The 72089-nt window shown below is 36.6% G+C and overlaps 4 protein-coding genes across 5 annotated transcripts in view; all 4 read left to right on the forward strand.

Annotated features, from left to right (window-relative positions):
• Positions 1-2801: 2801 nt before the first annotated feature.
• Positions 2802-12254, forward strand: LOC129264180 (angiopoietin-related protein 7-like). Its single transcript, XM_064105140.1, has 7 exons — positions 2802-2947; positions 3354-3420; positions 3894-4073; positions 4991-5143; positions 5567-5946; positions 6282-6493; positions 10641-12254. The coding sequence occupies exons 1-7, from the start codon at positions 2924-2926 to the stop codon at positions 10900-10902; spliced, it is 1278 nt and encodes a 425-aa protein (XP_063961210.1). The 5' UTR covers positions 2802-2923; the 3' UTR covers positions 10903-12254.
• Positions 12255-31330: 19076 nt separating this feature from the next.
• Positions 31331-42411, forward strand: LOC135155610 (angiopoietin-related protein 7-like). 2 transcript variants are annotated; one of them, XM_064105149.1, is made up of 8 exons: positions 31331-31481; positions 31899-31968; positions 32385-32564; positions 33507-33659; positions 34083-34244; positions 34668-35047; positions 35385-35596; positions 40241-42411. In XM_064105149.1, exons 1-8 carry the CDS (start codon positions 31362-31364, stop codon positions 40500-40502), a joined length of 1539 nt encoding a protein of 512 aa, XP_063961219.1. In that variant the 5' UTR covers positions 31331-31361; the 3' UTR covers positions 40503-42411. The 2 variants fall into 2 exon arrangements, with proteins under 2 accessions (XP_063961219.1, XP_063961225.1); XM_064105155.1 differs by lacking the exon at positions 34083-34244 and having other exon boundaries at positions 31334-31481; positions 40241-42401.
• Positions 42412-48434: 6023 nt separating this feature from the next.
• LOC135155613 (fibrinogen alpha chain-like) lies at positions 48435-59600 on the forward strand. The gene is made up of 7 exons (XM_064105165.1): positions 48435-48560; positions 48962-49031; positions 49504-49685; positions 50593-50745; positions 51577-52025; positions 52359-52570; positions 57614-59600. The coding sequence occupies exons 1-7, from the start codon at positions 48440-48442 to the stop codon at positions 57876-57878; spliced, it is 1452 nt and encodes a 483-aa protein (XP_063961235.1). The 5' UTR covers positions 48435-48439; the 3' UTR covers positions 57879-59600.
• Positions 59601-71432: 11832 nt separating this feature from the next.
• LOC135155616 (microfibril-associated glycoprotein 4-like) overlaps positions 71433-72089 on the forward strand; it is an 11935-nt gene continuing 11278 nt past the window's right edge. The window contains exons 1-2 of the mRNA XM_064105173.1: positions 71433-71575; positions 71992-72061. Coding sequence (XP_063961243.1) covers positions 71552-71575; positions 71992-72061 — 94 coding nt within the window. The 5' untranslated portion in view covers positions 71433-71551. The remainder of the gene's footprint in view (positions 71576-71991; positions 72062-72089) is intronic.

Genomic DNA, 72089 nt, shown 5'->3' on the forward strand with positions numbered 1-72089 from the left:
AATTCATAGGCTGAACCAGGGGAGCCGAGGGGCCCAGGCCCTCCCAATTGGCGGAGCAACAAAAAAAGAAGAAAAAGGAAAGAAAGAAATAAAGGGAAAAGAGAGAAGAAAAAAGGAGAGGAGGAAAACGAGTGAATGAAAAAAAGATTAAAATGAGGGGAAGACTTGGAAAATAAAAAGAATCTTTCATGTCACTAGGCCTATATAAAATTTTCGCTCGCGCTTCGCGGTCGCAATGTTATGTGATTTACATAACTTGTTCAACGTGGAGCTGAAATATCAAGTTTGGAAGTCAATGTACAAAACATATTTCACCTCGGAAATCAAACTTTCATTATTTTGTGTGATTTACAAATTGATTTTTATAAAGTTCTCTGTACAAATATTTTGATTTATCAGGTACTTATTATTTTCGTGTATTCCATAAAATTTTCAAAATATCCCTTTTCAGGTCTGATTGTCAAAACGTATCAGCTAGCGTTGCACGATCGCCTTTTGATTGGCGAGTTATGTATGTGTCAATATTGATTACGCAACAAACTACTTAAAATCCTTTGTTCATGACTGCATGAATTTCTACTCGCGATTTGCACTCACATTAATTCCGCGCCCTCATTATGCATTAATAAATAAGATATCAATTCAATAATTAAATTGTCCATTTTGTTTCATCTCGCGCTTAGCAAGAGGAATAGAAAGATAGTCATCATTTTCGTATGATGACATGTCCTAAGGATGTCCCGGTCCTATGTCAAAACTCAAAGTAATAATAATGAAAAATATCAGCTCTTTATTAAGTGCAATCTATATCCACCTCACAATTTTCCTACAAAGTGCTTGAAATAAAGAGCTGAATTTGACCCTTTTTAGATCGGAATATCAAATATTTTATGCTCGCGCTTCGCGCTCGCTTTGATTTCCATGATAATGTACTTTTAGAATGCCTAGATTGTAGGATTAAATCTAAAACAGGCGCGCGTGCATCTGCTCGCGCTTTGTCCTCGCATTATTAATGTAGGAAGATCCCCTTATTACTCATCCTTTTCATGACAATACATAATAGAGTGTCCCGTTTTTAGGTCTAAATCTCGATTTTTTCCGCTCGCGCTTCGCGCTCGCATCATTTGTTTAGTTATCACGATTACAAATATTGATTAAAATTTTCCATTCTTTACGTACTAGAAATGTCAAAAATTTTCAGCTCGCGCTCGCATTATATTGATTGTTGAAATATTTAACGTCTTCATGGCTAAGTGCTAGCAGTCCTTAACAGGTAGGGCCTACCTTTTCCATCAGTTCAAAACTCTGCTCACGCTTTGCGCTCGCATTATTAATGTAAGGAAGATCCCCAATTACTCATCCTTTTCATTATTTAAAAAAACATGAATAGAGTGTCTCGTTTTTAGGTCTAAATCTCGAAATTTTCGGCTTGCGCTTCGCCCTCGCATCAATTGTTAAGTTATATACCTGTTCTGTTTAAGTTACAAAAAGTGCATAGAATTTCCAATCTTTAGGTAAAAGTGTCAAAAAATTTCAGCTCGCGCCTGACGCTCGCATTATTTGATTGTTGAAAATTATGTAACGTCTTCATGGCTAACTGCAAGCAGTAAGTAGGCCGTAGGCCTACCTTTTCGATCAGTTCAAAACGTGTATTAAAAATTTCTGCTCGCGCTTCTCGTTCGTATTATAGTTGCATACACATCTTTTTCAGAATAACAAACATTGCCTACAATGTCCAAATTTTAGGGAAAAATACATAAAAATAAAAAAGATTGCTCGCGCTTCGTGCTCGCATTATATAAATTATGATTATGATATTATATATATGTTGATTTATAAGAGTAATGCTAAGAAGCAACTATTAGAACCACCCCTTCAAAGAAACAAACAAAAATCATGTTCGAGCGGCCGATCGGGGAAAATATGGCTGAAAAAAAATTCCGGGCCCCCCCCCCCCTATTGGCGAAGGCTGGATCCACCCCTGCTAATTGTCTTGTTATTGTATTTGTATATCATAAAATCCAAGTCCACCCCAACAATCAAGAAGTGGATTTGGAGAAAATGGAGAAAAATCAAACTACGATAATTATAACGCTGCATCATGAGACGGCTATTCTGATTGGAGGTTTACTAGGCATTTAATCAATTAAAGTTCTCATCGAGGAAAAGTTCTTCATCACGGTCAAGTGTTAAATAATGCTTGATCGAGAGTTCAATAACTCTCTAAACTATTGTGGTGGCAGCATACTATTTTTAAAAGGTTATTTTGATAGGGTCTCGCGTTACAATAGAGACGGGCACATTACCTAAAAAGGCAAATCCTTGTTGGGCCTATTTAAAGCGACACATTTTGCAAATTGCATGCCTTTTCTCTAAACAACCTCTAAATGTAAACTGAAACTAATCAAACTAATTACTCTGTCAGAGTTGTATAAAGGGCTTATCCCATTCATCAAAATCTGCGGCAATTTTTTTTTATTTCGCTTAAATCTGTTTGCCAGAGTGCACATAATAATGACTCTAATCCTCGGTAAACTTGAGCAAAAGTTGCCATAATTAAGCGAACCTTTAAATAAAATTCACAATTATCGTTTATACCATCACGACAACTTGATACTTTATATATAATGTATACCAATTTGATGAGCATCAATAGCAAAGGCCAGATATTGCAGAATAAATATAATATTCATGAACTTCTTTGTGATAGCTAATTATGTCCTTCATACAAACGTCCTTGGCTCGATGGCGTTATTCTCCCATGCAGCGGATGGGAGGCCTCGGTATAAAATGTTGATATCATTACTGTAACAACGGCACATTCAGATGAACAAATTCTTAATTCTGAGAGAGGAACTATACCTCTTTCACATTTCACGAAACTATTTGAAGATTTCCTTCTGCTGCTCTCAAGACTCGGTGCATGAAAAAAACATCAGTAATCATGGTAAGCTCATACTTTCTATTATTATTATTATTACTATTATCATTATTATTATTATCATTATCGCAGATTTCATATCCGTCATGATTTATCATGGACATAATTACGGTTTCATGATGTTTACTTTTACTTCTTAGGCCAATTTTCCATTTCATTTCTTGGTCAATAAAAAAAATGAACTAAAATAGTTGCCTGTTATGTACATGTTGCACACCTGTATTTGTCCCCTCCCCCCCTCATCCCTCTCTCTATATATATATCTCTCTCTCCCTCCTTGAACAGTTTTGAAAACAAGTCCTTATTCTTTTTTAATGTTCGATTTATTTAGGGAAAATTGATTTTGTATTCAGTTACGTCCATCACAATCGTCATGGAATTCTTAATTGATATATCTTTCTGCTTCTTTCAGTCTGTTGTATGCTCATCACAGAGTTTGCCTATTTTCCTGTTCATTCCAGTGAGTTTCGTTCATGGTGGTAAGTTTGAATTTGATATTTTGACCCTTTTTTATTTGTATTGATTATCATGATTATAAACAAAACATCTCATAATTACTGTAGACAAAAAGAAAAACAACATAGAAAAAATAACTAAAATAATAATCAGATTAACAATATCAATAAGAATATAAAGTGACCCTGTTTGTAATCATACACTTTCTTCTTATAATATTTTTGCGATTTATAAATCGCGGTATAATCTGTGGAGAGAATGTAATGTTGGATTGTAACATAGCCAATCCTTACTATCTTTTCAACAGTAAAGTAAATTGTGGAGAAAACACTCGGAATGATCACGAATGTATCACAGATCCCGTGATCCCACTTTAATTTTTTGTAACTTCCAGTTTAGTTCATACTTCAGTACTTTACATATTTAAAAGAAATATTCGGGGAAACGCATAAACGATCAAAATTACCGTCTTGTCGATTTTTTTTTTACAATACAGTTGCTGAATTTAAAGAGCTTTGCGACCCAGACCCTTTATCATGTAAGAACATCACTCTATCTGGAGGGAGATCGATTCAATTCATTCGAAGATTAGCATCAACATCAAACGATTCTGAACCAGTTCTGGTAAAACTCCCATCTTGGCGCCAATTTGTCTGTGTTTTACCGAAAAGAAATGGTGAGTGTATAAAAACAATCTTCTACATATATTTTGGACATGATAGGCCTATGTCCCCTTACATCATAAGATTTCGCAAAAATATTTTCTAGGCTATTTGGATTACAGTTGCTCATTTCACCTTTCTTTAGATGGGTATTATGACCGGTTCCCTCGAGCCATTTGGCGCATCTTCCTCCCGGATCTTCCTGTTCCTATAATCATGATAATATGCTAAAGAGATACTGTAACCGGCGTGTGGTCTATCGTGTTTAAGTATTTCTGGAGGAGCCACATCTGTTACAGGTGCTCTTCGAATTGTCATTTTTGTGTGACATTGTAGAGTTTTGCTTCTGACCAAATTGCTTTGTTGCACCAAATATGCAAAAGTCTATACATGTTATTCATTGGCAGCGGAACGGTTTTGAAAGGGGGAGGGGCTGAACATACACAAAATCGCAATCATGGTCATTTTTGCGTTTTTGTACAAAGTTTTGGGAAAAGTGGGGCTGAAGCCATGTTAATCTGTAAATGTGGAAGGGTCTGGTTAATTAAAGAATTCATTATTAACTTTTCCCCTTGTTTGTCCTTTATTTCGGATCGTGCTTTCCTACTATCTTTTGCAAAGAGCGATTTTGTACGATTCGTATTGACTGCATCCTATGCAGTCTGCTTCCTCTTCTTGAACCATGGACCGTGTTTTAAAGTGTTTCGTAAATATCTTATCGAGAATAGTATTTCTATACAATGTGCCTTTACACTATCATCTATAGGCCGGCCAGACCGGATTCGTTAATGTTTTTGCTCTCTTCCATCATCATGATCATGTGTCCATGTTTCTACTACAAGAAGTTCTGTCCCAACACAATCACCATCCGTAAATAGTTTTTTAATTAGCATTATTATATCGTCTTTGTATTATTATGTCAATATCGTAGAGACTCCTACGGATGCATCACCACCACTAGAAACTCTCGATGGAGGAAGTTCGACAACTTCGCCAGAAATTTCATCCAGTGGATCAACTGAAGCTTCGTCAGAACAAGCAATGTCAGGCTCAGTAACTACTCCATCAGAACCTACGACCAATGGTAAAACAAGCCCCCAGCCCCCCTTCTCGGTTCCGTGCCCATAATAATCTGTAATAGCTCCATGGTTAAAGTGATATGGTCTGATAACACTTCCATAATGATTTTCCTCGTTTGTCCTTTATGGCGGATCATGCATTCCTCCTAACTCTTTTGCAGTTAGGTATCGCGATTTTGCACGATTCTTATTGACCCAATCCTGTGCAGTCTTCTTCCTTATCTTGAACCATGGATCATGTTTTTCATTGTTCCTTTAATGTCTCATCGAGAATAGTACTGCTATCAATGTTTCTTCTAAACCAGACCGGTTTTGCTAATGTTTTTGCTCTCTTCCATTCATCTATGATCTTCCATGTTTCTCCTACACGAAGTTCTTTCCCAACACAATCACCATCGGTAATTGGTTTTTATGTCAATATCGTATAGATACTCCCATGGATGCATCACCACCCCAAGAAACTCCTGGTGGAGGAAGTTCGACAACTTCACCAGAACTTTCTTCCAGTGGATCAACTGAAGCTTCGTCAGAACAAGCAATGACCCCAATGACAGGCTCTTCAACTACTCCATCAGAACATACGACAGACGATGCAGCGACAACTTTGTCACACCCTACAACAATTCCTTCTACGGAGGCTTTACCTGAAACCACAACAAAAGGAACTTCAGGTGTGAATTCGTGTAAGATGCTCTATTCAATGGGGCATCAAACAAGTGGTGTCTATGCCATCTCTCCTAGCGGTGTGGGACTGACCGATGTCTACTGCGATATGACCACCGATAGCGGAGGGTGGACAATCTTCCAGGTACGTTCCGCCAGGTTCTCGGTGTGAAATGAATCTATCCGATGTTTATGTTTTATTAAGGTGGTCAATATTTTTGCTTAATCGCATCTTTTTTTTCCTTTTTTTTTTTTTTTTTTTTTTTTAAAGAACTTTCGCTCTATCCACCATTTCATTCTGGCCTCTTCATCATGTTAATATAGGCCAAATAAGTAGAATTTTGTAGACTTCCTCGGTTCGCCCGCTCACAATTTTTCTAAAATATTCCAACGTATCTAAACTCAACCTTCTCTTGCACGCTCACTATTCGATAATTTTTTTCACATATCACATCCTTCACAATAATAATATGCATACAGAAACGTTATGACGGATCTGTGGATTTTTACCGCAATTATAACGAGTATGTTCGTGGATTTGGTGACGTCGAGGGCGAATACTGGTTGGGATTAGACCAACTCTACTTACTTGCTAAAGATGGAGTCGAACTCAGAATCGATATGGTTGATTACGATAACAATCCATTCTACGCTCATTATGACAGTTTCAGCATTGGAAATACCAACACCAAGTAAGGTTCTTACAATTTTCCTTCGCTATAATTATAGAGAGAGCGTATGGAAAACGTTACATTTTGGAAAAGCTGTCAAAATTACGCTTATTAATGAAGTATCATTGTGTAATATCTCTAAAATCTTCTCTATTAGATGACACCACGATATATTTTGTTCATGCTTGAGCGCAAAACGACATGTTTTATCAGAGTGACGAGAATGGCTTACGCCATAATGAAGGAAATGGGCAGTCAAATCAAATAATTTGCTCGAGTTATTAAGATCTTTTCACATACTATTTATTCTTAATTAGTACAGGATAGAAGAGGCATAACCTTGTTTTTACATATATATTATATTTTTTGATGGTTTCTTGTCAATTTGAGGGTGCTGATTACGAATCTGAATGATGCCACTCGTGTAACCTTGAGCATTTTCCGCAAATTGGCAAAATCCAATATGGCCGCCAAAATATGCAAATTACCCTTGAAAATCATAAAATTGCCCGCACATTGGCAACAAAATGCATGAAATTGTGTGGCAGGAGTGAAATACTCGCTGAAAAAATAATTTTTGATAAAATATCAATTTTCTTGATCATAATGGCCGCCATAGGCCTCTGAATACTCTATTATGTGCAACATGTGAATAGGGAAAACTAATTTCCACAAAAAATGAGCACTAAACTGCAAGAAATCGTGATCTATGAACGAAGTTCTGTATGCAGATCGTCATTACTAACGAGATATATCATTTATTATATCATGTATGGGAACATTTCTGTATTTTGATATTTAAAATAGCCGCCACTGGCCAAAACAGTATTATGTACAATGGCAAAGGGGGCCAAAAAAAATCACAAGAGTGAGCACTAAAATGCATATTATTAAGATAAACGAGTGGAATACTGACTAAAAACATAATTGTTAGCGAAATTTATCATTTAATATGCCATGTATGTGATAAATGTTGTATTTTGATATTCAAAATTGCTGCCTAATACCCTAACCGTATTATGTACAATGAGAAAGAGGACCAAAGAAATTACAAGAGGTGGCACTAAAATGCATATGTATGTGATAAAGTTACGTAATACGTACTGTCTAAAAAAGCCATAATGAATATTCGTAGTACACGTAAATGGAGTAGATCTCCAACGAAATATAGTTTGTGTTAAATACTGTATTTTGACTTTCAAAATGGCCGCCATAAACATTGACTGTATTATGTATAATGCGAACTGGGAAACTAATATTCACAGGAGTGAGCACCATAAATGTACGTTATAGTGATCCATGAGTAAAATATTGCCTGAAAGCATAATTTCTAACAAGATATATCATTCATTCTGCCAGTTAGGTGACAAATACTGTATTTTAAAAGTAAAAATGGCTACTACATGCCCTTACGGTATATTATGTACCATGCAAATGGAAAAAAATGATTTCAACAGATTTTGGCTTTGCTTGACTAAATGGTGTTGTATGAGTGAAATATTGTCTGAAAACATCATTTATAACAAAATATATCATATATTGTGTAATTTAGGTGATGAATACTGTATTTAAACATTCAAAATGGCCGTCACATGCCATTTTGTGAAAATTATCTGTCCACATTCAAATTGACGATAAGGGCCTATGATGGCTATTTTCAATTTCAAAATGCAGCATTTTCAACTTAATTACACAAGATATGATATATCTCGGCAGAAACCATGGTTTTAGACAATATTTCACCCTTACATCACAATTATATGCAATATTTATAGTCAAGCAAAGCCAAATTCTGTCAAAATTATATGTCACCTGTTCCTATGTACATAATTCTTTTAGGACCTATGGCAGCCATTTTGGATTTCAAAGTATACATCATTTATTACCTCCATGACCAATATGTGATGTATGTAGTTAGAAATCATGTTTAAGACAATATTTTTAATCGTAAATAACACTTACATACATTTTATGATTCTCACTCTTGTGAAAATTAGTTTGGTTAGGGCTTGTAGCGGCTATTTTGAATGTCAAAATACAGTATTTATCACCTACACGGCAGAAGAAATGCTATAATTCCTTCAAAATTATGTTTTCAAATAATATTTTACTCATACAACAGGATTATATGGATTTCATAGTCAAGCAAACCCAAATTCTTACAAAATTAAATGTCCCCATTTACATTCTAGATAATACTGTTAGGGCCTTTATGGGCCAATTTTGAATTTCACAATACAGCATTTATCTCATGCATGACAAAAGAAATGATATGCCTCGCTAGAAAACATGTTTTCAGACAAAATTTTACTCGTAGATCACAATTACATGCATTTTATGTTTCTTACTCTTGTGAAAAATAGTTTCTCCATTTGCATTGTACATAATAAATATAGGGCCCATGGCGGCCATTTTGAATGTTAAATTATAGCATTTATCACATACATGGCATAATGAATAATGTCTTTTGTTAACAATTATGTTTTTAGTCAGTATTCAACTCGTTTATCTTAATAATATGCATTTTAGTGCTCACTCTTGTGATTTTTTTGGCCCACATTGCCATTGTACATAATACTGTTTGGGCCAGTGGCGGCTATTTTAAATATCAAAATACAGCAATTTTCCCATACATGACATAATATATATATCTCGTTAGTAATGGTGATTTGCATACTGTACTTCGTTCATATATCACGATTTCTTGCGGTTAAGTGCTCATTTTTGTGAAAATGAGTTTTCCCTATTCATGTTGTACATAATAGAGTTTACAGAGGCCTATGGCGGCCATTTTGAATATCCAGAAAATAGATATTTTGTCAAAAATTATTTTTTCAGAGAGTATTTCACTCCTGCCACAAAATTTCATGCATTTATTGCCAATGTGCGGGCAATTTTGTGACTTTCATGGGTAATTCACATATTTTGGCGGCCATATTGGATTTTGCCAATTTGTGGAAAATGCTCAAGGTTACACGAGTGACATCGTTCAGATTCGTAATCAGCACCCTCGAATTGACAAGCAACCATCAAAAAATATTGTATATATGAAAAAACAAGGTTTGTCAATTTTCTATTTGGCCAATCCTGGACTAAATCATGCTTAAAACAGGGGACAATATAAATTTTAAAAATCTATTTTGGGTATTCACATACGTGATTTTGACAGCTTTTTCAAAATGAAACGTTTATCGTTCATCAAATTTTGATTTTTGTTTATATTGCTTATATAATTCTACATTACACATTACTACCGAACCAACAGCAACGGTAATTATCATTTCCCTAATCATCCCCGGGTAATTTGTGCCTTGATTTGAAAAATATAAAAAAAATAGACAAACAAAACACTGAAGAATTGTTTGAAAATGGACAAGGAATAACAAAGTTATGACATTATATAGATTTGCATTATTTCGGTGAAACAGTTCTAAACATGTCTTCATGAGTAGACCGATAATATCATATCCCCACTTGTTCTTTTGTATTTTTTTACATGAAAGTATGTTTATTCATTTTTTTCTTTAAGAACAAAATATAAAAGGATAGACAATTGATATAATATATGAGATATTCATGGCTGCAACTTATTTTATCATGATAAAGATATATCACACACACATGTATGAAAATATGAAATAAATATAATTTCATGTAACAACATAAAAAGGTAAAGTGGGGAGGTGACATCATCAGCCCACCTACTCAATATTCATGCAACGTTCATATAACTGTTTCACAATATTGCTGAATTTTACTATAGGCAAATATACTTAGATATAATAATTTTCAACCCGGAGTAACCCTTTATTCTGATGTTGATTACATTTTCAATGTAATGCTTGTTTAAATTTATTTTAAAGTAAATGAATAAAGATATTAATGAATTAATTGAAACAAAATAGATAAAATATAATGACGTGACAAAAAATTAATGAATTACAAAATAATATTCATGCACGGAGCATTTTTCAACTTAGGGGCCCTACGAAAATAAGAAGTAAAAATGAAAGTGCTGATACTTAGATCCTCGGGTGCGATACGTCAGACATATTTTCATTATATTTTCTCTTCAATCGCAATCTTGAATTTACATGACTGTTTTAAGGTTCTATATAGTCTTAGACTAAATTAAATTTAATGTATGTATTTACTATCTTCAACAAAGCTACCGAATCGGGTTTTCATCATATACCGGTACTGCAGAAGAAGGGCTAGATGCAGCCAACGGACAAGCCTTCTTAACTTATGACAATGACCATGATGATTGTGCTTTTCTGTACAGAGGGGCGTGGTGGTATAACGACGTATACTGTGATACCACAGCCAACTTGAATGGGGAACACGGACTCCAATATGGTTTTACAGGGATTTTTTGGGATTTCCCTAACTCAAAATACATGAGAGCTACAGAAATGAAGTTAAGATGATCGGATTGATCCATGTTGTTGTCATTCCTTTCTACCTAATTTTTTAAGTTCTTATACATAGTGATTTTAAAGCACAATGTAGTCCAAGTGATTGTGTATATTAGAGAATCACTTGAAAAACAGGAATAAGCAATTTAAACATATTTCATGTAATGATCTATATCTATAATGGATTTCATGTCAACATGGTAACACGAACATGGGCCTCATGTTTCGGAGGGGGGGGGGTGGGGTGGGCTGCTCACGTATAATGGTAGAACCGGTACGTGGCTCTTAAGACCCCTTTTCACTCATTGACCAACCCGTTCTCCCTCGCTCCTTCATGTCCTAACTAAGCCCTTTATTTTATTCGTCAGTTCTCGATGACCACATTTCATTGTAAATTCCACCCGCCCCCCCCCCCCCAAAAAAAAATGCAGAACTTCAGTTCTTAAGAGTATGGCATCTGATTTTCTGGCCAAACATCCGTATCCTTTCCAATCCGAGTGGGGGGGGGGGTGCCTCTCACTGAAAAACCAGTCCAGAATGATAGTCCTTTCTCAAGATCTTTCAAGACACTGGACCCTGGTTCCTTTCACACCTTAAGGGCGCCACCTATTGCTGTCCTTTACCAGGAAACGAAACAAAACTGTTTATTCATATTTATTTATCAAAACCTAATAAACAATCATTATTCGGAGTTGTTAAAACTCATATTAGTGAAAAGTGCGTAAGTTTCAATATTTTACATCAATTCCAGACAATAACAGACTGTCATGAAAATTGCATTTTTCTCGTGACAATTTTATTTTCACTTTACAAAATCCCAGCCATGGCGTAATTTCCTTCAGCAAGAAATGTATCCACATTGTGCTGCACTCAACCCAGGTGAGGTGAATGGGTACCCGGTAGGAAGAAATTCCTTGAATGCTTGAGCAGCCCAGCTAAAGCCAGGGTAATAATAATAGCAGGGCCCGCTGGGAGAACAGTTTTCAGAACTGAAGTGGCTTCCCTGGGTCAATATACCTATATAACTATATTATTATAAAATACGTACCTTTTGAATTTATCTTTGATACAACCGATGTAGAAGAGGCTTGGCTATTATAGTATGACGTATAAATTTATATGTCTCTCTCTCACTTACACACCCTCCCTGCATGATTTTCTATTATTCATGCCATGTAAGTAGACTTAAGTTTTTGACGAAATACTGTTATGTTTTTGTTTATCTGCTTATATTCCTCAGATTGTATATTTGTTTTGCATTACCTAGTATTTTTGTTTTGAACAAAATATTGGCGAATGCCAGTGATGCTCTAATAGTAAATTCAGTTCAATTCATGTTAGCAGTAAACAAACATACTCCAAGGAAGAACAAAACGAGTTCGGTCTAAAGTCTGTCCTTGGATGAACGGCGAGTTAATTAGTGAGATGAATAGACGAAATAAGTTTCATAAAATGATATTAAAGTATAAGTGCTCAGAATATACTGACAATGGACAAAACATCGAGAATTACCGTTTACCCTTTCAAGCCACTTTAAATTTTAATGTGGAAGTGTGTGGACAATTGTAAAATGTTGATTTAAAACTTGTCAAATTTTGAGGATTTTCACATTTTTGAACTGTCTTACTGTTATACCATATTTTGCCCAATTTCTGGATATATTAATGTTTTGATATATATTTCTTCATGTGTTAATTTAATATCCACATTTTGTGATCAAATAAAATTGGAAATATTCGCAATTATCTATTTTCAACAAAACTCACTTTCTAGTTTTCCCATGAAACTGGCGGCATCACAGGTCGCCAACAAAGGCTACATTGCACCTGTGTATTCTTTTGTACTTCTTTAGAAATCGAAAGGTACATGAATTAATTTGCATTTCGTTGACACTCCATCTTTTTTACCTCCATGGAATTATCGACCAATTTCTCTCCTTAGTTATAATTTTTATCGAAGATTCAAGAGAGAGCTGTAGTTGCGTAACTATGGGGGGGGGGGCAGAGATAACGGAGAAAAAAGAAGAGAATTGAGGAAGGAAGAAAGAGAGACATTGTGACAGACATTGTGGGAAATGAAAGAAGGGGAATGTAAATAATATTATTTTGATAATTTGATGAAAAATAATGTGCATAGGGTCTATGTGCTCATCACTCCTGGTGCTAATATTTACGGAAGCTTAAAAGTGCCACCGAGATGACGAGATAATTCCTCGTCTTCTCGACTTTTTGGGTCCGATAAAGCGAGACGGTGAAATTCCAAATCTCGTCTTCTCGACTTCTCGGATACGAGAAGATGAGAAAGCGAGATTCCAAATCTCGTCTTCTCGACTTCTCGGGTATGTGAAGATGAGAAAGCGAGATTCCAAATCTCGTCTTCCCGTCTTCTCGTGTATGTGAAGGTGAGAAAGTGAGATTCCGAATCTTGTCTTCTCGACTTCTCGGGTATGTGAAGGTGAGAAAGCGAGATTCCAAATCTCGTCTTCCCGTCTTCTCGGGTATGTGAAGGTGAGAAAGCGAGATTCCGAATCTCGTCTTCTCGACTTCTAGGGTATGAGAAGGTGAGAAAGCGAGATTCTAAATCTCGTCTTCTCGACTTCTCGGGTATGTGAAAATGGGAAAGCGAGATTCCGAATCTCGTCTTCTCGACTTCTAGGGTATGAGAAGGTGAGAAAGCGAGATTCTAAATCTCGTCTTCTCCACTTCTCGGGTATGTGAAGATGAGAAAGCGAGATTCCGAATCTCGTCTTCTCGACTTCTAGGGTATGAGAAGGTGAGAAAGCGAGATTCTAAATCTCGTATTCTCGACTTCTCGGGTATGAGAAGATGAGAAAGCGAGATTTCAAATGTCGTCTTCTCGACTTCTCGGGTATGAGAAGGTGAGAAGGCGAGATTCCAAATCTCGTCTTCTCGACTTTTTCGGTATTAAAATGTACGGAAGCTTGAGAGTGCCACAATGGTAGTCTGTCGTCATCCTGAGCCATTGTTTGTCTATATATAGGCACAGAACACGGGTTAAAGCCCGATAGACCGCGGGTCCGATAGACCGCGGGTCCGATAGTCCGCGGGTCTGATAGACCGCGGGTCCGATAGACCGTGGGTCCGATAGTCCGCGGGTCCGATAGACCGCGGTTCGATAGACTGCGGGTCCAATAGACCGCGGGTCCGATAGTCCGCGGGTCCGATAGACCGCGGGTCCGATAGTGCGCGGTGTGTGTAAAATTATGATCAGGATATAGTGAGATCCAATTAAGAGGTCAAAAGGCCAATGATACGAGTCCATGGGGTTCTATAACGATGACCCTAAGGACAATCTACTTCAAGGAAAATATTATCCCCATATTTTTATCGTCAGGGACTGCTACCCACCCCCCCCCCCCCCGGAAATTTACCCTCTATAGACGCCATACGGAGCCTCTAAAATGCCATCGACTAGACGACATGGCTAGATACTTTATCTTGCCATGTCGACTAAATAAGCTTATTATGTCCGCATGGCGCGATACGTTATTCTGCCACTTATAAAAAGTTATATGTCAACATGGCGAGATATTTTATCTTGCCAAGTCGACTTAAATAAGTTACATGTCAACATAGCGATATATCGGGATTCTCGCCGGGACTTGTACACTTCATATCTCGCCATGTGGACATATCGACTTGACAAGATAGAATATACCGCTATGTCGAAATAATAAGCGTATTAATTACTTAGGCGGCGGAAGCGGTGGGGGGGGGGGACCTTTCCCCCCTAAATTTGAGGTGAGGGACGATCCCCCCTAGATTTTTAGTTGAGAACCTTTTTTTGCTTGTCAATTTGTTTTCTACGTCCCCTCCCCCCCCCCTACATTGAGGTGGACCCCCCTAAAATCTTTTTGCCCCCCCCCCCTAATTTTGGTTGATAACCTTTTTTTTCTTGTCAAAAAATGTTGGTGGTCCTTCTTATAAATTTTGGTTGATTTGCTTGTCAAATTTGTTATCTGTGTCCATCCCAAAATTTCAGGTGGACCCCCCTAAATTGTTTTGCCTTCCGCCGCCAATGATTGATTAAGACATGGCAAGATAAAGTACCACGCCATGTCGTCACGTTGATGGCATTTTCAAGGATCCGTACTAGGGGTAATTATCCGGGGTAATTGTCTGGAGGGTAAATTTCCGGGGGGGGGGGTATCAGTCCCCGGCGGTAAAAATATAAGGATAATATTTTCCTTGAAGTAGTTGTCAGGGGTTGATTGCCCTAATTGGGTTATTGTTATAGAACTCAGGCGCGGATCCAGGATTTCGTGGGGAGGGGTAGACGTCAAAGAAAATCTGAGATTTCATTCTTAAAAACAAATTGAGGTATCTCACAAGGCCTAAATAAATAATGAGAACGCGAAGCGCGATCTTTTTTTTTTTTTTTTTTAAATAGATTTTTCATGTATTATATCCTGAAAGCCTAAGTCAGGGGCGGACCCAGCTTCCGCCAATAGGTTGAGGGGCCATTTTTTCACCCATATTTTCAAATCATATTATCAAAATTGATTTTTTTTCTTTCTTTGAAGGGGTTGTCCCAGTGCCGTAATGAGCCAACAATTTCGAGGGGGCTCGATATGGTGTATCGCATAAAATTAATAAGAAGTTGCCAGTGAGCGAAGCGAGCAATCAAATATGCTGAAATTTTTATCACAAAAATACAAGGTTGTGGTAGATTTTGACATAATATTTGGAAAATAATATTATAATTTATCCTAATTCCTTTCCTTTTCTCTCTATTTTTTCTCAGTTTTGATTCTGTCTTTTATTTATTTTTTTTTTTTGGGGGGGGGGGGCAAAACGCCCTTTTCCTAACAGTCATTTCCTAGCTTTACTTTATAAGCAACATAAATGTGTAATAATCTCTTAAGCCCTATGTAATCTAAAAATGAAATTTCATGTATTTTGTCCTGAAAATTGAACATTTTGGGCAATGTTTGTGAACCTGAACAGGACGCGTATGTAACTAGATAATTACCACGAGCGCGAAGCGCGAGCAGAAATGTTAAATATTCGTTCTGGCCTGGTCAAATAGGGTCCTGTTAAGGATGTTTTGCAGTTAGCCATTAAGACGATACATATTTCAACGATTAAATAATGCAAGCGCGAAGCGCGAGCTGAACATTTTTTATATTCCAACCTAAAAAGATTAGATTTCAAATCCCCCAATGGGACATTCGATTCATGTTTGTCAATCATGAAAAAGGATGGATAATTTTTGGTACCTTCCTGCAATAATAATGCGAGCGCAAAGCGCGAGCAGAAAACTTTTGATATTCTGATTCCAAACTGGATAATTTTAGCACGTTTTGAATAAGATCAAGCTTTGTATCTCAAAAACATGCGCGCGCGTGTTTTAGAGTTAGACAGAATCCTGGCAATCTGAATACATTTCATTTTTCATCATAAAAATCAATAATGCAAGCGCAGAGCCCGAGCTGAAAATAATATTTGAAATTCCGATATTAAAAGGGTCAATTTAAGCATTGTTTACAGCACTGTGTATATAGGGAAATTTGATAGCACTATATAACTAATGCGAGCGCGAAGCGCGAGCTGATATTTTATTATTTATTTGACCCAGGATCGAGACATTTTAGGCCTAAGGACATTTTGTCATCATGAAGGATGACTATCTTCTATTTCTTTTCCTAAAACTTATTGATATTTATTTCTGAAAAAGGGACAATTATGAATTCATACAAATTTTATTTCATATTTATTAATCTGTTAGGCCTAATGAGTGTGTGAAATTTGTTGACAGTTCATGAGGCCTGAAAACTGGATATTTTAAGTATTTTTGTAATCATGAATAGGATTCATTGGTTGATATATTTTTAGCAAATAATGCGAGCGCAAATTGCGATCCGGATTTTTTTAAATAGAATTAATATATAGGTATACATAACTCACCAATCAAAATGCGAGCGCACAGCGCTAGCTCATAGGCCTTTATTATTTTTTTTACAATCGAGACACCTGAAAAGGTATATTTAGAGAATCTTATATGAAATATAAAAAGACAATAGGTAGACCTACTTGGCAAATAGTGCGAGCGCACAAAATGTTGCAAATGTTGATTCAAACCATAAAACGGACATTTTCCAGAGCACTTAAAAACATAAATTGGTAAATAAAACAAAATAATGAAAGATCGATGTCCGAGCTGAATTATGTTTTGTACATTAATATCCAAACTTGATATTTTAAACTACATATCAGCCTATTGAGCAAGATATGTATCTCATCGAAAAGGCAATGCGAGCGCGATGCGCGAGCGAAACTTTAATATAGTGACATTGAATATTAAAAACAAATTGTTTTCCAAGTCTTCTCCTGACCTTATTTTATTCACTCGTCTTCCTCCTTTTATGTTTCGTCTTCTTTTTTCTCCTTTCTTTCCCCCTTTTTTTTCTTTCCCCGTTTTTCACAATTTATTTGCTCTGTCAATAGGGGGGAGGTTGCCCTCGGGCGGCCTCGATCCGCCTATGTTAGTAGTTGTTATGATGAACACGATGCATATCTATTAAGAAATGAATGCGACCGCGAAGCGCTAGCTGAAAACTTTTATAATGATGAAATGAAAAATACATTTTCAGTTGTCAGGTTAGAATATCAAATATTTACAGCTTGTGCTGCTCGTTCGCATAAAAAAACTGTAAGGTCGGGATGCGTATATGACTAAACAATTTATTGATGCCAGCGCGAAGCGCGAGCTCAATTTTGTATATACTGACTTAGGAAGGACTAAGGTATAATTCCTATTCTTGAAGCAGAGGATGCATACCTCATTAATCAATTATTGCGAGCGCGTAGCGCGAGCTGAATTTGATAATAACTTTTTTTTGTGACCCTGAACAGGGTATCTATCTCGCTAAACAGACTTAAAACTCGAAAACATTGTTTTTTCTGTGATCGTAAAAACGGGATATTTTAATTCAGCCGCATTAATTTAAGTTTTTTGGGCAGGACATATATTTTACTATAAACAGGCAATACGAGCAATGTTGCGCCCCCGGTCGAAAATTAATTTGCATGAAGCCCTCTAAGTTCAAGGTCAATTTGGCGCCCTCGGTTGAACATAAACTTGGCGCCCCCATGTGAAATATAACTTTGCCCTCCCTCCCCCTCTCTGAAACATGTATTTGTCGCATTATGGTCAAAATTCAAATTAGCGCTCCCCTAGTTCGAACATCAATTCGGTGCCCCGCTAGATCGAACATCAATTCGGCGCCCCATAGTTCGAACGTCATTTTGGCGCCATCAAATCGACGTCCAGGGGAGCGTTTCATTAAAGGACTTGTCGGACGTTTTATCTGACAAGTCCCCTTTTATCCGACAGTTACCATAGAAACAGTGACTCTCAAAATAAAAATTAAGGAAAGATATCAGATCTGACAATTTGTCGGACAAAAATGTTGATGAAACGCTCCCCAGGTCAACATCTCCCTCTTCCGTTTCGCATCTCCCTTTCTTTCTTTTTTCTTTCTCTTATCCTCATTCCCCTTCCTTCCTTTCTCTTTCTTTCTCTCTCTCTTTCGTTCCCCCTCTTCTTTCCCCCCTTTTCTTCTCTTTTCCCCCATCTTTTCTTTCCCCCTTTTCTTCTCTTTTTCTGTCTTTTCTTTCCCTCTTTTCCTCTCCCTTTTCTCGTTTTTCCTCTCTTCCTCCCTTACTCTCTCTTTTTTTCTTCTCTTTTCCTCTCTTCCTCTCTCTCTCTCTTTTCTTATCTTTCTTCCCATCTTCCTCTCTCTTTAAATATTATTCTCTTCCTTCCTCTTTTTTTCTTCTTCTTTTCCCCCTTTTCGTTATTCTTTTCTTTTTCTTTCCTTTCCCCCTTTTTTCTCTTTTAATTTTTTTCTTCTCTCCCTCCCCTTCCTCCCTCTCCCTATTTCTTCTCTTTCTTTCCCCTCCTCCTCTCTCTCTCTCTCTCTTTTCTTATCTTTCTTCCCATCTTCCTCTATTTAAAAATTCTTCTCTTCCTTCCTTTTTTTTTTCTTACTTTTCCTCCTTTTCCTTTCTCCTTTCTTTTCTTCTCTTCTTTTTCCCTCCTCTTTTTTTCCTCTTCTTTCCCCTTTTCTTCTCCCTTTTTTCCTTTGTCTTTCCTTTCCCCTTTTTCTTCTCTTCTTCTCTTACTTTCTCCTTCTTACTCTCTCTTCTATTCTCTTCTTTTCCCATCTTCCTCTCTCTTTTTTTATTCTCTCTCTTTTCCCCTCTTCCCCCTCTTTTTTTGAGCTGGGGTGGGGGGGGGGGGTGAGGCAGTTCCCCCTCCGCCAACCATGGATCCGCACCTGATAGAACCCCATGGCCTCGTATCATTTGACCTTTGGACCTCTCGATGACATTTGATATATCTGATCATAATTTTACACACACTGCGGACTATCGGACCCGCGGTCTATCGGACCCGCGGACTATCGGACCCGCGGTCTATAGGACCCGCGGTCTAACGGACCCGCGGTCTATCGGACCCGCGGTCTAACGGACCCGCGGTCTATCGGGATGTCCCCAGAACACGAGCCCTCTCGCCTCTGTAAAAAATGGCTCCTCGTTGACCGCGCTGTCCTGTCTTTTCGCCTTTTTACGGAAGCTTAAGAGTGCCACCGAGATGACGAGATAATTCATCGTCTTCTCGACTTTTTTGGTCCGAGAAGGCGAGAAGGCGTGATCCGGCATCTCGTCTTCTAAGCCTTTTTTGGTCCAATAAGGCGAGAAGGTGAAATTCCAAATCACGTTTTCCCGACTTCTCGGGTACGAGAAGGGGAAAAGGCGACATTTGGAATCTCGTCTTACCGACTTCTCGGGTACGAGAAGGGGAGAAGGCGACATTCCAATTCTCGTCTTCCCGACTTCTCGGGTACGAAAAGGGGAGAAGGCGACATTCCGAATATCGTCTTCCCGACTTCTCGGGTACGAGAAAATGAGAAGGCGAGATTTGGAATCTCGTCTTCCGACTTCTCGGGTACGAGAAGGTGAGAAGGCGAGATTTGGAATCTCGCTTTCTCATCTGCTCATACCCGAGAAGTCGAGAAGACGAGGTTTGGAATCTCGCTTTCTCACCTTCACATACCCGAGAAGTCGAGAAGACGAGATTTGGAATCTCGCTTTCTAATTTCCTCATACCCGAGAAGTCGAGAAGACGAGGTTTGGAATTTCGCTTTCTCACCTTCACATACCCGAGAAGTCGAGAAGACGATATTTGGAATCTCGCTTTCTCATCTTCACATACCCGAGAAGTCGAGAAGACGATATTTGGAATCTCGCTTTCTCATCTTCACATACCCGAGAAGTTGAGAAGACGAGATTTAGAATCTCGCTTTCTCATCTTCGCATACCCGAGAAGTGGAGAAGACGAGATTCCAAATGTCGCCTTCTCATCTGCTCATACCCGAGAAGTCGAGAAGACGAGATTTTGAATCTCGCTTTCTCACCTTCACATACCCGAGAAGTCGAGGAGACGAGATTTAGAATCTCGCTTTCTCATCTTCACATACCCGAGAAGTCGGGAAGACGAGATTTGGAATCTCGCTTTATCGCCTTCTCGTATCCGAGAAGTCGAGAAGACGAGATTTTGAATTTCACCGTCTCGCCTTATAGGACAAAAAAAGGCTGAGAAGACGAGATACCGGATCACGCCTTCTCGCTTTATCGGACCCAAAAAGTCGAGAAGACGAGGAATTATCTCGTCATCTCGGTGGCACTTTTAAACTTCCGTAAATATTGCCTGATTAGATACATAATCCCGTTCAAGAGGATTAAATGGAGCCATGCATTTTCAAGTCATACACCAAATATTTTTCCTCGAGCGCTCGCCTGGCCTTATTTGCTTTGTGAATTAGGATATCCCTCGCTTCGCTCGGGAAGCAGCCGCCAGGGCCTCGACAAGCATGACAAGAGGCTACGTCAGTGGCTGTTCAGACAGCAGCATCAAATGCAGCACCATCAACCGGAAAAATTATACAGTAAAAAGTATTTCTACAGGAGCACCTCAAGGCTCAGTCCTTGGGCCGCTGCTATTTACCATCTTTATTAAGGATCTACCAATACAAGTCGAGACGTTTTCTCATGTACTGTTGTAATGTTTGGTCTAATCGATTTCTAAACAATAACGAAATACTTAATCAACTGCACAAGCGAGCAGCGTATAGGGCTATTATATCCGGTTTCTCTTGGATGACCCCATCAAAACAGGTATTTTATCAACTTACAACCAGCACAACAAAATGTTGATTTGATTTGAATAAAAAGAGAAAAATCCAAAAAGCATAACACTTAAAATTTCATCAGAATCGGTTGTAAAATGATAAAGTTATGACATTTTAAAGTTTTGCTTAATTTCAAATTTTCTCCTCATCGTCAAGTGAAATAACGATTAATTCTTACCTGAACCCGTGGAATTAACATCGTATAGATGTGCATGGACGTCATTGGACGAAGCGGGTATTGGACGAAACTGGGTCGACGGACGAACTGAATGACAATTTGGTCGAAATGATTATGTCGGGGCACTGTGGGCAATGGTAATGGACCTGAATCAGCAAAGCCCCCCCCCCAAAAAAAAAAAAAAAAAAAAAAAAAAAACGAAAGAAGGAAGGAAAGAAAAATGGGCTAAGGTAATCAATTTCAATGGGGTTTTATTGACCAAATGTCGTATATTCCCTGGAATCTTTCCGTCATCTGACAGAAGAAAAAAAAAGACACCTTTGTTTCAAGACTCGTGAAATTTACAAACATTTTTAGGTGTAAGTCATGAATATTCATATATTCCCATGTCCCACTTTTTAAATACATTTTTTAGTTATTTATCTGCATCTTCACTTCGTTATTGCGTTGTTTTAAGTTATACTAATTCATAGGCGGATCCAGGGGGACCGAGGGGCCCAGGCCCTCCCAATTGGCGGAGCAACAAAAAAAGAAAAAAAAAAGGAAAGAAAGAAAAAAGGGAAAAGAGAGGAGAAAAAAGGAGAGGAGGAAGACGAGTGAATGAAAAAAAAGATTAAAATGAGGGGAAGACTTGGAAAATAAAAAGAATATTTCATGTCACTAGGTCTATATAAAATTTTCGCTCGCGTATGGCACGCTCATAGGGAAACAATTAAATATATGTTTCACTTGAAAAAAATATGTTTCTCTTCCACTTAACCATTTCACTCAAAGAAATTTATATTTCACTTATCAAAAAAATATGTTTCACTTTAAGAAAAAAATATATATTTCACTTTTCAAAATAATATATTTCACTTTTCAAAAAAAATATATTTCACTTTTCAAAAAAATATATTTCACTTTTCAAAAATATATATTTCATTTTTCAAAAAAAATATATTTCACTGTTCAAAAATATATATTTCACTTTTCAAAAAAAATATATTTCACTGTTCAAAAAAATATATTTCACTTTTCAAAAAAATATATTTCACTTTTCAAAAAAAATATATTTCACTTTTCAAAAAAATATATTTCACTTTTCAAAAAATAATATATTTCACTTTTCAAAAAAATATATTTCACTTTTCAAAAAAATATATTTCACTTTTCAAAAAAAATATATTTCACTTTTCAAAAAAATATATTTCACTTTTCCAAAAAAATATATTTCACTTTTGAAAAAAATATATTTCACTTTTCAACAATTTTTTTTTAAATTTTGAGAGAAAACAAATCCTTTCACATGCGGCTGCCGTATTCGACCGTACGTAGAATTCATCTATCTACCTACATGATATATCTATCTATCTATCACTCTGCCTAATATATATCTATCTGTTTAAATATGTCTATCTATCCATCTATCTGTCTGTCTGTTTATCTATCTATCTCTCAAACTATTTATTTTTCTATCTATCTGTCTAATAATTATCTGATTAAATATGTCTGTCTATCTATCTACGAATCTATCTATCTGTCTGTCTGTCTCTTTATCTATATATCTATCTAATATTTTTTAATATGTCTGTATATCTGTTTATTTATCAATCAATCAATCTATCTATCTATCTATCTTATGATTTATCTGTCTTTTTATCTATCTGCCTATTTATCTTTATCTATCTATCTTATGTCTATCTGTTCAAAATATGTATGTCTATCTGTATGTCTACCTTTCATCTTTCAATCTAATATCTATTGATCTGTTCAAATAATCATGTCTGTTTATTTGACTGTTTATCTATTTAATATATATCTATTAAATATGTTTAATATGTTATTCTATCTGTCTATCTATCAATAAATATATCGATCTATTTTCTCTCTATCTATACATCTATCCATGTATTTATCTATCTGTGTATGTACCTATGTATCTATCTGTCTCTGAATCAGGGGCGGAAATCTCTCCCAAAAGGTAGGGGGGACACAGGGGCGGATCCAGCCTTCGCCAATAGGGGGGGGGGCGGAAATTTGTTTCAGCCATATTTTCCCCGATCGGCAGCTCGAAGAAGATTTTTGTTTGTTTCTTTGAAGGGGCAGTCCTCCTTAGTCACTTCTTAGCTTTATTCTTATAAATTAATATATAGTATCATAATCCTTATTTATATGATGCGAGCGCGAAGCGCGAGCTAATTTTTTGGAAATTTTATGTATTTTTTCCTTAAATTTGAACATTCTGGGCAATGTTTGTTATCCTGAAAAAGATGTGTATGCAACTTAATAATTACTGCAAGCGCAAAGCGCGAGCAGAAATAAACTGATGGATAAGATACCTGTTAAAGTAGCATTTAACAATCAAATAATGCAAGCGAAGCGCGAGCTAATTTTTTTTGACATTTTCACCTAAAGAATTGAAACTCAAGCAGAATAGGTATATAAGTAAACAATTGATGCGAGCGCGAAGCGCGAGCGTAAAATTTCGAGATTTAGTCCTATAATATTTACTGAACGAGACACTCTACTCATGTTTTGTAAATCAAGAAAAGGATGAGTATTAATAATGCGAGCGCAAAGCGCGAGCAGAAAATTTTTATATACGTTTTGAACTGGTACCTGTTGAAAAGGTAACTGTTAAGGACTGCTTGCACTTAGCCATGAAGGCGTTACATATTTCAACAATCAAAAAATGCGAGCACGAAGCGCAAGCTGAAAATTTTTGAACTTTCTAAAGAAAGAATGGAAAATTTTAATCAGTTTTTGTAATCGTGAACAGGATAGCTATATAATTTAATAATTGAAGCGAGCTCGAAGCGCGAGCAGAAAAAAAAACGAGATTTAGACCTAAAAATGGGCCGCTCTGTTCATGATGTACAAAAGGATGAGTAATATTGGGTCTTCCCACATTAATAATGCGAGCACAAAGCGCGAGCAGAAATATTTTGATATTGTGATCTGAAACTGGATAATGATTTAAATAGAGAACAAGTTGAGTATCTGAATAAACATGCGCGCGCGTGTTTCATAAATTATTTAGACCTAGAATCTAAGCATTCTATATACATGTACATCTTTAATCATGTAAATCATGAAACTTTGATACTCCGATCTGAAAAAAGAGTAAATTTCAGCTTTATATTTCAAGCACTTTGTAGAAAAATTGTAAGGCAAGCAGCAAATGTTAATATTCAGACCATAAAACTGACATTTTTACAGAGCACTTTTTAAAAATCAATTTGTAAATCACACAAAATAATGAAAGTTCGATTTCCAAGGTGAAATATGTTTTGTATATTGACTTCCAAACTTGACATTCGAGCTCCATATTGAACAAGATATGTAAATCACCTAACAGGCAATGCGAGCGCGAAGCGAGAGCTAAAATGTTATATATAGTGGCACGAAAGATTCTTTTTATTTTCCAAGTCTTCCCCTCATCTTGTTTTATGCACTCGTCGTCCTCTTCATTTTCTCCTCTCTTTTCCCTCTTTTATTCCTTCTTTCTTTCCGTTTTTTTTTTCTTTTTTTTTGCTCCACCAAGAGGGGGAGGGGGGGGCGGGCCCCTCGGCCCCCTGGTCCGCCTACGGGGACAAGGGGCGGGAACATTTGACAAGCAAAAAAAAAGGTTATCCCAAAAGTAAGGTCATCTTGTCCCAACTCGTCCCCAAATACATGTTTTATTTCGATTTAGAATGATGTATTTCTTACCATCATAAAAGACCAAAAATAGTAGGGGGGACTTTTGATATTGTGTCCCCCCTACTATTTTGAGTAGGGGGGACACGTCCCCCCTGTCCCCCCTGGGATTTCCGCCCATGCTCTGAATCTATGTTTAGATCAAATATATCATAATCACCGTTATCATCATCATCATATTTGCCATCAATCATTATCAGCATCATCCTCCTCATCATCGTATATTTTTTCGTCAATCAATATCTATCTAATGTCTGTCTATCTATCTAATACCTATTTATCTGTTATATATATATATATCTATCTATTAATATATATCTATCTTCTATTAATCTATCCACCTATCATTTATCCCTCCATCCATCCATCTATTTATCCATCTTTCTTATATGTATCTGTTTAAATATGTATGTCTATCTGTCTGTCTATTTATCTTTCATACTTATATCCACTCATTTGTTTAAATAATTATGTCTGTTTATCTATTTATCTACGACAGGCCACCTAATTCGTCCGCACGACGAATTAAAATCTAGTTTCACTTGTTACATTTTAAATCTGAGAGAAAACAAATCCTTTCACTTTTGTTGGATAACACATACGACGGCTGCCGTATTAGACCAAGAAGCTCCTTGATTAGACCGTACGTAAAGTTCATTCCTCACGTAAAATCCATTCCTCTCGCTCCGAAAAACATTTCACTCTTGTTGCAAAATTCATTTCACTCAATTGCAAAAAATACGTTCCTCTTTTTTCTCGGCCTGTAGGCGGCGCGCTTCATTGTTGGCGGGAAATAGAGATGGTTGCAAAATTTTCGCTGTGCTGAGGGGAGAAATCATGAAAGCGGTTGCAACTCACAAAATGACAAGGATATGGGGATATCAGCGAACGAATTTACGACACTCTCCCACGTGCACGAGAATGCACCACGAGGTGGGCCCATGAACACAAAACGTAAAGTTTGATTTTATCGCTGATTATGCACAATAGCCAGTGCAATCAGCCGTTGCATTCTGCCCTACGATCAATCACTAACCTTAGCACGGTCTGGCTATACGTTTTGTAGGCATGGGGCATGAATACTTTATACATACACTATCTACAGAGCTGAATGGTCAAGGTAAGTGTTGAAATTTCCCTTTTCTCCATTCCGTCTGTCTTTTACTTCATTGACATACGATGATCGTAATGATTGATTAAATGAAGCTTACAAAGAGCTACAATTCACTGGTCAACTCGCTTGTACCTGCACTGCAAAACCAAATTCTCTCCAGTTTGTCCGAGACATGAATGGGGGGTTTTCCAATGCTACTCTCAGAACGGGCAGTACTTCACCGTCTTTTGAACAGACATGAAAAGTGAGTATACGGGACTGAAGTTAAGTGATGACGTCATCGCTCAACCCTAAAAATTTGGTGTTAGCCGAGAATGTCCACCGAAAGCGATGACGTCTTCACCCATTCAGGTTTGAAGAAGCACTGCCCGTGACAAAATGGTGAGAATTTGGTTTTGCAACGGAAGTACAAGCGAGTTGACCAGTGAAATGTAGCCTTTTGTAAGCTTCATTTCATCAATCATCGCGATTATCGTATGTCAATGAAGTAAAAGACAGACGGAATGGAGAAAAGGGAAATTTCAACACCTTGTCCATTTAGCTCCGGAGATAGTGTAGTGCCATGCGTGGAGCTATTCATGCTTCATATCATGCCTACAAAACGTTAGTGAGTTGATCGTAGGGCAGAATGCAACAGCTGATTGCACTGGCTATTGTGCATAATCAGCAATAAAATCAAACTTTATGTTTTGTGTTCATGGGCCCACCTCGTGGTGTATTCTCGTGCACGTGGGAAAGTGTCGTAATTGGGTTCGCTGGTATCCCCATATCCTTTTCATTTTGTGTGTTGCAACCGGATTCATGATTTCTCCCCTCAGTACAGCGAAAATTTTGCAACCATCTCTGTTACCTCGTCCTGCCAACAATGATGTGCGCCGCCTACAGGCCGAAAAAAAAGAGGAACGTATTTTTTTGCAATTGAGTGAAATGAATTTTGCAACAAGAGTGAAATGTTTTACGTAGCGAGAGGAATGGATTTTTACGTGAGGAATGAATTTTACGTACAGTCTAATACGGCAGCCGCCGTCGTATGTGTTATCCAACAAAAGTGAAAGGATTTGTTTTCTCTCAGATTTAAAATGTAACAAGTGAAAAAGAAACTAGATTTTAATTCGTCGTGCGGACGAATTAGGTGGTCGGTCGTAGATAAACAGACATAATTATTTATACAAATGAGTGGATATAAGTATGAAAGATAAATAGACAGACAGATAGACATACATATTTAAACAGATACGTATAAGAAAGATAGATAAATAGATAGATAGATCGATGGATGGAGAGATAAATGATAGGTGGATTGATCAATAGAAGATAGATATATATTAATAAAAGGGATTAATATATAGATAGATATAAACAGATAAATAGGTATTAGATAGATAGACAGATAGACATTAGATAGATATTGATTGATGATAAAAAATACGATGAGGAGGATGATTGATGGCAAATATGATGATGATGATAACGGTGATTATGATATTATATTTGATATACACATAGATTCAGAGACAGATAGATACATAGATACATACGCAGATAGATAAACAGATGGATAGATATATAGATAGAGAGAAAATAGATTGATATATTTATTGATAGATAGACAGATAGAATAACATATTTAACAGATTTAATAGATAGATATTAAATAGATAAACAGACAAATAAACAGACATGATTATTTGCACAGATCAATAGATATTAGATTGAAAGATAAAAGGTAGACATACAGATAGACATACATATTTTGAACAGATAGACTTAAGATAGATAGATAGATAGATAGATAGATAGATAGATAGATAGATAAAGATAAATAGGCAGATAGATATAAATTAAGACAGATATACAGACATTTAAACAGCCGGATAAATCATTAGATAGATAGATAGATTGAATGATAAATAAACAGATATAGACATATTAAAATAAATAAATAGATATTAGATAGATATATAGATAGATAAAGAGACAGACAGATAGATAGATAGACAGACATATTTAAACAGATAATTGTTAGATAGATAGAAAAATAAATAGTTCGAGAGATAGATAGATAAATAGACAGACAGATAGATGGATAGATATATAGATTTAAACAGATAGATATATATTAGGCAGAGAGATAGATAGATATATCATGTAGGTAGATAGATAGATAGATGAATTTTACGTACGGTCTAATACGGCAGCCGCATGTGATATCCAACAAAAGTGAAAGGATTTGTTTTCTTTCAAAATTAAAATGTAACAAGTGAAATTATTCTTTTCAAAAGTGAAACATATTTTTTTTGGAAAAGTGAAATATATTATTTTTTGAAAAGTGAAATATATTTTTTTGAAAAGTGAAATATATTTTTTTGAAAAGTGAAATATATTTTTTTGAAAAGTGAAATATATTTTTTTGAAAAGTGAAATATATATTTTTTTGAAAAGTGAAATATATTTTTTTGAAAAGTGAAATATATTTTTTTGAAAAGTGAAATATATTTTTTTGAAAAGTGAAATATTTTTTTTTTAAAGTGAAATATATTTTTTTGAAAAGTGAAATATATTTTTTTTATAAAAGTGAAATATATTTTTTTGAAAAGTGAAATATAAATTTCTTTGAGTGAAATGGTTTAGTAGAAGAGAAACATATTTTTTTCAAGTGAAATATATATATAATTGTTTCCCTATGGGCGTGCCATACTCGCGCTTCGCGGTCAAACTGTTAGGTGATTTACATAACTTGTTCAACGTGGAGCTTAAATATCAATTTCACCTCGGAAATCAAACTTTCATTATTTTGTGTGATTTACAAATTGATTTTTATAAAGTGCTTTGTACAAATATTTTGATTTATCAGGTACTTATTATTTTCGTGTATTCCATACAATTTTCAAAATATCCCTTTTCAGGTCTGATTGTCAAAACGTATCAGCTAGCGCTGCTCGATCGCCTTTTGATTGGCGAGTTATGTATGTGTCAATTTTGATTACGCAACAAACTACTTAAAATCCTTTGTTCATGACTGCATGAATTTCTACTCGCAATTTGCACTCACATTAATTCCGCGCCCTCATTATGCATTGATAAATAAGATATCAATTTAATAATTAAATTGTCCCTTTTGTTTCATCTCGCGCTTGGCAAGAGGAATAGAAAGATAGTCATCATTTTTGTATGATGACATGTCCTAAGGATGTCCCGGTCCTATGTCAAAACTCAAAATAATAATAATGAAAAATATCAGCTCTTTATTAAGTGCAATCTATATCCACCTCACAATTTTCCTACAAAGTGCTTGAAATAATGAGCTGAATTTGACCCTTTTTAGATCGGAATATCAAATATTTTATGCTCACGCTTCGCGCTCGCTTTGATTTCCATGATAATATGTACTTTTAGAATGCCTAGATTGTAGGATTAAATCTGAAACAGGCGCGCGTGCATCTGCTCGCGCTTTGTCCTCGCATTATTAATGTAGGAAGATCCCCTTATTACTCATCCTTTTCATGACAATACATAATAGAGTGTCCCGTTTTTAGGTCTAAATCTCGATTTTTTCCGCTCGCGCTTCGCGCTCGCATCAATTGTTTAGTTATCACGATTACAAATATTGATTAAAATTTTCCATTCTTTACGTACTAGAAATGTCAAAAATTTTCAGCTCGCGCTCGCATTATATTGATTGTTGAAATATTTAACGTCTTCATGGCTAAGTGCTAGCAGTCCTTAACATGTAGGGCCTACCTTTTCGATCAGTTCAAAACTCTGCTCACGCTTTGCGCTCGCATTATTAATGTAAGGAAGATCCCCAATTACTCATCCTTTTCATTATTTAAAAAACATGAATAGAGTGTCTCGTTTTTAGGTCTAAATCTCGAAATTTTCGGCTTGCTCTTCGCCCTCGCATCAATTGTTAAGTTATATACCTGTTCTGTTTAAATTACAAAAAGTGCATAGAATTTCCAATCTTTAGGTAAAAGTGTCAAAAAATTTCAGTTCGCGCCTGACGCTCGCATTATTTGATTGTTGAAAATTATGTAACGTCTTCATGGCTAACTGCAAGCAGTAGGTAGGGCGTAGGCCTACCTTTTCGATTAGTTCAAAACGTGTATTAAAAATTTCTGCTCGCGCTTCTCGTTCGTAGTAGAGTTGCATACACATCTTTTTCAGGATAACAAACATTGCCTACAATGTCCAAATTTTAGGGAAAAATACATAAAATAAAAAAGATTGCTCGCTTCGTGCTCGCATTATATAAATTATGATTATGATATTATATATTTATGTTGATTTATAAGAGTAATGCTAAGAAGCAACTATTAGAACCACCCCTTCAAAGAAACAAACAAAAATCATGTTCGAGCGGCCGATCGGGGAAAATATGGCTGAAAAAAAATTCCGCCCACCCCCCCCCCCCCCTATTGGCGAAGGCTGGATCCGCCCCTGCTAATTGTCTTGTTATTGTATTTGTATATCATAAAAGCCAAGTCCACCCCAGCAATCAAGAAGTGGATTTGGAGAAAATGGAGAAAAATCAAACTACTATAATTATAACGCTGCATCATGAGACGGCTATTCTGATTGGAGGTTTACTAGGCATTTAATTAATTAAAGTTCTCATCGAGGAAAAGTTCTTCATCACGGTCAAATGTTATTAATGCTTGATCGAGAGCTCGATAACTCTCTAAACTATTGTGGTGGCAGCATACTATTTTCAAAAGGTTATTTTGATAGGGTCTCGCATTACAATAGAGACGGGCACATTACCTCAATAGGCAAATCCTTGTTGGGCCTATTTAAAGCGACACATTTTGCAAATTGCATGTCTTTTCTCTAAACAACCTCTAAATGTAAACTGAAACTAATCAAACTAATTACTCTGTCAGAGTTGTATAAAGGGCTTATCCCATTCATCAAAATCTACGGCAATTTTTTTTTTCGCTTAAATCTGTATGCCAGAGTGCACATAATAATGACTCTAATCCTCGGTAAACTTGAGCAAAAGTTGCCATAATTAAGCGAACCTTTTAAATAAAATTCACAATTATCGATTATACCATCACGACAACTTGATACTTTATATATAATGTATACCAATTTGATGAGCATCAATAGCAAAGGCCAGATATTGCAGAATAAATATAATATTCATGAACTTCTTTGTGATAGCTAATTATGTCCTTCATACAAACGTCCTTGGCTCGATGGCGTTATTCTCCCATGCAGCGAATGGGAGGCCTCGGTATAAAATGTTGATATCATTACTGTAACAACGGCACATTCAGATGAACAAATTCTTAATTCTGAGAGAGGAACTATACCTCTTTCACATTTCACGAAACTATTTGAAGATTTCCTTCTGCTGCTCTCAGGACTCGGTGCATAAAAAAACATCAGTAATCATGGTAAGCTCATACTTTCTATTATTATTATTATTACTATTATCATTATTACTATTATCATTATCGCAGATTTCACACCCGTCATGATTTATCATGGACATAATTACGGTTTCATGATGTTTACTTTTACTTCTTAGGCCAATTTTCCATTTCCTTTCTTGGTCAATAAAAAAAAAATGAACTAAAATAGTTGCCTGTTATGTACATGTTGCACTCCTGTATTTGTCCCCCCCCCCCCCTCATCTCTCTCTCTCTATATATATATATCTCTCTCTCTCTCCCTCCTTGAACAGTCTTGAAAACAAGTCCTTATTCTTTTTTAATTTTCGATTTATTTAGGGAAAATTGATTTTGTATTCAGTTACGTCCATCACAATCGTCATGGAATTCTTAATTGATATCTCTTTCTGCTTCTTTCAGTCTGTCGTATGCTCATCACAGAGTTTGCCTATTTTCCTGTTCCTCATTGCAGTGAGTTTCGTTCATGGTGGTAAGTTTGAATTTGATATTTTGACCCTTTTTTATTTGTATTGATTATCATGATTACAAACAAAACATCTCATAATTACTGTAGACAAAAAGAAAAACAACAGAAAAAATAACTAAAATAATAATCAGAATAACAATATCAATAAGAATATAAAGTGACCCGGTTTTTAATCATACACTTCTTATAATATTTTTGCGATACATAAATCGCGGTATAATCTGTGAAGAGAATGTAATGTTGGATTGTAAACACTCGGAATGATCACGAATGTTTTATAGATCCCGTGATCCCACTTTTATTTTTTGTAACTTCCAGTTTAGTTCATACTTCAGTACTTTACATATTTAAAAGAAATATTAGGGGAAACGCATAAACGATCAAAATTACCGTCTTGTCGATTTTTTTTTACAATACAGTTGCTGAATTAAAAGAGCTTTGCGACCCAGACCCTGTATTATGTAAGAACATCACTCTATCTGGAGGGAGATCGATTCAACTCATTCCAAGATTAGCATCAACATCAAACGATCCTGAACCAGTTCTGGTAAAACTCCCATCTTGGCGCCATTTTGTCTGTGTTTTACCGAAAAGAAATGGTGAGTGCATAAAAACGATCTTCTACAGATATTTTAGACATGATAGGCCTATGTCCCCTTATATCATAAGATTTCGCAAAAATATTTTCTAGGCTATTTGGATTACTGTTGCTCATTTCACCTTTCTTTAGATGGGTATTATGACCGGTTCCCTCGAGCCATTTGGCGCATCTACCTCCCGGATCTTCCTGTTCCTATAATATGCTAAAGAGATACTGTAACCGGCGTGTGGTCTATCGTGTTTAAATATTTCTGGAGGAGCTGCATCTGTTACAGGTGCTCTTCGAATTGTTATTTTTGTGTGACATTGTAGAGTTTTGCTTCTGACCAAATTGCTTTGTTGCACCAAATATGCAAAAGTCTATACATGTTATTCATTGGCAGCGGAACGGTTTTGAAAGGGGGTGGGGCTGAACATACATAAAATCGCAATCATGGTCATTTTTGCGTTTTTGTACAAAGTTTTAGGAAAAGTGGGGCTGAAGCCCCTAGCACCCCCCCCCCCCCCCGTTCAGTGAGCCATGTTAATCTGTAAATGTGGAAGGGTCTGGTTATTTACAGACTTCATTATTAACTTTTCCCCTTGTTTGTCCTTCATTTCGGATCGTGCTTTCCTACTATCTTTTGCAAAGAGCGATTTTGTACGATTCGTATTGACTGCATCCTATGCAGTCTGCTTCCTTTTCTTGAACCATGGACCGTGTTTATCAGTGTTTCGTAAATATCTTATCGAGAATAGTACTTCTATACAATGTGCCTTTACACTATCTTCTATAGGCCGGCCAGACCGGATTCGTTAATGTTTTTGTTCTCTTCCATCATCATGATCATGTGTCCATGTTTCTACTACAGGAAGTTCTGTCCCAACACAATCACCATCCGTAAATAGTTTTTTAATTAGCATTATTATATCGTCTTTGTATTATTATGTCAATATCGTAGAGAATCCTACGGATACATCACCACCACTAGAAACTCTCGATGGAGGAAGTTCGACAACCTCGCCAGAAATTTCATCCAGTGGATCAACTGAAGCTTCGTCAGAACAAGCAATGTCAGGCTCAGTAACTACTCCATCAGAACCTACGACCAATGGTAAAACAAGCCCCCAGCCCCCCTTCTCGGTTCCGTGCCCATAATAATCTGTAAAAGCTCCATGGTTAAAGTGATAGGGTCTGATAATACTTCCATAATGATTTTCCTCGTTTGTCCTTTATGTCGGATCATGCATTCCTCCTAACCTTTTTGCAGTTAGGTATCGCGATATTGTACGATTCTTATTGACCCAATCCTGTGCAGTCTTCTTCCTTTCCTTGAACCATGGATCATGTTTTTCATTGTTCCTTTAATGTCTCATCGAGAATAGTACTGCTATCAATGTTTCTTCTAGACCAGACGGGTTTTGCTAATGTTTTTGCTCTCTTCCATTCATCTATGATCTTCCATGTTTCTCCTACACGAAGTTCTTTCCCAACACAATCACCATCGGTAATTGTTTTTTATGTCAATATCGTATAGATACTCCCATGGATGCATCACCGCCCCAAGAAACTCCTGGTGGAGGAAGTTCGACAACTTCACCAGAACTTTCTTCCAGTGGATCAACTGAAGCTTCGTCAGAACAAGCAATGACCCCAATGACAGGCTCTTCAACTACTCCATCAGAACCTACGACCAATGGTAAATCAAGCCCCCAGCCCCCCTTCTCGGTTCCGTGCCCATAATAATCTGTAATAGCTCCATGGTTAAAGTGATAGGGTCTGATAACACTTCCATAATGATTTTCCTCGTTTGTCCTTTATGTCGGATCATGCATTCCTCCTAACCTTTTTGCAGTTAGGTATCGCGATTTTGCACGATTCTTATTGACCCAATCCTGTGCAGTCTTCTTCCTTTTCTTGAACCATGGATCATGTTTTTCATTGTTCCTTTAATGTCTCATCGAGAATAGTACTGCTATCAATGTTTCTTCTAGACCAGACCGGTTTTGCTAATGTTTTTGCTCTCTTCCTTTCATCTATGATCTTCCATGTTTCTCCTACACGAAGTTCTTTCCCAACACAATCACCATCGGTAATTGGCTTTTATGTCAATATCGTATAGATACTCCCATGGATGCATCACCACCCCAAGAAACTCCTGGTGGAGGAAGTTCGACAACTTCACCAGAACTTTCTTCCAGTGGATCAACTGAAGCTTCGTCAGAACAAGCAATGACCCCAATGACAGGCTCTTCAACTACTCCATCAGAACATACGACAGACGATGCAGCGACAACTTTGTCACACCCTACAACAATTCCTTCTACGGAGGCTTTACCTGAAACCACAACAAAAGGAACTTCAGGTGTGAATTCGTGTAAGACGCTCTATTCAATGGGGCATCAAACAAGTGGTGTCTATGCCATCTCTCCTAGCGGTGTGGGACTGACCGATGTCTACTGCGATATGACCACCGATAGCGGAGGGTGGACAATCTTCCAGGTACGTTCCGCCAGGTTCTCGGTGTGAAATGAATCTATCCGATGTTTATGTTTTATTAAGATGGTCAATATTTTTGCTTAATCGCATCTTTTTTTTTCGTTTTTCTTTTCTTTTCTTTTTTTAAAAGAACTTTTGCTCTATCCACCATTTCATTCTGGCCTCTTCATCATGTTAATATAGGCCAAATAAGTAGAATTTTGTAGACTTGCTCGCTTCGCCCGCTCACAATTTTTCTGAAATATTCCAACGTATCTAAACTCAACCTTCTCTTGCACGCTCACTATTCGATAATTTTTTTTCACATATCACATCCTTCACAATAATAATATGCATACAGAAACGTTATGACGGATCTGTGGATTTTTACCGCAATTATACCGAGTATGTTCGTGGATTTGGTGACGTCGAGGGCGAATACTGGTTGGGATTAGACCAACTCTACTTACTTGCTAAAGATGGAGTCGAACTCAGAATCGATATGGTTGATTACGATAACAATCCATTCTACGCTCATTATGGCAGTTTTAGCATTGGAAGTACCAACACCAAGTAAGGTTCTTACAATTTTCCTTCGCTATAATTATAGAGAGAGCGTATGGAAAACGTTACATTTTGGAAAAGCTGTCAAAATTACGCTTATTAATGAAGTATCATTGTGTAATATCTCTAAAATCTTCTCTATTAGATGACACCACGAGATATTTTGTTCATGCTTGAGCGCAAAACGACATGTTTTATCAGGGTGACGAGAATGGCTTGCACCATAATGAAGGAATGGGCAGTCAAATCAAATTATTTGCTCGAGTTATTAAGATCTTTTCACATACTATTTATTCTTGATTAGTACAGGATAGAAGAGGCATAACCTTGTTTTTACATATATATTATATTTTTTGATGGTTTATTGTCAATTTTAGAGTGCTGATTGCGAATCTGAATGATGCCACTCGTGTAACCTTGAGCATTTTCCGCAAATTGGCAAAATCCAATATGGCCGCCAAAATATGCAAATTACCAATGGAAATGCCCGCACATTGGCAACAAAATGCATGAAATTGTGTGGCAGGAGTGAAATACTCGCTGAAAAAATAATTTTTGACAAAATATTTATTTTCTGGATCATAATGGCCGCCATAGGCCTCTGTATACTCTATTATGTACAACATGAATAGGGAAAACTTCACAAAAAATGAGCACTAAACTGCAAGAAATCGTGATCTATGAACGAAATTCTGTATGCAAATCGTCATTACTAACGAGATATATCATTTATTATATCATGTATGGGAACATTTCTGTATTTTGATATTTAAAATAGCCGCCACTGGCCAAAACAGTATTATGTACAATGGCAAAGGGGGCCAAAAAAACCCACAAGAGTGAGCACTAAAATGCATATTATTAAGATAAACGAGTGGAATACTGACTAAAAACATAATTGTTAGCGAAATTTATCATTTAATATGCCATGTATGTGATAAATGTTGTATTTTGATATTCAAAATTGCTGCCTAAGACCCTAACAGTATTATGTACAATGAGAAAGAGGACCAAAGAAATTACAAGAGGTGGCACTAAAATGCATATGTATGTGATAAAGTTACGTAATACTGTCTAAAAAAAACCATAATGAATATTCGTAGTACACGTAAATGGAGTAGATCTCCAACGAAATATAGTTTGTGTTAAATACTGTATTTTGAATTTCAAAATGGCCGCCATAGACATTGACTGTATTATGTATAATGCGAACTGGGAAACTAATATTCACAGGAGTGAGCACCATAAATGTACGTTATAGTGATCCATGAGTAAAATATTGCCTGAAAGCATAATTTCTAACAAGATATATCATTTATTCTGCCAGTTAGGTGACAAATACTGTATTTTAAAAGTAAAAATGGCTACTACAGGCCCTTACGGTATATTATGTACCATGTAAATGGAAAAACATGATTTCAACAGATTTTGGCTTTGCTTGACTGAATGGTGTTGTATGAGTGAAATATTGTCTGAAAACATCATTTATAACAAGATATATCATATCTTGTGTAATTTAGGTGATAAATACTGTATTTAAACATTCAAAATGGCCGTCATATGCCCTTTTGTGAAAATTATCTGTCCACATTCAAATTGACGATAAGGGCCTATGATGGCTATTTTCAATTTCAAAATGCAGCATTTTCAACTTAATTACAGAAGATATGATATATCTCGGCAGAAACCATGGTTTTAGACAATATTTCACCCTTACATCACAATTATATGCAATATTTATAGTCAAGCAAAGCCAAATTCTGTCAAAATTATATGTCACATGTTCCTATGTACATAATACTTTTAGGACCTATGGCAGCAATTTTGGATTTCAAAGTATACAGCATTTATTACCTCCATGACCAATATGTGATGTATGTAGTTAGAAATCATGTTTAAGACAATATTTTTAATCGTACATAACAGTTACATGCATTTTATGATTCTCACTCTTGTGAAAATTAGTTTGGTTAGGGCTTGTAGCGGCTATTTTGAATGTCAAAATACAGTATTTATCACCTACATGGCAGAAGAAATGCTATAATTCCTTCAAAATTATGTTTTCAAATAATATTTTACTCATACAACAGGATTATATGGATTTCATAGTCAAGCAAACCCAAATTCTTACAAAATTATATGTCCCCATTTACATTCTAGATAATACTGTTAGGGCCTTTATGGGCCAATTTTGAATTTCACAATACAGCATTTATCTCATGCATGACAAAAGAAATGATATGCCTCGCTAGAAAACATGTTTTCAGACAAAATTTTACTCGTAGATCACAATTACATGCATTTTATGTTTCTTACTCTTGTGAAAAATAGTTTCTCCATTTGCATTGTACATAATAAATATAGGGCCCATGGCGGCCATTTTGAATGTCAAATTATAGCATTTATCACATACATGGCATAATGAATAATATCTTTTGTTAACAATTCTGTTTTTAGTCAGTATTCCACTCGTTTATCTTAATAATATGCATTTTAGTGCTCACTCTTGTGAATTTTTTGGCCCCCATTGCCATTGTACATAATACTGTTTGGGCCAGTGGCGACTATTTTAAATATCAAAATACAGCAATTTTCCCATACATGACATAATATATATATCTCGTTAGTAATGGTGATTTGCATACTGTACTTCGTTCATATATCACGATTTCTTGCGGTTTAGTGCTCATTTTTGTGAAAATGAGTTTTCCCTATTCATGTTAAAAATAATAGAGTTTACAGAGGCCTATGGCGGCCATTTTGAATATCCAGAAAATAGATATTTTGTCAAAAATTATTTTTTCAGAGAGTATTTCACTCCTGCCACAAAATTTCATGCATTTATTGCTAATGTGCGGGCAATTTTTATGACTTTCATGGGTAATTCACATATTTTGGCGGCCGTATTGGATTTTGCCAATTTGTGGAAAATGCTCAAGGTTACACGAGTGACATCATTCAGATTCGTAATCAGCACCCTCGAATTGACAAGCAACCATAAAAAAATATTGTATATATGAAAAAACAAGGTTCGTCAATTTTCTATGGGGCCAATCCTGGACTAAATCATGCTTAAAACAGCGGACAATAGACATTTTAAAAATCTATTTTGGGTATTCACATACGTGATTTTGACAGCTTTTTCAAAATGAAACGTTTATCGTTCATCAAATTTTGATTTTTGTTTATATTGCTTATGTAATTCTACATTACACATTACTACCGAACCAACAGCAACGGTAATTATCATTTCCCTAATCATCCCCGGGTAATTTGTGCCTTGTCACTCACGGGAAACCCCCCCCCCCCCCCCCCCGCTCGTAATCGCGATATCTGCGCGATGGCGGAAAATGACGGTTGCATCTTAGCAAACTTTCACTAAATCTATATTATCTTGTCCCATACACGGATTAACTATTTTTTTAAACTATGTTTTTTTATGGAATTTTTCGTCGATACTTCAAAGTGCTATTTAAATCGAATGTTACAAGGGCCGCGAAACCGAAGGGGGAGGGGCGGGTGTTGCTTCATCTCTCCCAGTATTTAACCATTTTCACAAAGAGTGAAAATGACCAACGATTTTATGCTTGCCCCCCCCCCCCTCGCTTTCCATATCGTTCTGCAGCCCCTCTGTAAAAAGATACAGTTACTAATTTTGACTAGAAACAGAGTTTACATTGGATTTGTGCATGAAATCACTTTTTTATAGCAAATTTGGGCCTAACAATAACCATGAACAGATGACCAATAAACAAATTACGATAATTTAAGGGGTACTCCAGGCTGAAAATGATATGATTTAAAAAAGATTTAAAAAAAATAGACAAACAAAACACTGAAGAATTGTTTGAAAATGGACAAGGAATAAAAAAGTTATGACATTATATAGATTTGCATTATTTCGGTGAAACAGTTCTAAACATGTCTTCATGAGTAGACCGATAATATCATATCCCCACTTGTTCTTTTGTATTTTTTTACATGAAAGTATGTTTATTCATTTTTTTCTTTAAGAACAAAATATAAAAGGATAGACAATTGATATAATATTTGAGATATTCATGGCTGCAACTTATTTTATAATGATAAAGATATATCACACACACATGTATGAAAATATGAAATAAATATGATTTCATGTAACAACATAAAAAGGTAAAGTGGGGAGGTGACATCATCAGCCCACCTACTGAATATTCATGCAACGTTCATATAACTGTTTCACAATATTGCTGAATTTTACTATAGGCAAATATACTTAGATATAATAATTTTCAACCCGAAGTAACCCTTTATTCTGATGTTGATTACATTTTCAATGTAATGCTTGTTTAAATTTATTTCAAAGTAAATGAATAAAGATATTAATGGATGAATTGAAAAAAAATAGATAAAATATAATGACGTGACAAAAAATTAATGAATTACAAAATAATATTTATGCACGGAGCATTTTTCAACTTAGGGGCCCTACGAAAATAAGAAGTAAAAATAAAGGTGCTGATACTTAGAACCTCGGGTGCGATACGTCAGACATATTTTCATTATATTTTCTCTTCAATCGCAATCTTGAATTTACATGACTGTTTTAAGGTTCTATATAGTCTTAGACTAAATTAAATTTAATGTATGTATTTACTATCTTCAACAAAGCTACCGAATCGGGTTTTCATCATATACCGGTACTGCAGAAGAAGGGCTAGATGCAGCCAACGGACAAGCCTTCTTAACTTATGACAATGACCATGATGATTGTGCTTTTCTGTACAGAGGGGCGTGGTGGTATAACGACGTATACTGTGATACCACAGCCAACTTGAATGGGGATCACGGACTCCAATATGGTTTTACAGGGATTTTTTGGGATTTCCCTAACTCAAAATACATGAGAGCTACAGAAATGAAGTTAAGATGATCGGATTGATCCATGTTGTTGTCATTCCTTTCTACCTAATTTTTGAAGTTCTTATACATAGTTATTTTAAAGCACAATGTAGTCCAAGTGATTGTGTATATTAGAGAATCACTTGAAAAACAGGAATAAGCAATTTAAACATATTTCATGTAATGATCTATATCTATAATGGATTTCATGTCAACATGGTAACACGAACATGGGCCTCATGTTTCGGAGGGGGGGGGATGGGCTGCTCACGTATAATGGTAGAACCGGTACGTGGCTCTTAAGACCCCTTTTCACTCATTGACCAACCCGTTCTCCCTCGCTCATTCATGTCCTAACTAAGCCCTTTATTTTATTCGTCAGTTCTCGATGACCACATTTCATTGTAAATTCCACCCACCCCCCCCCCCAAAAAAAAAATGCAGAACTTCAGTTCTTATGAGTATGGCATCTGATTTTCTGGCCAAACATCCGTATCCTTTCCAATCCGAGTGGGGGGGGGGGTGCCTCTCACTGAAAACCAGTCCAGAATGATAGTCCTTTCTCAAGAGCTTTCAAGACACTGGACCCTGGTTCATTTCACACCTTAAGGGCGCCACCTATTGCTGTTCTTTACCAGGAAACGAAACAAAACTGTTTATTCATATTTATTTATCAAAACCTAATAGACAATCATTATTCGGAGTTGTTAAAACTCATATTAGTGAAAAGTGCGTAAGTTTCAATATTTTACATCAAATCCAGACAATAACAGACTGTCATGAAAATAGCATTTTTCTCGTGACAATTTTATTTCCACTCTACAAAATCCCAGCCATGGCGTAATTTCTTTCAGCAAGAAATTTATCCACATTGTGCTGCACTCAACCCAGGTGAGGTGAATGGGTACCCGGTAGGAAGAAATTCCTTGAATGCTTGAGCAGCCCAGCTAAAGCCAGGGTAATAATAATAGCAGGGCCTGCTGGGAGAACAGTTTTCAGAACTGAAGTGGCTTCCCTGTGTAAATATACCTATATAACTATATTATTATAAAATACGTACCTTTTAAATTTATCTTTGATACAACCGATGTAGAAGAAGCTTGGCTATTATAGTATGACGTATAAATTTATATGTCTCTCTCTCTCACTTACACACTCTCCCCTGCATTATTTTCTATTATTCATGCCATGTAAGTAGACTTAAGTTCTTGACGAAATACTGTTATCTTTTTGTTTATCTGCTTATATTCCTCAAATTGTATATTTGTTTTGCATAACCTTGTATTTTTGTTTTTAACAAAATATTGGCGAATGCTAGTGATGCTCTAATAATAAATTCAGTTCAATTCATGTTAGCAGTAAACAAACATACTCCAAGGAAGAAAAAAACGAGCTCGGTCTAAAGTCTGTCCTTGGATGTACGACGAGTTAATTAGTGAGATGAATAGACGAAATAAGTTTCATAAAATGATATTAAAGTATAATTGCTCAGAATAAACTGACAATGGACAAAACATCGAGAATTATCGTTTACCCTTTCAAGCCACTTTAAATTTTAATGTGGAAGTGTGTGGACATTTGTAAAATGTTGATTTATAACTTGTCAAATTTTGAGGATTTTCACATTTTTGAACTGTCTGACTGTTATTATACCATATTTCACCCAATTTCTGGATATATTAATGTTTTGATATATATTTCTTCATGTGTTAATTTAATATCCACATTTTGTGATCAAATAAAATTGGAAATATTCGCAATTATCTATTTTCAACAAAACTCACTTTTCAGTTTTCCCATGAACAGATGAAACTGGCGACATCACGGGTCGCCAACAAAGGCTACATTGCACCTGTGTATTCTTTTGTACTTCTTTATGAATCGAAAGCTACATGAATAAATTTGCATTTCGTTGACACTCCATCTTTTTTACCTCGATGGAATTATCGACCAATTTCTCTCCTTAGTTATAATTTTTATCGAAGATTCAAGAGAGAGCTGTAGTTGCGTAACTATGGGGGGGGGAGAGATAACGGAGGAAAAAGAAGAGAATTGAGGAAGGAAGAAAGAGAGACATTGTGACAGACATTGTGGGAAATGAAAGAAGGGGAATGTAAGTAATCTTATTTTGATAATTTGATGAAAAATAATGTGCATAGGGTCTATGTGCTCATCACTCCTGGTGCTCATATTGTCTGATTAGATACATAATCCCGTTCAAGAGGATTAAATGGAGCAATGCATTTTCAAGTCATACACCAAATATTTTTCCTCGAGCGCTCGTCAGGCCTAATTCGCTTTGTGAATTAGGATATCCCTCGCTTCGCTCGGGAAGCAGCCGCCAGGGCCTCGACAAGAGGCTACGTCAGTGGCTGTTCAGACAGCAGCATCAAATGCAGCACCATCAACCGGAAAAATTATGCAATAAAAATGATTTCTACAGGAGCACCTCAAGGCTCAGTCCTTGGGCAGCTGCTATTTACCATCTTTATTAACGATCTACCAATACAAGTCGAGACGTTTTTTCATGTACTGTTGTAATGTTTGGTCTAATCGATTTCTAAACAATAACGAAATAAGCACATAACGAAATAAGCACAATAACGATGAGCACATAGACCCTATGCACATTATTTTTCATCAACTGCACAAGCGTGCAGCGTATAGGGCTATTAGCCTATATCCGGTTTCTCTTGGATGACCCCATCAAAACACGTATTTTATCAACTTACAACCAGCACAAAAAAATGTTGATTTGATTTGAATAAAAAGAGAAAATCAAACAAGCATAACACTTAAAATTTCATCAGAATCGGTTGTAAAATGAGAAAGTTATGAAATTTTAAAGTTTTGCTTAATTTCACAAAACAGTTATACGAATACTGGTCGGTATGCAAATGAGGAGACTGGTGATGCCATCCACTCACTATTTCTTTGTATTTTAGTATATGAAATATGTAATATTCTCATTTTCTCCTCATCGTCAAGTGAAATAACGATTAATTCCTCCCTGAACCCGTGGAATTAACATTGTATAGATGTGGACGTCATTGGACGAAGCGGGTATTGGACGAAACTGGGTCGACGGACGAACTGACGGACAATTTGGTCGAAATGATTATGTCGGGGCACTGTGGGCAATGGTAATGGACCTGAATCAGCAAAGCCCCCCCCCCCCAAAAAAAAAAAAAAAACGAAAGAAGGAAGGAAAGAAAAATGGGCTAAGGTAATCAATTTCAATGGGGTTTTATTGACCAAATGTCGTATATTCCCTGGAATCTTTCCGTCAACTGACAAAAGACACCTTTGTTTCAAGACTCGTAAAATTTACAACATTTTTAGGCGTAATTCATATATTCCCATGTCCCACTTTTTTAATACATTTTTTTGTTATTTATCTGCATCTTCACTTCGTTGTTGCGTTGTATTAAGTTATACTAATTGTCTTGTTATTGTATTTCTATATCATAAAAGCCAAGTCCACCCCAACAATCAAGAAGTGGATTTGGAGAAAGTGGAGAAAAATCTCGGAGAAAAATCAAACTACTATAATTATAACGCTGCATCATGAGACGGCTAGTCTGATTGGAGGTTTACTAGGCATTTAATTAATTAAAGTTCTCATCGAGGAAAAGTTCTTCATCACGGTCAAGTGTTAAATAATACTTGATCGAGAGCTCAATATCTCTCTAAACTATTGTGGCGGCAGCATACTATTTTTAAAAGGTTATTTTGATAGAGTCTCGCGTTACAATAGAGACGGACACATTACCTCAAAAGGCAAATCCTTGATGGGCCTATTTAAAGTGACCCATTTTGCAAATTGCATGTCTTTTCTCTAAACACTCTGTTGGGACGGATCTGAGTATTTATGAATTTGGTGGAGAAAATGTTATGTTTCTCTTTAAAAAAAATTTTTTTTAATCTTTTAAAATTTGACCTCAGGAATAACATACTAAAAATCTACCAAAATCGGGGCATCCGGGGCTAAGTGGTTATTTTCAACATGGCGTCCAAGATGGCCGCAATTCACTGAAAATGGATACAACTGACTTATTATCCACCCTAGAATCCTATTTCGGTTAATAATCCATGGTCTAGGGGTAAAAAATGTTGATACAGGCTAAAGTGAATTATAGCACCTCCAGTGTACCTGGCAAATCCAAGATGGCGCCCAAAATGGCTGCCGTAGACTGAAAATCCACAATTCATCTAAGTGGCTTTAATTTTGTTTTTATTCAATGGTTTTTAGGGTGAAGTAGTACATTTGAACAAGTTACAAGGACAGCCAGTGGTCTAGTGTGTCCAAATATCCAAGATGGCTTAAAAAAATGTTTAAAATGGCTGTTGATCATTAAAATGGACATAGTTCATTTCATATCCACCTGGGACATAATCAGGGGCGTAGACAACGGGGGGGGGGGGGGATGAGGGGGATGCATCCCCCCCACCTCACAAGGTGGGGGGGATGGCATGTACAATCATCCCCCCAGGTTTTGGGGAATGATATTTGGTTACTTAATAAGTCATAATGATGATAATAATAGTAATAATAATAATGATAACAACTATAATATTAATAATAATAATAATTATGATGATGATAATAATAATCCTCATCATTATTGTAATTGTGTTTATTGTTATTAGCCGCATTCACACGGTGAAAGCCAATTCAGACGGTAAAAAAAAGGAAAATCTTACAAGTATTTTGTGGTTATCTTGTGGTTTGGAAAGGGTCAAATAATACATTAGGATAAGTTACAAGGAGTGTCAGTGATCTGATATGTCCAAACATCGAAGATGGCTTCCAAAAATTGATCTTAAAAATAGGCTGCTTATTCTTAAAGCGGACAAAGCTCATTTCATATTGGCCCGAGAGATGCGATTTTGGTATCTAAACCACAGTGGTTTCAAGGGTCAATTAATACATTAGGATAAGTTACAAGGACTGTCAGTGATCTGATATGTCCAAAAATCGAAGATGGCTTCCAAAAATTGATCTTAAAAATAGGCTGCTTATTCTTAAAGCGGACAAAGCTCATTTCATATCGGCCTGAGAGATGTGATTTTGGTGTCTAAACCACTGGTTTCAAGGGTCAAAATATTCATTAGGACAAGTTTTAAGGACAGTCAGTGGTCTGGTATGACCAAAAATCCAATATGGCTTCCAAAAATTGATTCTAAAATGGCTGCTAATACTTATTTTATATCCGCCTGTGATTTGATTTCGGTGTCTAAACTATGGTTTTAAGGGTCAAATCATATATTAGGACAAGTTACAATGACAGTCAGTGATCTAGTATGTCCGAAATTCCAAGATGGCTTCCAAAAATGGAGTTAAAATATGTCTGATGTTACTAATAAAATGAGATAGTTTGTTCAATATGTGTCTGGGGAATATGAGTTCGGTGTCTAAACCATGGTTTAAAGGGCCTAGTAATACACTAGGGTAAGTTACAAGATGACTTGAAAAATGGGGTGAAACTTGACTGTTGTTACTTAATTACAAATACACCTCGGAGGTATGATTTTACTGTCTACACTATAGAGTTTAAAGGGTCAAGTAATACATTGGGTTAAATTGAAAGGACAGTCAGATGTCAGGTATGTCCGAAAATTGAAGATGGCTTTAAAATTGGGGGTCTTAAATGACTGTTGTTACTTAAAATTAGATAGAGAACATTACAAATACACATTGGGGATATTATTTTGGTATCTACACTATAGGGTTTCAAGGGTAAAAAAATACTTTGTGACTGGTTACCATGATATGCAGTTATCCATTTTGCCTTAAAATCCAAGTTGGCTGTAAAAATGGGTTGTAAAGTGACTGCTGTTAATTAAAAATTGACATAGTTCATACAGTATCCACCTGTGAAAAATAATCTTGGTGCCTACACTTAAATGCATGGGGATAAATTATCATATTGTTTCATGAGTTGGTAACAGCACCCATTTTGATGAAATTTTAGAATCCGCCATGGATTTTTTTGACAAAATGGAATACTAACCATCCTTATTACTTGTCCGAATGTATCATTTGACCCTTCATACCAAAATTTAAACACCAACATTATTTCTTACAGATAGATATTGCAGAACTCTGACCATTATTGAGTGATATGAATCGTTTTAGATGTCTTTTTTGAAAACCCTCTTGGACAACTGCATATCCATGTAACCAGTCCAAACGTATTATTTCAACCATGAAACCAAAGTGTGTACACCGAAATCATATCTTCTTGGTGGATTTTAAATGAACTATGTCAATTTTAAAAGTAACAGCAGTCACTTTAGAGTCCGATTTTTTGGAAGCCATCTTGGAATGACGACATACTGGACCACTGACTGTCCTTGTAACTAATTTTCTGACTTTTAAAACCATGGTAAAGACATCGAAATCATATACCCTTGATGGATATTACATGAGCTATATCCATTTGTAAATACCAGCGGCTAATTTATACTATTTTTTAAGCCACTGTGGACTTTTGGGCAAACTTTGACCACCCTTCGTCCTTTTAACTTATCCCAATGTATTATTTGACAATTGAAAGCATGGTCTAGACACCGAAATCATATCTCCCAGGTGGATATTATATGAGCTATGTCAATTTTAAGTATCAACAGCCATTTTAAACTCAATTTTTGGAAGCCATCGTGGATTTTTGGACACACCAGACCACTGGCTGTCCTTGTAACTTGTACCGATGTACTACTTCACCATCAAAACCATTGAATGAAAACAAAATTAAAGCCACTTAAGTAAGTAATAAATGAATTTTTTGTTTTTTAGCCTCCGGAAGCCATTTTGGGCGCCATCTTGGAATTTCCTGGTACCCAAGAACACTAATATTCACTCTAACTTGTATCAATAAATTATTTTACCCACTGGAACATGGAATATGTACCTAAATAGGATTCTAGGGTGGATAATGAGTGAGTTATATCCATTTTCAGTGAATGGCGGCCATCTTGGACGCCATCTTGAAAATAACTACTTTCCCACATGCGGATTTTGGTAGATTTTTAGTATGTTATTCCTGAGGTCAAATAGTACAAAAAACAGTTGAAAAATCATTTGTTGCAATTTGTTCCGGGTCAAACCATATAATGAAATGATAGAAAAAGATGCAACCAAAATTAAACACAGACAACTCTGCTGAAGTATCAGCAACCGGTTTTTTTTTAAGAGTCGAGTATCGTTAATTAAGAATGCACGAAACCGCCCTTACAGGGCGAGATCTAATTGGTCATTTTGCGTAACCAAGAAAAACATTATTTACATAATATTACTCAGTCCGTGTCTCTTAGGGTTCAACACGTATCGGAAATGCTTTCTTTTGAAATTCATCTGCTGTTCGGAAAATACTGTCTTTAATAATAACAGGGGGAAATTTCTTTGCGTCCAACAAAAAAAATCAAAATTGCTTTTGATTCTTTTTTTTTTACACATTATCACATAAACGTATTTCAGGCTTCTTTGATATCATAAAATAAACTCAGAAATTGTCACAACAACTCTCTAAATGTAAACTGAAACTAATCAAACTAATTACTATGTCAGAGTTGTGTAAAGGGCCTATCCCATTCAACAAAATCTAAGGCAATATTTTTTTATTTTGCTTAAATCTGTTTGCCAGAGTGCACATATTGACTCTTATCCTCGGTAAACTTCAGCAAAAGTTGCCATAATTAAGCGAACCTTTAAATAAAATTCACAATTATCGTTTATACCATCACGACAACTTGATACTTTATATATAGTGTATACCAATTTGATAAGCATCAATATCAAAGGCCAGATATTGCAGAATAAATATAATATTCATGAACGTCTTTGTGATAGCTAATTATGTCCTTCATACAAACGTCCTTGGCTCGATGGCGTTATTCTCCCATGCAGCGGATGGGAGGCCTCGATATAAAATGTTGATATCATTACTGTAACAACGGCACATTCAGATGAACACATTCTTCATTCCGAGAGAGGAACTATACCTCTTTCACACTTTACGAAACTATTTGAAGATTTCCTTCTGCTGCTCTCAGGACTCGGTGCATGAAAAAAACATCAGTAATCATGGTAAGCTCATACTTTCTATTATTATTATTATTACTATTATCTTTATTATTATTATCATTATCGCAGATTTCATATCCGTCATGAATTATCATGGACATAATTACGGTTTCATGATGTTTACTTTTACTTCTTAGGCCAATTTTCCATTTCCTTTCTTGGTCAATAAAAAAAAATGAACTAAAATAGTTGCCAGTTATGTACACGTTGCACTCCTGTATTTGTCCCCCCCCCCTCATCTCTCCATATATATATCTCTCTCTCCCTCCTTGAACAGTCTTGAAAACAAGTCCTTATTCTTTTTTAATGTTCGATTTATTTAGGGAAAATTGATTTTGTATTCAGTTACGTCCATCACAATCGTCATGGAATTCTTAATTGATATATCTTTCTGCTTCTTTCAGTCTGTTGTATGCTCATCACAGAGTTTGCCTATTTTCCTGTTCCTCATTCCAGTGAGTTTCGTTCATGGTGGTAAGTTTGAATTTGATATTTTGACCCTTTTTTATTTGTATTGATTATCATGATTACAAACAGAACATCTCATAATTACTGTAGACAAAAAGAAAAACAACATAGAAAAAATAACTAAAATAATAATCAGAATAACAATATCAATAAGAATATAAAGTGACCCTGTTTTTAATCATACACTTTCTTCTTATAATATTTTTGCGATTTATAAATCGCGGTATAATCTGTGAAGAGAATGTAATGTTGGATTATAACATAGCCAATCCTTACTATCTTTTCAACAGTAAAGTAAATTGTGGAGAAAACACTCGGAATGATCACGAATGTATCACAGATCCCGTGATCCCACTTTTATTTGTTGTAACTTCCAGTTTAGTTCATACTTCAGTACTTTACATATTTAAAAGAAATATTCGGGGAAACGCATAAACGATCAAAATTACCGTCTTGTCGATTTTTTTTAACAATACAGTTGCTTAATATCAAAAGAGCTTTGCGACCCAGACCCTTTATCATGTAAGAACATCACTCTATCTGGAGGGAGATCGATTCAATTCATTCGAAGATTAGCATCAACATCAAACGATCCTGAACCAGTTCTGGTAAAACTCCCATCTTGGCGCCATTTTGTCTGTGTTTTACCGAAAAGAAATGGTGAGTGCATAAAAACGATCTTCTACATATATTTTGGACATGATAGGCCTATGTCCCCTTACATCATAAGATTTCGCAAAAATATTTTCTAGGCTATTTGGATTACAGTTGCTTATTTCACCTTTCTTTAGATGGGTATTATGACCGGTTCCCTCGAGCCATTTGGCGCATCTTCCTCCCGGATCTTCCTGTTCCTATAATATGCTAAAGAGATACTGTAACCGGCGTGTGGTTTATCGTGTTTAAGTATTTCTGGAGGAGCCGCATCTGTTACAGGTGCTCTTCGAATTGTTATTTTTGTGTGACATTGTAGAGTTTTGCTTCTGACCAAATTGCTTTGTTGCACCAGATATGCAAAAGTCTATACATGTTATTCATTGGCAGCGGAACGATTTTGAAAGGGGGAGGGGCTGAACATACACAAAATCGCAATCATGGTCATTTTTGCGTTTTTGTACAAAGTTTTGGGAAAAGTGGGGCTAAAGCCATGTTAATCTGTAAATGTGGAAGGGTCTGGTTAATTAAAGACTTCATTATTAACTTTTCCCCTTGTTTGTCTTTTATTTCGGATCGTGCTTTCCTACTATATATTTTGCAAAGAGCAATTTTGTACGATTCGTATTGACTGCATCCTATGCATTCTGCTTCCTCTTCTTGAACCATGGACTGTGTTTTACAGTGTTTCGTAAATATCTTATCGATAATAGTACAATGTGCCTTTACACTATCTTCTATAGGCCGGCCAGACCGGATTCGTTAACGTTTTTGCTTTCTTCCATCATCATGATCATGATATGTGTCCATGTTTCTACTACAAGAAGTTTTGTCCCAATACAATCACCATCCGTAAATAGTTTTTTAATTAGCATTATTATATCGTCTTTGTATTATTATGTCAATATCGTAGAGACTCCTACGGATGCATCACCACCACTAGAAACTCTCGATGGAGGAAGTTCGACAACTTCGCCAGAAATTTCATCCAGTGGATCAACTGAAGCTTCGTCAAAACAAGCAATGTCAGGCTCTTCGACTACTCCATCAGAACCTACGACCAATGGTAAAACAAGCCCCCAGCCCCCCTTCTCGGTTCCGTGGCCCATGTTTATCTGTAATAGCTCCATGGCTAAAGTGATAGGCCCGTATTCTGAAGTCAGGTTTAAGCTAAACTCAGGTTTAAAATTGTGGTTTAAGTATGGACAGCCAAAAGTATCAATTTTTTTTATTAAGTTGTACGTTTCTTATGTTTACTGTGCTCTTTCTTGATTCATCGATGGTGAAGACAATAATCTATATATACTTCCTAGACAATTATGAATGATTTGAGAGCCAAATGAGCTGAAATATGATATCCCTACTGTTAGTGATTTATGTAACAATTGGCTGTCCATACTTAAACCACAACTTTAAACCTGAGTTTAAGTTAAACCCGACTTCAGAATACGGGCCATAGGGTCTGATAACACTTCCGTAATGATTTTCCTCGTTTGTCCTTTAAGTCGGATCGTGCATTCCTCCTAACTCTTTTGCAATTTGGTAGCGCGATTTTGCACGATTCTTATTGACCCAATCCTGTGCAGTCTTCTTCCTTTTCTTGAACCATGGATCATGTTTTTCATTGTTCCTTTAATGTCTCATCGAGAAAAGTGCTACTATCAATGTTTCTTCTAGACCAGACCGGTTTTGCTAATGTTTTTGCTCTCTTCCATTCATCTATGATAATAATAATAATAATATAGGGTATTTATATTGCGCACATATCCACCTTGTTAGGTGCTCAAGGCGCTCCTATATTACCCGGCTAAGCTAGGCGTTCTTCCATGTTCCTACAGGAAGTTCTGTCCCAACACAATCACCATCGGTAATTGTTTTTTATGTCAATATCGTATAGATACTCCCATGGATGCATCACCACCCCAAGAAACTCCTGGTGGAGGAAGTTCGACAACTTCACCAGAACTTTCATCCATTGGATCACCTGAAGCTTCGTCAGAACAAGCAATGACCCCAATGACAGGCTCTTCAACTACTCCATCAGAACCTGCGACCAATGGTACAACAATATATTCGCAGGAACATACGTCAGGTTATTCGACAACTCCATCAGAACATACGACAGACGATGCGGCTACAACTTTGTCACACCCTACAACAATTCCTTCTACGGAGGCTTTACCTGAAACCACAACTAAAGGAAATTTAGATGTGAATTCATGTAAGATGCTCTATTCAATGGGGCATCAAACAAGTGGTGTCTATGCCATCTCTCCTAGCGGTGTGGGACTGACCGATGTCTACTGCGATATGACCACCGATAGCGGAGGGTGGACAATCTTCCAGGTACGTTCCGCTAGGTTCTCGGTGTGAAATGAATCTATCCGATGTTTATGTTTTATTAAGATGGTCAATATTTTTGCTTAATCGCATCTTTTTTTTCCCTTTTTTTTTAATTTTTTTTAAAAAGAACTTTCGCTCTATCCACCATTTCATTCTGGCCTCTTCATCATGTTAATATAGGCCAAATAAGTAGAATTTTGTAGACTTGCTCGGTTCGCCCGCTCACAATTTTTCTGAAATATTCCAACGTATCTAAATTCAACCTTCTCTTGCACGCTCACTATTCGATAATTTTTTTCACATACCACATCCTTCACAATAATAATGTGCATACAGAAACGTTATGACGGATCTGTGGATTTTTACCGCAATTATACCGAGTATGTTCGTGGATTTGGTGACGTCGAGGGCGAATACTGGTTGGGATTAGACCAACTCTACTTACTTGCTAAAGATGGAGTCGAACTCAGAATCGATATGGTTGATTACGATAACAATCCATTCTACGCTCATTATGGCAGTTTTAGCATTGGAAGTACCAACACCAAGTAAGGTTCTTACAATTTTCCTTCGCTATAATTATAGAGAGAGCGTATGGAAAACGTTACATTTTGGAAAAGCTGTCAAAATTACGCTTATTAATGAAGTATCATTGTGTAATATCTCTAAAATCTTCTCTATTAGATGACACCACGATATATTTTGTTCATGCTTGAGCGCAAAACGATCAGAGTGACGAGAATGGCTTGCGCCATAATGAAGGAAATGGGCAGTCAAATCAAATGATTTGCTCGAGTTATTAAGATCTTTTCACATACTATTTATTCTTAATTAGTACAGGATAGAAGAGGCATAACCTTGTTTTTACATATATATTATATTTTTTGATGGTTTCTTGTCAATTTGAGGGTGCTGATTACGAATCTGAATGATGCCACTCGTGTAACCTTGAGCCTTTTCCACAAATGGGCAAAATCCAATATGGCCGCCAAAATATGCAAATTACCCATGAAAATCATAAAATTGCCCGCACATTGGCAACAAAATACATGAAAGTGTGTGGCAGGAGTGAAATACTCGCTGAAAAAATAATTTTTGACAAAATATCTATTTTCTGGATCATAATGGCCGCCATAGGCCTCTGTATACTCTATTATGTGCAACATGAATAGGGAAAACTAATTTTCACAAAAAATGAGCACTAAACTGCAAGAAATCGTGATCTATGAACGAAGTTCTGTATGCAAATCGTCATTACTAACGAGATATATCATTTATTATATCATGTATGGGAACATTTCTGTATTTTGATATTTAAAATAGCCGCCACTGGCCAAAACAGTATTATGTACAATGGCAAAGGGGGCCAAAAAAATCACAAGAGTGAGCACTAAAATGCATATTATTAAGATAAACGAGTGGAATACTGACTAAAAACATAATTGTTAGCGAAATTTATCATTTAATATACCATATATGTGATAAATGTTGTATTTTGATATTCAAAATTGCTGCCTAAGACCCTAACAGTATTATGTACAATGAGAAAGAGGACCAAAGAAATTACAAGAGGTGGCACTAAAATGCATATGTATGTGATAAAGTTACGTAATACTGTCTAAAAAAAAAAAACATAATGAATATTCGTAGTACACGTAAATGGAGTAGATCTCCAACGAAATATAGTTTGTGTTAAATACTGTATTTTGACTTTCAAATTGGCCGCCATAGACATTGACTGTATTATGTATAATGCGAACTGGGAAACTAATATTCACAGGAGTGAGCACCATAAATGTACGTTGTAGTGATCCATGAGTAAAATATTGCCTGAAAGCATAATTTCTAACAAGATATATCATTTATTCTGCCAGTTAGGTGACAAATACTGTATTTTAAAAGTAAAAATGGCTACTACAGGCCCTTACGGTATATTATGTACCATGTAAATGGAAAAAAAATGATTTCAACATAATTTGGCTTTGCTTGACTAAATGGTGTTGTATGAGTGAAATATTGTCTGAAAACATCATTTATAACAAAAATATATCATATCTTGTGTAATTTAGGTGATAAATATTGTATTTAAACATTCAAAATGGCCGTCATATGCCCTTTTGTGAAAATTATCTGTCGTCATTCAAATTGACGATAAGGGCCTATGATAGCTATTTTCAATTTCAAAATGCAGCATTTTCAACTTAATTACACAAGATATGATATATCTCGGCAGAAACCATGGTTTTAGGCAATATTTCACCCTTACATCACAATTATATGCAATATCTATAGTCAAGCAAAGCCAAATTCTGTCAAAATTATATGTCACATGTTCCTATGTACATAATACTTTTAGGACCTATGGCAGCCATTTTGGATTTCAAAGTATACAGCATTTATTACCTCCATGACCAATATGTGATGTATGTAGTTAGAAATCATGTTTAAGACAATATTTTTAATCGTACATAACAGTTACATGCATTTTATGATTCTCACTCTTGTGAAAATTAGTTTGGTTAGGGCTTGTAGCGGCTATTTTGAATGTCAAAATACAGTATTTATCACCTACATGGCAGAAGAAATGCTATAATTCCTTCAAAATTATGTTTTCAAATAATATTTTACTCATACAACAGGATTATATGGATTTCATAGTCAAGCAAACCCAAATTCTTACAAAATTATATGTCCCCATTTACATTCTAGATAATACTGTTAGGGCCTTTATGGGCCAATTTTGAATTTCACAATACAGCATTTATCTCATGCATGACAAAAGAAATGATATGCCTCGCTAGAAAACATGTTTTCAGACAAAATTTTACTCGTAGATCACAATTACATGTATTTTATGTTTCTTACTCTTGTGAAAAATAGTTTCTCCATTTGCATTGTACATAATGAATATAGGGCCCATGGCGGCCATTTTGAATGTCAAATTATAGCATTTATCACATACATGGCATGATGAATAATATCTTTTGTTAACAATTATGTTTTTAGTCAGTATTCCACACGTTTATCTTAATAATATGCATTTTAGTGCTCACTCTTGTGATTTTTTTGGCCCCCATTGCCATTGTACATACTACTGTTTGGGCCAGTGGCAGCTATTTTAAATAATAAAATACAGCAATTTTCCCATACATGACATAATATATATATCTCGTTAGTAATGGTGATTTGCATACTGTACTTCGTTCATATATCACGATTTCTTGCGGTTTAGTGCTCATTTTTGTGAAAATGAGTTTTCCCTATTCATGTTGTACATAATAGAGTTTACAAAGGGCTATGGCGGCCATTTTGAATATCCAGAAAATAGATATTTTGTCGAAAATTATTTTTTCAGAGAGTATTTCACTCCTGCCACAAAATGTCATGCATTTATCGCCAATAAGCGGGCAATTTTGTGACTTTTATGGGTAATTCAAATATTTTGGCGGCCATATTGGATTTTGCCAATTTGTGGAAAATGCTCAAGGTTACGCGAGTGACATCATTCAGATTCATAATCAGCACCCTCGAATTGACAAGCAACCATAAAAAAATATTGTATATATGAAAAAACAAGGTTCGTCAATTTTCTATGGGGCCAATCCTGGACTAAATCATGCTTAAAACAGTGGACAATAGAAATTTAAAAAATCTATTTTGGGTATTCACGTACGTGATTTTGACAGCTTTTTCAAAATGAAACGTTTATCGTTCATCAAATTTTGATTTTTGTTTATATTGCTTATATAATTCTACATTACACATTACTACCGAACCAACAGCAACGGTAATTATCATTTCCCTAATCATCCCCGGGTAATTTGTGCCTTTTCACTCCCGGTTCACCCCCCCCCCCCCCCCTCCGCTCGTAATCGCGATATCTGCGCGATGGCGGAAAATGACGGTTGCATCTTAGCAAACTTTCACTAAATCTATATTATCTTGTCCCATACACAAATTAACTATCTTTATTTGTGCTATGGAAGTAGAATTTGGGGGTAAATCTATCGATAAAGCCATCGAAAAACTTTTTTTTCAGAGACTCTTTGTATCTAGGATTGTTATAAATATGCATACACATAAAATGTTTTCTTAAGTGGGTCTTTTTATCGTTGTGTTTTTCCTGTTTATTTATTTTTTTTAACTATGTTTTTTCATGGAATTTTTCGTCGATACTTGAAAGTGCTATTTAAATCGAATGTTACAAGGGCCGCGAAACCGAAGGGGGGGGCGGGTGGCGCTTCATCTCTCCCAGTATTTAACCATTTTCACAAAGAGTGAAAATGACCAACGATTTTATGCATGCCCCCCCCCCTCGCTTTCCATATCGTTCTGCAGCCCCTCTGTTAAAAGATACAGTTACTAATTTTGACTAGAAACAGAGTTTACATTGGATTTGTGCATGAAATTACCTTTTTTAAGCAAATTTGGGCCTAACAATAACCATGAGCAGATGACCAATAAACCGTGAATTACGATAATTTAAGGGGTACTCCAGGCTGAAAATGATATGATTTGAAAAAGATAAAGAAAAAATAGACAAACAAAACACTGAAGAATTGTTTGAAAATGGACAAGGAATAACAAAGTTATGACATTATATAGATTTGCATTATTTATTTCATATTTTCATACATGTGTGTGTGATATATCTTTATCATGATAAAATAAGTTGCAGCCATGAATATCTCATATATTATATCAATTGTCTATCCTTTTATATTTTGTTCTTAAAGAAAAAAATGAATAAACATACTTTCATGTAAAAAAATACAAATGAACAAGTGGGGATATGATATTATCGGTCTACTCATGAAGACATGTTTAGAACTGTTTATTACGGTGAAACAGTTCTAAACATGTCTTCATGAGTAGACCGATAATATCATATCCCCACTTGTTCTTTTGTATTTTTTTACATGAAAGTATGTTTATTCATTTTTTTCTTTAAGAACAAAATATAAAAGGATAGACAATTGATATAATATATGAGATATTCATGACTGAAACTTATTTTATCATGATAAAGATATATCACACACACATGTATGAAAATATGAAATAAATATGATTTCATGTAACAACATAAAAAGGTAAAGTGGGGAGGTGACATCATCAGCCCACCTACTGAATATTCATGCAACGTTCATATAACTGTTTCACAATATTGCTGAATTTTACTATAGGCAAATATACTTAGATATAATAATTTTCAACCCGGAGTAACCCTTTATTCTGATGTTGATTACATTTTCAATGTAATGCTTGTTTAAATTTATTTTAAAGTAAATGAATAGAGATATTAATGAATTAATTGAAAAAAAATAGATAAAATATAATGACGTGACAAAAAATTTATGAATTACAAAATAATATTTATGCACGGAGCATTTTTCAACTTAGGGGCCCTACGAAAATAAGAAGTAAAAATGAAAGTGCTGATACTTAGATCCTCGGGTGCGATACGTCAGACATATTTTCATTATATTTTCTCTTCAATCGCAATCTTGAATTTACATGACTGTTTTAAGGTTCTATATAGTCTTAGACTAAATTCAATTTAATGTATGTATTTACTATCTTCAACAAAGCTACCGAATCGGGTTTTCATCATATACCGGTACTGCAGGAGAAGGGCTAGATGCAGCCAACGGACAGGACTTCTCAACCTATGACAATGACCATGATGACACCAGGGCTAATTGTGCTTCTCTGTACAAAGGGGGGTGGTGGTATAACGACTGTTATACAGCCAACTTGAATGGGATACACGGACTCCAAACTGGTTTGACAGCGATTATTTGGGATTTCTCTGACTCAAAATACATGAGAGCTACAGAAATGAAGTTAAGATGATCGGATTGATCCATGTTGTTGTCATTCCTTTCTACCTAATTTTTTAAGTTCTTATACAATAGTTATTTTAAAGCACAATGTAGTCCAAGTGATTGTGTATATTAGAGAATCACTTGAAAAACAGGAATAAGCAATTTAAACATATTTCATGTAATGATCTATATCTATAATGGATTTCATGTCAACATGGTAACACGAACATGGGCCTCATGTTTCGGAGGGGGGGGGGGATGGGCTGCTCACGTATAATGGTAGAACCGGTACGTGGCTCTTAAGACCCCTTTTCACTCATTGACCAACCCGTTCTCCCTCGCTCCTTCATATCCTAACTAAGCCCTTTATTTTATTCGTCAGTTCTCGATGACCACATTTCATTGTAAATTCCACCCACCCCCCCCCAAAAAAAAAAATTCAGAACTTCAGTTCTTAAGAGTATGGCATCTGATTTTCTGGCCAAACATCCGTATCCTTTCCAATCCGAGTGGGGGGGGGTGCCTCTCACTGAAAAACCAGTCCAGAATGATAGTCCTTTCTCAAGAGCTTTCAAGACACTGGACCCTGGTTCCTTTCACACCTTAAGGGCGCCACCTATTGCTGTCCTTTACCAGGAAACGAAACAAAACTGTTTATTCATATTTATTTATCAAAACCTAATAGACAATCATTATTCGGAGTTGTTAAAACTCATATTAGTGAAAAGTGCGTAAGTTTCAATATTTTACATCAATTCCAGACAATAACAGACTGTCATGAAAATTGCATTTTTCTCGTGACAATTTTATTTTCACTTTACAAAATCCCAGCCATGGCGTAATTTCCTTCAGCAAGAAATGTATCCACATTGTGCTGCACTCAACCCAGGTGAGGTGAATGGGTACCCGGTAGGAAGAAATTCCTTGAATGCTTGAGCAGCCCAGCTAAAGCCAGGGTAATAATAATAGCAGGGCCCGCTGGGAGAACAGTTTTCAGAACTGAAGTGGCTTCCCTGGGTCAATATACCTATATAACTATATTATTATAAAATACGTACCTTTTGAATTTATCTTTGATACAACCGATGTAGAAGAGGCTTGGCTATTATAGTATGACGTATAAATTTATATGTCTCTCTCTCACTTACACACCCTCCCTGCATGATTTTCTATTATTCATGCCATGTAAGTAGACTTAAGTTTTTGACGAAATACTGTTATGTTTTTGTTTATCTGCTTATATTCCTCAGATTGTATATTTGTTTTGCATTACCTAGTATTTTTGTTTTGAACAAAATATTGGCGAATGCCAGTGATGCTCTAATAGTAAATTCAGTTCAATTCATGTTAGCAGTAAACAAACATACTCCAAGGAAGAACAAAACGAGTTCGGTCTAAAGTCTGTCCTTGGATGAACGGCGAGTTAATTAGTGAGATGAATAGACGAAATAAGTTTCATAAAATGATATTAAAGTATAAGTGCTCAGAATATACTGACAATGGACAAAACATCGAGAATTACCGTTTACCCTTTCAAGCCACTTTAAATTTTAATGTGGAAGTGTGTGGACAATTGTAAAATGTTGATTTAAAACTTGTCAAATTTTGAGGATTTTCACATTTTTGAACTGTCTTACTGTTATACCATATTTTGCCCAATTTCTGGATATATTAATGTTTTGATATATATTTCTTCATGTGTTAATTTAATATCCACATTTTGTGATCAAATAAAATTGGAAATATTCGCAATTATCTATTTTCAACAAAACTCACTTTCTAGTTTTCCCATGAAACTGGCGGCATCACAGGTCGCCAACAAAGGCTACATTGCACCTGTGTATTCTTTTGTACTTCTTTAGAAATCGAAAGGTACATGAATTAATTTGCATTTCGTTGACACTCCATCTTTTTTACCTCCATGGAATTATCGACCAATTTCTCTCCTTAGTTATAATTTTTATCGAAGATTCAAGAGAGAGCTGTAGTTGCGTAACTATGGGGGGGGGCAGAGATAACGGAGGAAAAAGAAGAGAATTGAGGAAGGAAGAAAGAGAGACATTGTGACAGACATTGTGGGAAATGAAAGAAGGGGAATGTAAATAATATTATTTTGATAATTTGATGAAAAATAATGTGCATAGGGTCTATGTGCTCATCACTCCTGGTGCTAATATTTACGGAAGCTTAAAAGTGCCACCGAGATGACGAGATAATTCCTCGTCTTCTCGACTTTTTGGGTCCGATAAAGCGAGACGGTGAAATTCCAAATCTCGTCTTCTCGACTTCTCGGATACGAGAAGATGAGAAAGCGAGATTCCAAATCTCGTCTTCTCGACTTCTCGGGTATGTGAAGATGAGAAAGCGAGATTCCAAATCTCGTCTTCCCGTCTTCTCGTGTATGTGAAGGTGAGAAAGTGAGATTCCGAATCTTGTCTTCTCGACTTCTCGGGTATGTGAAGGTGAGAAAGCGAGATTCCAAATCTCGTCTTCCCGTCTTCTCGGGTATGTGAAGGTGAGAAAGCGAGATTCCGAATCTCGTCTTCTCGACTTCTAGGGTATGAGAAGGTGAGAAAGCGAGATTCTAAATCTCGTCTTCTCCACTTCTCGGGTATGTGAAGATGAGAAAGCGAGATTCCGAATCTCGTCTTCTCGACTTCTAGGGTATGAGAAGGTGAGAAAGCGAGATTCTAAATCTCGTATTCTCGACTTCTCGGGTATGAGAAGATGTGAAAGCGAGATTTCAAATGTCGTCTTCTCGACTTCTCGGGTATGAGAAGGTGAGAAGGCGAGATTCCAAATGTCGTCTTCTCGACTTCTAGGGTATGAGAAGGTGAGAAAGCGAGATTCTAAATCTCGTATTCTCGACTTCTCGGGTATGAGAAGATGAGAAAGCGAGATTTCAAATGTCGTCTTCTCGACTTCTCGGGTATGAGAAGGTGAGAAGGCGAGATTCCAAATCTCGTCTTCTCGACTTTTTCGGTATTAAAATGTACGGAAGCTTGAGAGTGCCACAATGGTAGTCTGTCGTCATCCTGAGCCATTGTTTGTCTATATATAGGCACAGAACACGGGTTAAAGCCCGATAGACCGCGGGTCCGATAGACCGCGGGTCCGATAGTCCGCGGGTCTGATAGACCGCGGGTCCGATAGACCGTGGGTCCGATAGTCCGCGGGTCCGATAGACCGCGGTTCGATAGACTGCGGGTCCAATAGACCGCGGGTCCGATAGTCCGCGGGTCCGATAGACCGCGGGTCCGATAGTGCGCGGTGTGTGTAAAATTATGATCAGGATATAGTGAGATCCAATTAAGAGGTCAAAAGGCCAATGATACGAGTCCATGGGGTTCTATAACGATGACCCTAAGGACAATCTACTTCAAGGAAAATATTATCCCCATATTTTTATCGTCAGGGACTGCTACCCACCCCCCCCCCCGGAAATTTACCCTCTATAGACGCCATACGGAGCCTCTAAAATGCCATCGACTAGACGACATGGCTAGATACTTTATCTTGCCATGTCGACTAAATAAGCTTATTATGTCCGCATGGCGCGATACGTTATTCTGCCACTTATAAAAAGTTATATGTCAACATGGCGAGATATTTTATCTTACCAAGTCGACTTAAATAAGTTACATGTCAACATAGCGATATATCGGGATTCTCGCCGGGACTTGTACACTTCATATCTCGCCATGTGGACATATCGACTTGACAAGATAGAATATACCGCTATGTCGAAATAATAAGCGTATTAATTACTTAGGCGGCGGAAGCGGTGGGGGGGGGGGACCTTTCCCCCCTAAATTTGAGGTGAGGGACGATCCCCCCTAGATTTTTAGTTGAGAACCTTTTTTTGCTTGTCAATTTGTTTTCTACGTCCCCTCCCCCCCCCCTACATTGAGGTGGACCCCCCTAAAATCTTTTTGCCCCCCCCCTAATTTTGGTTGATAACCTTTTTTTTCTTGTCAAAAAATGTTGGTGGTCCTTCTTATAAATTTTGGTTGATTTGCTTGTCAAATTTGTTATCTGTGTCCATCCCAAAATTTCAGGTGGACCCCCCTAAATTGTTTTGCCTTCCGCCGCCAATGATTGATTAAGACATGGCAAGATAAAGTACCACGCCATGTCGTCACGTTGATGGCATTTTCAAGGATCCGTACTAGGGGTAATTATCCGGGGTAATTGTCTGGAGGGTAAATTTCCGGGGGGGGGGGGTATCAGTCCCCGGCGGTAAAAATATAAGGATAATATTTTCCTTGAAGTAGTTGTCAGGGGTTGATTGCCCTAATTGGGTTATTGTTATAGAACTCAGGCGCGGATCCAGGATTTCGTGGGGAGGGGTAGACGTCAAAGAAAATCTGAGATTTCATTCTTAAAAACAAATTGAGGTATCTCACAAGGCCTAAATAAATAATGAGAACGCGAAGCGCGATCTTTTTTTTTTTTTTTTTTTAATAGATTTTTCATGTATTATATCCTGAAAGCCTAAGTCAGGGGCGGACCCAGCTTCCGCCAATAGGTTGAGGGGCCATTTTTTCACCCATATTTTCAAATCATATTATCAAAATTGATTTTTTTTCTTTCTTTGAAGGGGTTGTCCCAGTGCCGTAATGAGCCAACAATTTCGAGGGGGCTCGATATGGTGTATCGCATAAAATTAATAAGAAGTTGCCAGTGAGCGAAGCGAGCAATCAAATATGCTGAAATTTTTATCACAAAAATACAAGGTTGTGGTAGATTTTGACATAATATTTGGAAAATAATATTATAATTTATCCTAATTCCTTTCCTTTTCTCTCTATTTTTTCTCAGTTTTGATTCTGTCTTTTATTTATTTTTTTTTTTGGGGGGGGGGGGGCAAAACGCCCTTTTCCTAACAGTCATTTCCTAGCTTTACTTTATAAGCAACATAAATGTGTAATAATCTCTTAAGCCCTATGTAATCTAAAAATGAAATTTCATGTATTTTGTCCTGAAAATTGAACATTTTGGGCAATGTTTGTGAACCTGAACAGGACGCGTATGTAACTAGATAATTACCACGAGCGCGAAGCGCGAGCAGAAATGTTAAATATTCGTTCTGGCCTGGTCAAATAGGGTCCTGTTAAGGATGTTTTGCAGTTAGCCATTAAGACGATACATATTTCAACGATTAAATAATGCAAGCGCGAAGCGCGAGCTGAACATTTTTTATATTCCAACCTAAAAAGATTAGATTTCAAATCCCCCAATGGGACATTCGATTCATGTTTGTCAATCATGAAAAAGGATGGATAATTTTTGGTATCTTCCTGCAATAATAATGCGAGCGCAAAGCGCGAGCAGAAAATTTTTGATATTCTGATTCCAAACTGGATAATTTTAGCACGTTTTGAATAAGATCAAGCTTTGTATCTCAAAAACATGCGCGCGCGTGTTTTAGAGTTAGACAGAATCCTGGCAATCTGAATACATTTCATTTTTCATCATAAAAATCAATAATGCAAGCGCAGAGCCCGAGCTGAAAATAATATTTGAAATTCCGATATTAAAAGGGTCAATTTAAGCATTGTTTACAGCACTGTGTATATAGGGAAATTTGATAGCACTATATAACTAATGCGAGCGCGAAGCGCGAGCTGATATTTTATTATTTATTTGACCCAGGATCGAGACATTTTAGGCCTAAGGACATTTTGTCATCATGAAGGATGACTATCTTCTATTTCTTTTCCTAAAACTTATTGATATTTATTTCTGAAAAAGGGACAATTATGAATTCATACAAATTTTATTTCATATTTATTAATCTGTTAGGCCTAATGAGTGTGTGAAATTTGTTGACAGTTCATGAGGCCTGAAAACTGGATATTTTAAGTATTTTTGTAATCATGAATAGGATTCATTGGTTGATATATTTTTAGCAAATAATGCGAGCGCAAATTGCGATCCGGATTTTTTTAATAGAATTAATATATAGGTATACATAACTCACCAATCAAAATGCGAGCGCACAGCGCTAGCTCATAGGCCTTTATTATTTTTTTTACAATCGAGACACCTGAAAAGGTATATTTAGAGAATCTTATATGAAATATAAAAAGACAATAGGTAGACCTACTTGGCAAATAGTGCGAGCGCACAAAATGTTGCAAATGTTGATTCAAACCATAAAACGGACATTTTCCAGAGCACTTAAAAACATAAATTGGTAAATAAAACAAAATAATGAAAGATCGATGTCCGAGCTGAATTATGTTTTGTACATTAATATCCAAACTTGATATTTTAAACTACATATCAGCCTATTGAGCAAGATATGTATCTCATCGAACAGGCAATGCGAGCGCGATGCGCGAGCGAAACTTTAATATAGTGACATTGAATATTAAAAACAAATTGTTTTCCAAGTCTTCTCCTGACCTTATTTTATTCACTCGTCTTCCTCCTTTTATGTTTCGTCTTCTTTTTTCTCCTTTCTTTCCCCCTTTTTTTTTCTTTCCCCGTTTTTCACAATTTATTTGCTCTGTCAATAGGGGGGAGGTTGCCCTCGGGCGGCCTCGATCCGCCTATGTTAGTAGTTGTTATGATGAACACGATGCATATCTATTAAGAAATGAATGCGACCGCGAAGCGCTAGCTGAAAACTTTTATAATGATGAAATGAAAAATACATTTTCAGTTGTCAGGTTAGAATATCAAATATTTTCAGCTTGTGCTGCTCGTTCGCATAAAAAACTGTAAGGTCGGGATGCGTATATGACTAAACAATTTATTGATGCCAGCGCGAAGCGCGAGCTCAATTTTGTATATACTGACTTAGGAAGGACTAAGGTATAATTCCTATTCTTGAAGCAGAGGATGCATACCTCATTAATCAATTATTGCGAGCGCGTAGCGCGAGCTGAATTTGATAATAACTTTTTTTTGTGACCCTGAACAGGGTATCTATCTCGCTAAACAGACTTAAAACTCGAAAACATTGTTTTTTCTGTGATCGTAAAAACGGGATATTTTAATTCAGCCGCATTAATTTAAGTTTTTTGGGCAGGACATATATTTTACTATAAACAGGCAATACGAGCAATGTTGCGCCCCCGGTCGAAAATTAATTTGCATGAAGCCCTCTAAGTTCAAGGTCAATTTGGCGCCCTCGGTTGAACATAAACTTGGCGCCCCCATGTGAAATATAACTTTGCCCTCCCTCCCCCTCTCTGAAACATGTATTTGTCGCATTATGGTCAAAATTCAAATTAGCGCTCCCCTAGTTCGAACATCAATTCGGTGCCCCGCTAGATCGAACATCAATTCGGCGCCCCATAGTTCGAACGTCATTTTGGCGCCATCAAATCGACGTCCAGGGGAGCGTTTCATTAAAGGACTTGTCGGACGTTTTATCTGACAAGTCCCCTTTTATCCGACAGTTACCATAGAAACAGTGACTCTCAAAATAAAAATTAAGGAAAGATATCAGATCTGACAATTTGTCGGACAAAAATGTTGATGAAACGCTCCCCAGGTCAACATCTCCCTCTTCCGTTTCGCATCTCCCTTTCTTTCTTTTTTCTTTCTCTTATCCTCATTCCCCTTCCTTCCTTTCTCTTTCTTTCTCTCTTTCGTTCCCCCTCTTCTTTCCCCCCTTTTCTTCTCTTTTCCCCCATCTTTTCTTTCCCCCTTTTCTTCTCTTTTTCTGTCTTTTCTTTCCCTCTTTTCCTCTCTCTTTTCTCGTTTTTCCTCTCTTCCTCCCTTACTCTCTCTTTTTTTCTTCTCTTTTCCTCTCTTCCTCTCTCTCTCTCTTTTCTTATCTTTCTTCCCATCTTCCTCTCTCTTTAAATATTATTCTCTTCCTTCCTCTTTTTTTCTTCTTCTTTTCCCCCTTTTCGTTATTCTTTTCTTTTTCTTTCCTTTCCCCCTTTTTTCTCTTTTAATTTTTTTCTTCTCTCCCTCCCCTTCCTCCCTCTCCCTCTTTCTTCTCTTTCTTTCCCCTCCTCCTCTCTCTCTCTCTCTCTTTTCTTATCTTTCTTCCCATCTTCCTCTATTTAAAAATTCTTCTCTTCCTTCTTTTTTTTTTCTTCCTTTTCCTCCTTTTCCTTTCTCCTTTCTTTTCTTCTCTTCTTTTTCCCTCCTCTTTTTTTCCTCTTCTTTCCCCTTTTCTTCTCCCTTTTTTCCTTTGTCTTTCCTTTCCCCTTTTTCTTCTCTTCTTCTCTTACTTTCTCCTTCTTACTCTCTCTTCTATTCTCTTCTTTTCCCATCTTCCTCTCTCTTTTTTTATTCTCTCTCTTTTCCCCTCTTCCCCCTCTTTTTTTGAGCTGGGGTGGGGGGGGGGGGTGAGGCAGTTCCCCCTCCGCCAACCATGGATCCGCACCTGATAGAACCCCATGGCCTCGTATCATTTGACATTTGGACCTCTCGATGACATTTGATATATCTGATCATAATTTTACACACACTGCGGACTATCGGACCCGCGGTCTATCGGACCCGCGGACTATCGGACCCGCGGTCTATAGGACCCGCGGTCTAACGGACCCGCGGTCTATCGGACCCGCGGTCTAACGGACCCGCGGTCTATCGGGATGTCCCCAGAACACGAGCCCTCTCGCCTCTGTAAAAAATGGCTCCTCGTTGACCGCGCTGTCCTGTCTTTTCGCCTTTTTACGGAAGCTTAAGAGTGCCACCGAGATGACGAGATAATTCATCGTCTTCTCGACTTTTTTGGTCCGAGAAGGCGAGAAGGCGTGATCCGGCATCTCGTCTTCTAAGCCTTTTTTGGTCCAATAAGGCGAGAAGGTGAAATTCCAAATCACGTTTTCCCGACTTCTCGGGTACGAGAAGGGGAAAAGGCGACATTTGGAATCTCGTCTTACCGACTTCTCGGGTACGAGAAGGGGAGAAGGCGACATTCCAATTCTCGTCTTCCCGACTTCTCGGGTACGAAAAGGGGAGAAGGCGACATTCCGAATATCGTCTTCCCGACTTCTCGGGTACGAGAAAATGAGAAGGCGAGATTTGGAATCTCGTCTTCCGACTTCTCGGGTACGAGAAGGTGAGAAGGCGAGATTTGGAATCTCGCTTTCTCATCTGCTCATACCCGAGAAGTCGAGAAGACGAGGTTTGGAATCTCGCTTTCTCACCTTCACATACCCGAGAAGTCGAGAAGACGAGATTTGGAATCTCGCTTTCTAATTTCCTCATACCCGAGAAGTCGAGAAGACGAGGTTTGGAATTTCGCTTTCTCACCTTCACATACCCGAGAAGTCGAGAAGACGATATTTGGAATCTCGCTTTCTCATCTTCACATACCCGAGAAGTCGAGAAGACGAGATTTAGAATCTCGCTTTCTCATCTTCGCATACCCGAGAAGTGGAGAAGACGAGATTCCAAATGTCGCCTTCTCATCTGCTCATACCCGATAAGTCGAGGAGACGAGATTTAGAATCTCGCTTTCTCATCTTCACATACCCGAGAAGTCGGGAAGACGAGATTTGGAATCTCGCTTTATCGCCTTCTCGTATCCGAGAAGTCGAGAAGACGAGATTTGGAATTTCACCGTCTCGCCTTATAGGACAAAAAAAGGCTGAGAAGACGAGATACCGGATCACGCCTTCTCGCTTTATCGGACCCAAAAAGTCGAGAAGACGAGGAATTATCTCGTCATCTCGGTGGCACTTTTAAACATCCGTAAATATTGCCTGATTAGATACATAATCCCGTTCAAGAGGATTAAATGGAGCCATGCATTTTCAAGTCATACACCAAATATTTTTCCTCGAGCGCTCGCCTGGCCTAATTCGCTTTGTGAATTAGGATATCCCTCGCTTCGCTCGGGAAGCAGCCGCCAGGGCCTCGACAAGCATGACAAGAGGCTACGTCAGTGGCTGTTCAGACAGCAGCATCAAATGCAGCACCATCAACCGGAAAAATTATACAGTAAAAATTATTTCTACAGGAGCACCTCAAGGCTCAGTCCTTGGGCCGCTGCTATTTACCATCTTTATTAACGATCTACCAATACAAGTCGAGACGTTTTCTCATGTACTGTTGTAATGTTTGGTCTAATCGATTTCTAAACAATAACGAAATACTTAATCAACTGCACAAGCGAGCAGCGTATAGGGCTATTATATCCGGTTTCTCTTGGATGACCCCATCAAAACAGGTATTTTATCAACTTACAACCAGCACAACAAAATGTTGATTTGATTTGAATAAAAAGAGAAAAATCCAAAAAGCATAACACTTAAAATTTCATCAGAATCGGTTGTAAAATGAGAAAGTTATGACATTTTAAAGTTTTGCTTAATTTCAAATTTTCTCCTCATCGTCAAGTGAAATAACGATTAATTCTTCCCTGAACCCGTGGAATTAACATCGTATAGCTGTGCATGGACGTCATTGGACGAAGCGGGTATTGGACGAAACTGGGTCGACGGACGAACTGACTGACAATTTGGTCGAAATGATTATGTCGGGGCACTGTGGGCAATGGTAATGGACCTGAATCAGCAAAGCCCCCCCCCCCCCCCCAAAAAAAAAAAAAAAAAAAAAACGAAAGAAGGAAGGAAAGAAAAATGGGCTAAGGTAATCAATTTCAATGGGGTTTTATTGACCAAATGTCGTATATTCCCTGGAATCTTTCTGTCATCTGACAGAAGAAAAAAAAAGACACCTTTGTTTCAAGACTCGTGAAATTTACAAACATTTTTAGGTGTAAGTCATGAATATTCATATATTCCCATGTCCCACTTTTTAAATACATTTTTTAGTTATTTATCTGCATCTTCACTTCGTTATTGCGTTGTTTTAAGTTATACTAATTCATAGGCGGATCCAGGGGGACCAAGGGGCCCAGGCCCTCCCAATTGGCGGAGCAACAAAAAAAGAAAAAAAAAGGAAAGAAAGAAAAAAGGGAAAAGAGAGGAGAAAAAAGGAGAGGAGGAAGACGAGTGAATGAAAAAAAAGATTAAAATGAGGGGAAGACTTGGAAAATAAAAAGAATATTTCATGTCACTAGGTCTATATAAAATTTTCGCTCGCGCTTCGCGGTCAAACTGTTAGGTGATTTACATAACTTGTTCAACGTGGAGCTTAAATATCAATTTCACCTCGGAAATCAAACTTTCATTATTTTGTGTGATTTACAAATTGATTTTTATAAAGTGCTCTGTACAAATATTTTGATTTATCAGGTACTTATTATTTTCGTGTATTCCATACAATTTTCAAAATATCCCTTTTCAGGTCTGATTGTCAAAACGTATCAGCTAGCGCTGCTCGATCGCCTTTTGATTGGCGAGTTATGTATGTGTCAATTTTGATTACGCAACAAACTACTTAAAATCCTTTGTTCATGACTGCATGAATTTCTACTCTTGATTTGCACTCACATTAATTCCGCGCCCTCATTATGCATTGATAAATAAGATATCAATTTAATAATTAAATTGTCCCTTTTGTTTCATCTCGCGCTTGGCAAGAGGAATAGAAAGATAGTCATCATTTTTGTATGATGACATGTCCTAAGGATGTCCCGGTCCTATGTCAAAACTCAAAATAATAATAATGAAAAATATCAGCTCTTTATTAAGTGCAATCTATATCCACCTCACAATTTTCCTACAAAGTGCTTGAAATAATGAGCTGAATTTGACCCTTTTTAGATCGGAATATCAAATATTTTATGCTCGCGCTTCGCGCTCGCTTTGATTTCCATGATAATATGTACTTTTAGAATGCCTAGATTGTAGGATTAAATCTGAAACAGGCGCGCGTGCATCTGCTCGCGCTTTGTCCTCGCATTATTAATGTAGGAAGATCCCCTTATTACTCATCCTTTTCATGACAATACATAATAGAGTGTCCCGTTTTTAGGTCTAAATCTCGATTTTTTCCGCTCGCGCTTCGCGCTCGCATCAATTGTTTAGTTATCACGATTACAAATATTGATTAAAATTTTCCATTCTTTACGTACTAGAAATGTCAAAAATTTTCAGCTCGCGCTCGCATTATATTGATTGTTGAAATATTTAACGTCTTCATGGCTAAGTGCTAGCAGTCCTTAACAGGTAGGGCCTACCTTTTCGATCAGTTCAAAACTCTGCTCACGCTTTGCGCTCGCATTATTAATGTAAGGAAGATCCCCAATTACTCATCCTTTTCATTATTTAAAAAACATGAATAGAGTGTCTCGTTTTTAGGTCTAAATCTCGAAATTTTCGGCTTGCTCTTCGCCCTCGCATCAATTGTTAAGTTATATACCTGTTCTGTTTAAATTACAAAAAGTGCATAGAATTTCCAATCTTTAGGTAAAAGTGTCAAAAAATTTCAGCTCGCGCCTGACGCTCGCATTATTTGATTGTTGAAAATTATGTAACGTCTTCATGGCTAACTGCAAGCAGTAGGTAGGGCGTAGGCCTACCTTTTCGATTAGTTCAAAACGTGTATTAAAAATTTCTGCTCGCGCTTCTCGTTCGTAGTAGAGTTGCATACACATCTTTTTCAGGATAACAAACATTGCCTACAATGTCCAAATTTTAGGGAAAAATACATAAAATAAAAAAGATTGCTCGCTTCGCGCTCGCATTATATAAATTATGATTATGATATTATATATTTATGTTGATTTATAAGAGTAATGCTAAGAAGCAACTATTAGAACCACCCCTTCAAAGAAACAAACAAAAATCATGTTCGAGCGGCCGATCGGGGAAAATATGGCTGAAAAAAAATTCCGCCCACCCCCCCCCCCCCTATTGGCGAAGGCTGGATCCGCCCCTGCTAATTGTCTTGTTATTGTATTTGTATATCATAAAAGCCAAGTCCACCCCAGCAATCAAGAAGTGGATTTGGAGAAAATTGAGAAAAATCAAACTACTATCATTATAACGCTGCATCATGAGACGGCTATTCTGATTGGAGGTTTACTAGGCATTTAATTAATTAAAGTTCTCATCGAGGAAAAGTTTTTCATCACGGTCAAATGTTATTAATGCTTGATCGAGAGCTCGATAACTCTCTAAACTATTGTGGTGGCAGCATACTATTTTCAAAAGGTTATTTTGATAGGGTCTCGCATTACAATAGAGACGGGCACATTACCTCAATAGGCAAATCCTTGTTGGGCCTATTTAAAGCGACACATTTTGCAAATTGCATGTCTTTTCTCTAAACAACCTCTAAATGTAAACTGAAACTAATCAAACTAATTACTCTGTCAGAGTTGTATAAAGGGCTTATCCCATTCATCAAAATCTACGGCAATTTTTTTTTTCGCTTAAATCTGTATGCCAGAGTGCACATAATAATGACTCTAATCCTCGGTAAACTTGAGCAAAAGTTGCCATAATTAAGCGAACCTTTTAAATAAAATTCACAATTATCGATTATACCATCACGACAACTTGATACTTTATATATAATGTATACCAATTTGATGAGCATCAATAGCAAAGGCCAGATATTGCAGAATAAATATAATATTCATGAACTTCTTTGTGATAGCTAATTATGTCCTTCATACAAACGTCCTTGGCTCGATGGCGTTATTCTCCCATGCAGCGAATGGGAGGCCTCGGTATAAAATGTTGATATCATTACTGTAACAACGGCACATTCAGATGAACAAATTCTTAATTCTGAGAGAGGAACTATACCTCTTTCACATTTCACGAAACTATTTGAAGATTTCCTTCTGCTGCTCTCAGGACTCGGTGCATGAAAAAAACATCAGTAATCATGGTAAGCTCATACTTTCTATTATTATTATTATTACTATTATCATTATTACTATTATCATTATCGCAGATTTCACACCCGTCATGATTTATCATGGACATAATTACGGTTTCATGATGTTTACTTTTACTTCTTAGGCCAATTTTCCATTTCCTTTCTTGGTCAATTAAAAAAAAATGAACTAAAATAGTTGCCTGTTATGTACATGTTGCACTCCTGTATTTGTCCCCCCCCCCCCTCATCTCTCTCTCTCTCTATATATATATATATATCTCTCTCCCTCCTTGAACAGTCTTGAAAACAAGTCCTTATTCTTTTTTAATGTTCGATTTATTTAGGGAAAATTGATTTTGTATTCAGTTACGTCCATCACAATCGTCATGGAATTCTTAATTGATATCTCTTTCTGCTTCTTTCAGTCTGTCGTATGCTCATCACAGAGTTTGCCTATTTTCCTGTTCCTCATTGCAGTGAGTTTCGTTCATGGTGGTAAGTTTGAATTTGATATTTTGACCCT

The sequence above is a fragment of the Lytechinus pictus genome, chromosome 1 (assembly GCF_037042905.1).
Source record: "Lytechinus pictus isolate F3 Inbred chromosome 1, Lp3.0, whole genome shotgun sequence".
In the NCBI taxonomy this organism is placed as follows: Eukaryota; Metazoa; Echinodermata; class Echinoidea; order Temnopleuroida; family Toxopneustidae; genus Lytechinus; species Lytechinus pictus.

Coding starts and splice junctions, on each gene's coding strand:
- LOC129264180 (XM_064105140.1), top strand. CDS start 2,924: ATGAAAAAAACATCAGTAATCATG. Junction 2,948..3,353: donor AAAAAACATCAGTAATCATG/GTAAGCTCATAC, acceptor TGCTTCTTTCAG/TCTGTTGTATGCTCATCACA. Junction 5,947..6,281: donor GAGGGTGGACAATCTTCCAG/GTACGTTCCGCC, acceptor ATATGCATACAG/AAACGTTATGACGGATCTGT.
- LOC135155610 (XM_064105149.1), top strand. CDS start 31,362: ATGAACAAATTCTTAATTCTGAGAGAGGAACTATACCTCTTTCACATT. Junction 32,565..33,506: donor TGTTTTACCGAAAAGAAATG/GTGAGTGCATAA, acceptor TCAATATCGTAG/AGAATCCTACGGATACATCA. Junction 34,245..34,667: donor ATCAGAACCTACGACCAATG/GTAAATCAAGCC, acceptor AATATCGTATAG/ATACTCCCATGGATGCATCA.
- LOC135155613 (XM_064105165.1), top strand. CDS start 48,440: ATGAACACATTCTTCATTCCGAGAGAGGAACTATACCTCTTTCACACT. Junction 48,561..48,961: donor AAAAAACATCAGTAATCATG/GTAAGCTCATAC, acceptor TGCTTCTTTCAG/TCTGTTGTATGCTCATCACA. Junction 50,746..51,576: donor ATCAGAACCTACGACCAATG/GTAAAACAAGCC, acceptor AATATCGTATAG/ATACTCCCATGGATGCATCA.